This window comes from Plectropomus leopardus, chromosome 11 (genome assembly GCF_008729295.1).
Source record: "Plectropomus leopardus isolate mb chromosome 11, YSFRI_Pleo_2.0, whole genome shotgun sequence".
Classification (NCBI taxonomy): domain Eukaryota; kingdom Metazoa; phylum Chordata; class Actinopteri; order Perciformes; family Serranidae; genus Plectropomus; species Plectropomus leopardus.
The window spans coordinates 9,270,018-9,341,770 of NC_056473.1; the positions used below are offsets into that span (position 1 = coordinate 9,270,018).

At 41.2% G+C, this 71,753-nt stretch overlaps 6 protein-coding genes across 8 annotated transcripts in view; 3 read left to right on the plus strand and 3 right to left on the minus strand.

Moving 5' to 3' along the window:
- The first annotated feature begins 320 nt into the window (after nt 1-320).
- LOC121950110 (galanin receptor 2a) lies at nt 321-1,244 on the plus strand. Its single transcript, XM_042496027.1, has one exon. The coding sequence runs from the start codon at nt 321-323 to the stop codon at nt 1,242-1,244; it is 924 nt and encodes a 307-aa protein (XP_042351961.1).
- A 17,835-nt stretch (nt 1,245-19,079) lies between these two features.
- Nucleotides 19,080-20,510, plus strand: LOC121950046 (shaker-related potassium channel tsha2-like). Its single transcript, XM_042495963.1, has one exon. It carries the CDS (start codon nt 19,080-19,082, stop codon nt 20,508-20,510), a length of 1,431 nt encoding a protein of 476 aa, XP_042351897.1.
- Nucleotides 20,511-23,478: 2,968 nt separating this feature from the next.
- LOC121950045 (potassium voltage-gated channel subfamily A member 1-like) lies at nt 23,479-29,099 on the plus strand. Its single transcript, XM_042495962.1, has 2 exons — nt 23,479-24,037; nt 24,660-29,099. The coding sequence occupies exon 2, from the start codon at nt 24,926-24,928 to the stop codon at nt 26,399-26,401; it is 1,476 nt and encodes a 491-aa protein (XP_042351896.1). The 5' UTR covers nt 23,479-24,037; nt 24,660-24,925; the 3' UTR covers nt 26,402-29,099.
- An 18,221-nt stretch (nt 29,100-47,320) lies between these two features.
- cnot4a (CCR4-NOT transcription complex, subunit 4a) lies at nt 47,321-57,821 on the minus strand. The gene is made up of 13 exons (XM_042496428.1): nt 57,604-57,821; nt 55,052-55,274; nt 54,560-54,757; nt 54,154-54,240; nt 53,695-53,796; nt 53,318-53,443; nt 53,089-53,213; nt 52,784-52,990; nt 52,385-52,442; nt 52,013-52,268; nt 49,988-50,497; nt 49,487-49,720; nt 47,321-47,571 (listed from the first exon to the last, which is right to left on the minus strand). Exons 2-13 carry the CDS (start codon nt 55,223-55,225, stop codon nt 47,321-47,323), a joined length of 2,328 nt encoding a protein of 775 aa, XP_042352362.1. The 5' UTR covers nt 55,226-55,274; nt 57,604-57,821.
- Nucleotides 57,822-59,092: 1,271 nt separating this feature from the next.
- On the minus strand, nt 59,093-66,472 carry zgc:136858 (uncharacterized protein LOC678543 homolog). Its single transcript, XM_042495448.1, has 18 exons — nt 66,394-66,472; nt 66,169-66,283; nt 65,664-65,838; nt 65,441-65,552; nt 65,145-65,251; nt 64,089-64,215; nt 63,864-63,984; nt 62,583-62,668; nt 62,289-62,416; nt 62,149-62,208; nt 61,988-62,051; nt 61,798-61,892; nt 61,567-61,695; nt 60,201-60,315; nt 59,976-60,113; nt 59,642-59,808; nt 59,481-59,563; nt 59,093-59,288 (listed from the first exon to the last, which is right to left on the minus strand). The coding sequence occupies exons 1-18, from the start codon at nt 66,470-66,472 to the stop codon at nt 59,093-59,095; spliced, it is 2,097 nt and encodes a 698-aa protein (XP_042351382.1).
- Nucleotides 66,473-68,335: 1,863 nt separating this feature from the next.
- The window catches only part of LOC121950611 (interleukin-17 receptor A), an 11,062-nt gene continuing 7,644 nt past the window's right edge, over nt 68,336-71,753 (minus strand). For 2 of the 3 annotated variants that reach the window (XM_042496664.1, XM_042496665.1), the window contains exons 7-12: nt 71,473-71,520; nt 71,216-71,373; nt 70,986-71,060; nt 70,806-70,875; nt 69,676-69,771; nt 68,336-69,590 (exon numbers count right to left, since the gene is read on the minus strand). In XM_042496664.1, the coding sequence (XP_042352598.1) occupies nt 68,722-69,590; nt 69,676-69,771; nt 70,806-70,875; nt 70,986-71,060; nt 71,216-71,373; nt 71,473-71,520 (1,316 nt within the window). In that variant the 3' untranslated portion in view covers nt 68,336-68,721. The remainder of the gene's footprint in view (nt 69,591-69,675; nt 69,772-70,805; nt 70,876-70,985; nt 71,061-71,215; nt 71,374-71,472; nt 71,521-71,753) is intronic. The other variant, XM_042496667.1, reaches the window with a different exon arrangement.

Sequence of the window (71,753 nt, forward strand, 5' to 3'; positions counted from 1 at the left end):
AACTACTACGTGTTTCTCCAAACGATTTCTTTGTCTACATAATATCAGAAAAAAGTAAAATGCCCAGTGTTTTTTTTAGCAACGTATTTAAATGTCTTGTTTTCATTAAGCAACGGTCAAAACCCACCAAATATTATGTTTAAAGTTGTATATGAAAAAGAAAAGCAACAAGTCCCTAAAAGCTAGAACCAGCAAGAGTTGGTAATTCTTGCTGGTTAGGTGACAATTAAAAGGTTATAAAAAAAACAGTCACTCATAATTTTTGTCTATCAATTATTTCTGAACATAAATGATTAATGAATGATATTTTTTAAGGTGATATGGCTGTCCCCAATACCTATGTACTGATCTTCGCCTGTACCTGTGGAGTGATCCTGGGCATTGGGCTGTGTGCCAACCTGCTCGTCTTTTCTCTGTTTGCGAAGTACAACACGCTACGTAAGAACCGCCTCGACATCCTCCTACTCAGCATGACCCTGGCCGACTTCCTCACCCTCCTGCTCATCCCCTTTACCTTGCACTCCTCTGTCAGCCACTCGTGGCCGCTGGGTGACATCTCCTGCAAGGTCTACCAGTTCCTGCTGGCCTTCAGCTTGGCGGCCAGCACCTACTCGCTGTGCGCCGTGTCCGTGACCCGCGCCATGATCATCACCAATCCATACCAGCCACCCACCATGGACCTGGTCATCCTCATGTTTGTCCTAGTTTGGGCCCTCAGCTTCTTCATCAGTCTGCCACTGCGTATGTTTGCCACAAAAGAGAGCCTCGGCCCAAGCCTGGCTAACTTCACTTTCTGCCTTCCAACCATTCATGAGCACCACTACCAAGTGGTCCTGAGCCAGTTTGTACTTTACTATTTTGTTCCAATGCTAGTCATCGCTTTCAACTATGTCCGGCTGGCTCTTTTTCTCCACAAGAGCCCTGTAATGTCAGTGTCCAGTGCCAGGAACACCCGCCGTGCCTCTGTCATGGTGTTCTTGGCTGCAGGTACCTTCTCAGTGTGCTGGCTTCCTGGTTATGTCCTGGAGCTGTGTCTGTACCTGGGGCTGTATCGCCAAGGACAGGCTTGGGAGATGTTTTACTTCATCTGTACTGTGCTGCAGTACCTTCACCCATGTATCAACCCTGTGCTCTATGTGCTGCTGTCAAAGCGCTACCGCCACAGGAGGGCAGCCTGGCTCTTCAGCTGCAACAGAAACAGAGTGCAGCCGCAGGTCATCAGCGTCACCACAGACAGCTTTTAAATACAGCTGATTAAGCAATCAGTTACAGGGACACTTTTTTATATTAACCGTTAATACAAATCAAATGTTTTTGTGAACGATAAGATGGATGTTTTGGTGACTACACCCAGAATTCCCCTCTACACTTGATGCATACATGTACAAATAAGAAGACAGGAAAAAAATAATAGTGTAGCAATAATCTTTTTTTTTCAGGCCTGTCTGCAATAACATTTTCTCAAGATATTCACTGCAAAAAGCAGCAGTAATTGTCAGATTACATCAGATCTTTTTGTGCCAGAATCTAATCATTTTTAGGGAAAATATAATTATCCCATTACTACTACCAAGTCTTACTGCTTTGATTGTCTTTGTTGCACCAAATGTTTCTGTCCCTAAGCTTTTCTCATTTTGTCCACATCTCTTTTGTTTGACATGCTAGTAAAGATTTTATTTAGTATTTGGAGGCCTCTAATGTACCAGTTTTGTCACAGAATTATTTCTTTCATTTCCACACCACCATTACAAAATTATTTTTTAAGAAATGTTTTTAGTCTTATGAGACAATTTCTTATTAACTTAATCTTTGTTATTTTAAATTTTTAAAACTGTAAAAAGTGTCTCAAATGACAAAAATCACAAATGCATGAGAATGTCCTTGTTCTAGCAAGAAACTAAGACTTTTTAACTTTTTTTTCACAATGGCAGGAATACAACATTTTAAAAGATAGTGATACTGGATTTGTTTTCTAGGCTTTACTTTTCCCTTTGTGCTATGTTTATATTTAGGAAGTATATGAGTTTCAGGTGTCTTCATTTCACATGAGTTTGATTATGTTGCTCTCTTCACAAGTGCCACCAAGGCAACATCCTTGACATTTACTCTACAGGATAGGATAGCAGGTCTATCTGACATTGTGCTACTGTAATAAAGACCTGGCTCTACTGACAAATTCCTACTCTAGAGAAAAGTTGGTCTCCATTTCCTCACTTCTATTTCATGCCAGTAGTACATTTGCAAACATAGTGTTGCAGTGTTCCATCATATTTGGAAATCCAAACAATCTGAGCAAAAAATTAAAAAAAATACAACTACTCATATCACAAATAAACTTTTACTGGGTGGTTATTTTTCCAAGCAGCAACAAATCATTCAGTAGGTTTTGTTACCTTGGCAGAGGACGGTCATTAAATATGAGCTATATGATCCCGTGGTATTACACTACATAACTAGTAATAAAAAACCGTGGGGTACACTGCAGCCTCTCCGTCTCCATACTATTTAATAGAGCTGTCAAAAGTGACATTTCAACTGCTGAGAGGCCAAAATCTGATGCTGGACAGAATGACAAGATACTGATTTCTAAAGGTCCAGAAACACAAAACCGACGTCAAAGAATTAGTGGCGACAAAGGCCGTCTGTTGTGTCACCTCATGCCGCCTGTGTCTTGGCCAAAAAGTTGCACATGAACACGCTGCAAAGATTACAGCCAATGGCCAACTAGCACGGATGCTCTGCACCTGCATGAGAGGAAATAACTCTCTATACCAGCAGGCAGAGGTAGCCTGTATTCATTATTCAAAAAGGGACACCGGAAAAGCAACAGAACGGATTCGAGGCATCAGTTAGCCAATTAGTGAATTAACAACATAATGTTGAAAGAACAAGTGAGATTTACCGTGAACAATTACAAACCGTTTCTGCAAAAGAGCTCCATGGCTAGGAAAATAATCTTATGTGATGTAACACGTATGTTTAGATCTAATGCCCTCTTGACTTTGTCTGTTTACTTTCCTCACATCTGTTTTTAAATCTCGTGCATGAAGCTGAACATCCAATCAGACTGATTTCTCTCAACAGCAGGCTCCACCGCTTCTGATGCCGATTCAACATGCTGAATCAGCTAAAAAAACAGGCAACAAGGGCCGAGTATAAAATAGCACACCGCATAAAATAGGGCATCAGATGCTCACCAATGGCTCGGCATTGACCAGCAGCCAACCTTCTGCTTTGTGTGTCAGGGTCATAATAGTATGATCACAATTGTGTCAGTGTATTATTGCAAATTTTATACATTTAATTTGCATTGCTCAATATCCACTACAAAAGCGAATGCTGAATTGGTCTTTTGTAGTGTGATTATAAATCTGCCTGGACTGGACAGGAGCTACAGTTACACTGTTTCTGGACTGTGCTCTTGAAAAGATGCATGAGGGTTATTGCTTTTTTTTTACTTATATTATTTTTCACTGCAGTTACAAATCTTTAGATTAATTTTTTTTTTTTGCAATCACAGGTTGTTAAGGCTACACCCGGCATGACATAACACCATCAAGTCAGATACAGGGTAAATCATTGCATGCTTATTACACAATCAAACATTAGGGAAAAAAAACACAAATGGAGGGCACATTTTCAACACTAAGTGTTTTAGGGATGACTGCTTCTTTAGAAATTAGCTTAATCTCCCAGGAGCTGTTGCATGTCCCCCAGGTGGATCAACAGTAACACCATCAGCTTCAGCATGCCATTCTTTGCTCACTAGCAGCGCGCACACACACACACACACACACACACACACACACACACAATCAGATCAAAGCACACACCTGACTTCCCACTTCTCTCTCAGGCAGTGATAGGCCTAAAAGTTGGAGTGGGAGATGAGTAAGCAGAGGGCCATGCGGCAGGTGTTGTAATACAGAAAGCAAAAGGATTGAGAAAGGGAATAACAAGTCCGGCTGAGTGCAGTAATTGGAGACAACCTGCCCCTCCCTCTGTCAGTTCGCCCCCTGACTTTTGGCCTTCTCTTTAGCGTACAGCAAGGGCAGCTGGCCTGACTTGTACAGACCGTCATCTGTGGACCATCAGTGTGTCGGATATGGTGAAGCAATAAAAAACACGTGCTCAGATGCTTCAAGTACATCTACTGAACATACTTCAGAGTGATGAGACGCTCTGCAATCTCTTAACATATCAAGATTATCCAAAAACAATAAAAGCAAATATTAATCTCATACTGCTGAAAATAGCTCTGTGCAGTGCATCATTGCAATATGTTTGTTCCACTGTTTTTTTATTTGGGCTGTCCAGTGTTAATTAGCAGTTTATTACTAACAGACTATTCATTGAATTTTACAAATGTTTTTGGTCAGATTTTACTGTTCATGCTCTACTGACATTACCCAGCTACTATTAGTATATGTGCTAAAATCTTTGTAACCATCATCAGAAAAATTGTGAGAAATGTGTTTTTATCCTTACAATTTTATTTTCCTAAAATCAGTGAAATAGCGGAAATTTAAAGTAATGTAGTGATTTTGAAAAATGTAAAGCTCCATTACTAGCGATCTCTTCCAGGTGCACATACAGGGCACTAAAATGGTGCCTTAGCTCGTATGCCATACAGTAGCAGCTGTGAACACCATGCCATTTCAGAGATGCATTTAACTATTTCTAAATCTATCTACTTACATATGAGTGTGTATATTCACAGATGTACATGGATGTTTCAGTGTGAGTGTCTGGATGTATACTGTATGGATATAGATGTTCTTGAGTTATGGACAATGTCTGTCTAACACTAACACAAGGCATGACACTAAATGTTAATGGAGGTGTAACGGGACGAAAAATACAATTTCTGTGCTATTATATTTTAGACCACTTATTTAGCTATGATGTGGCGTGGAAAAAATTAGGCCACCAGAGTTTCTCAACTGTAAGATAATCAAATTTTTGTTTGAATCAAAATGCAATTTCATGAAATACATGATAATCCCATCTCTTATCCAATTTCTTATATACTGCATATAAAGTACTGATCTGCAGTAAATGTATTAGCCTATAATGACACAAACACTAATTGACAGAATACTTTCAAATGCATGTTCAAATGTATCAATGTATGATTGAAATATATGACATGCAACATAGCCTTTACAAGAATTATTCTAACTAAAGTTAATACTTCATCAAACCATTTCCAATCTTGGGACAATAAAGACATTAAAACCAAGCCAAGAATAAAAACATTCAAACAAGTCAAGTTACTTGTAGATCTACTCCCCCTCTGCGCAAATTAAAAACAATAATAAAACACACACTGGGGAATTGGTGACAACTGATAACGTGAAAAAATGAATACTAAATTTCCCCAACACCTTGGCAAGCCCTGCCTATGATGCTGAGTCTGTGTACACAATGACAAACTCTCAAAGGGACACACATTACATTTGACTAATTAAAAGCAATATGACCACATCAGCAAGACAACGTCATGTTAATACGGAACATAAATGATGTCAGTGAGCAAAGCCAGAGAGAGCAAAGACAGTAGAGGGGAGGGGGTTGCCCTACCAAAAGAAGACAGCTGTCCCAATGATGGTGGCCACTTGATAACTTCAGGCTTCCCACTGGGCTGGAGGTCTTCCACCACAGTCGACACACTGACACCAACTCTCACGTCCGCTAACTTCATCCTCTTTTCGCAGGTCCTGTTTGGAAGTAACAACATTAGGCCTATTTTCAACCCCCAGGCAGTCGTTTTTGTAGCAGTATTTCCTAAAGTACTGTCTTAGCGCTCACAGTTAGCAATCTAAGTCGACGTTAGCTAGCTGCTAACTGATGGAAAAGTAGCTATTTCAGTTTACGTGCTAACATTAGTTAGCTTGCAGTAGCTTCTTAAATGTTACGCTGCAGTACCTTTAGCTTGACATGAGTTCACCATAAATGGTGTAGTAATGTTACATTTCTCTCTTGAATATGAAGGTATGCAAACATGTCACCTTCTCCTCCTCCTTCTTCTTCTGTCGTCTAATGACGGTGCTACCTTCACCTGTTGATTTAAATTGATTAGTGTCTACTGTTTAAGTGCAATACCATCGTTCACCACATCGAAACCCACGGGGGCGCTGTTTCACACAATTAAAAACCGGCATAGATACAAACTGATACAAATAATAGTAAATTAGTCACTTTTAGCTCCATGTTTTGGCTCTTCAGTCTGTCAAAAAACTCAAGCTAGTTTAAGTAGCCTAATGTATTTTTCTGGAGGCTGGTGGAGGCAAATCCAGACTAAGAGGTAAGTTAGTATTGGAAAATATTCATCAGGCAGCCAGAAATATGAATTTAATGATATGCTCATTGTGCTGTGATGTATCTGCTGAGGGTCCAAGCTAAAAGAAGGCATAGTCTGATAACAGGTTAGCCCTGACAGCTAAGCCACTGCTATAATATGTGTCAAATTTCCAGAGGTGGGAGTAAGTCACACATGTGCAAGTCACAAGCAAGTCTCAAGTCTTCACCTTCATGTCTCAAACAAGTCCCAAGTTGCTGTGGTGAGAATCAAGTAAATCATGTTGAGTCCCTGCCATAAGTCAAACAGGACAAGTCAAGTGCTCAGGTCAATCAAGTCACAAGGTTACTCTGAAAACACACATTCACTTCTCTGTGGGTTTTTCAGTGATGGATGAAGTCAGATATTGTGGTAGTCATTTAATGGGACTTTTTTGACTGTGACTAAAAACAGTCAAGTCCTTTCAAGTTGTCTGTCTCAAGTCAAGTCTCAAGTCATGAATACCAGGTCAAGTCAAGTTGTGTCTTTGATCAATGATAGTCAAGCAAGTCTCAAATCCTGAAGTTTGTGACTTAATAATAATAATAATAAGAAGAAGAAGAAGAATAACTTTATTTATATAGCACATTTAAAAGTAGTTGTTTACAAAGTGCTTTGACAGGCAAAGACTGTCTGAAGTCTGACTAGAGTCAAGTCATGTGACTCAAGTCCTCCATCTCTGCAAATTTCTGCCTCCTATTGACTGAATATTGCTAGATAAAACCTAAAACTAAAAATGAATTGGTCATTTCAGTATATTCCAGATAGCTCCAAAATCCTAATGAGTTTATCTGCATGAAGGAAGCACCATTTAACTAGAAGAAATGCAAAATGCTTATAGATTTTATTTAGTTAAACTAGACAATTGTTTTCTCTCTTAAAGGTCCAGTGTTTAAGATTTATGGGGATCCAATGGAAAAAAATAAACAGAATATCTGGAAATCCCGTTTGAAAAAAGTATGTATTATTAACTAAAACAAGGAATCACTGTATTTTTGTTACCTTAGAATGAGCTGTTTATATTGGTGCATCCCGTTCGCACAGGGCGGCCGGAAACTTCCACTGGAATTCTCCCTGAAGTCAGATTTGCGAAAGTTGGAGGAATATCATCAACCCAAACCTCAAAATCCAAGATGGCTGCTCTGTGCATCAACAGTAGTGAAAGCTGAGGTAATACACTGTTCATTAGCACTTCTGTCTTGTTAGTGTCTCATTAAAACAGTAATACATACAGTTCTGTCCAGCTTCTACATATAAACATATTGCCACAGTGTTTGTAAAACTGCAAAATGCAGTATTATGCTCTGTTATTAACTGGTATTAATAACAGGTAATAACGGCCAACCTGGCCAGAACTGGTATTGCTAACAGCCCCTTGGTTTTATGACTTGTACTGGAGTGAAGTCAACTTCTTAGCTCCAACCTCCGATTTCCGAGGTAAATGGAACGTAGTATATGACCGTATGGACGTGTCCTCCTTCATGGCATCCATCATGTTGTTTGAAGTGGACAAACCAAACACTGACTATAGATAGGACCATTCACATACACGAGAGACGTTTCAATTGGTTGCAATCTGCAACATGACCACTAGATGCCACTAAATCCTACACATTAGACCTGTAAGACTACAGTAGGAATCTAAATGATTTCATCTGCATGAATGACGCACAAATTAAACTTAATAAAATGCAAAGTAAATACTTTATTTGGTTTGATAATTATTTTCTCTCTCTTTCTTTAAGTCCTTAATTACACCACTGTTACCATCAGTTGAGCTGGACTCTCATGTTATGGTAATGTACAGTAATTTCTGAAACATAATTAACAATACTACTAAATCTATATTGGTCTACGTATATACAGTGTTTTTCTTTTCAAATTATCCTGTTACAACAACATCATACAGCAACATCCATTAACAAATGCATGTAAGACCAATCTACAGCATAGGCTAACTAAATTTTGTGAATTCCTAGGAGACCACATTCTTGACACACTCTTCGAGTTAAGCAACGCACATAGCTGACAGAAAATAGTTGTGGCTACACACTGTAAGATCAGAGAGCTCTTGCCATGAGCTAATCATTCCATGTGCCATATAGGCAAGTGTTGAAGGAGTGTTGCCTGTTTATTTATAGGAGTCTCTAAGGTTCCACGGCAGAGGGTTGCTCTTTGAGCTGGATTCAATTACAGCTCTGGTGAAAGCTGAAAATACAGCATCTATACAGACACAAACATGAGTATAAATTCTTAATATGAATCTATGGGCCCAGTTTATTGTTCTGTATATACAGTGTTTGAAGCAAAGAGATGTACGGGTTGTAAATGCAATATTAAACACTATAGGGCTATGACTGCATTTCCATTATTCAGGTAGCCTTTTTTATTTTCTTTGTATGCTGACTAAAATGCTGACTGAACTTATGGAAGAGAGCTGTTGCATGAAATTAGGTTGTAGATGTTGAAAGGAAATAGCAACCGTGATTGCAACAGCACCCTCCATAATCAGTTCAACTCAGCATGTGCTGTCATCATCCCAAAACCTGTTAACAGTGGCTGCACAGGGAACCCACAAGCCCTCTGCGCTCAAAAACAAAGAGTAGATTTTGAAGTCAAATACACAAGGGGAACGAAACAACAAAAAGAAATAAATAAGTCCTCAGCAATTGAGAATAAATGAACTAAAACGATATAAAGTTATGGAAAAAGCCCTCGTGCGTTGAATTGGCCTTGCGTGGGATCACAAGGGCGTAATGAAAGGTGTATTGATGAGCAGGCGTAAGGTTAGATAATTTCCAGGAAGCTATGGGTTGAGAAATGCTGTCAGACATGTGGCAACAACTTGCAGTCCAGATGGTCAGCACCAGCCTCGCCCTGACCTAATATCACAGTTCAGCGGTCTGTTTACGTTGTAGAGCTCACTGAAACATGTACGGACATGGCAGGTGAGGTACAAAAAAAGAAAATGTTTGAATTAACGCTGAGTAAACCTCTGAGCTTCTGAACAAGTGAGGCCTTGTAAGTGCCAGTGTAAATATGGTTCTTCCTACGAAGAAAATAATCAGAAAAAGGAAAACCTGCACTTACTCAAATGGAATTATTTGTACAGGCAGAATGTTTTTTGGATGATTTGGCTGTAGAGGCTTCAGCAGCTTGCCAAAAAAATAAACCCGTCAGGATGTATAGAAGAGTATGGAAATCCATTTCATCTATATGTAGAAGTGGAGTTACTGTGTGTGACAGCAATGGCATAAACATGTCAGCAGAAATCAACCTTCTTAGTTGGGCTAAAAGTACTAACATCATGAGGGAGCTTTGGTCTTAATAGGTTTTAATCTATCAGGGAAAAACGCATTGTTATTGTGACCAATGGTGGAGTAGGACATGATTTTATGAAAGGTTCATTATCATGTTTTTAAGGATGGCGTAAATTTAAAAATTGACAAATTAAAGCAGAGTGGGTAACTATATTTGTTTATCTTTTTGGTGATAATGCCCTACAAAGGCAAAAGACCTTAAATCACCAGAGTGTAGAACTGAAGAAAAAAAGAGTTTAAAGTTGTTTTGGTGTTCAGCTAAATGAACTGTAGGCATAATATTGGAAATGTGGTAATTTTTTGTTTTTTTTTAATGAAATTATTTGTCCACATAACAATCATGAGATCAAATTTGAACTTTGTCCCTTATTTGGAAGTTGAAGTAGCATACTTTACATTATAGATTTAAGATCATTTTTATCTGTAGTCCCCCCAAAAAAGAGACAACACAACAACAATACAAATAAAAACATACTACAACATTATAAAAAAATTAACACAAACATAACACAACAAAACATCACATCATTGAGTTGTCTGCAAAATAACAAGGGGTCCTGCCGAGGCAAAAGGTATTAACTTCCATTTTAAATTATCTATTCTCCACTTCATATAATCTGAATAATGATAAATCAATCGGTTTGTAGGATTTTGTTTTTAAAAGCCACCGAACTTTGATTGTCTTTTAATGGTAGATAAACAGTTCACAACTTAAGGACCAATTTGGGTAAACTAATATTTGTATTAAATTAAAACAAAATTTTAAAATATTATTTTCTTAACCCTCAAAATTGCAAGTTGCAACACCAGTAACTTAATGTGTGGGTACACAAAGCACTCTAAGTGCAACAAAAAAAGCCAGTGAAGCTGAAGTGAAGTGAAGTTGTGGATTTTGTCTTAGTTTCTCTAGAATTTTTTCTTAAGTCAAACAGAACCTATATTTTTCAAAAAATAGCAACATAGGAGATAGGGGATATTTGTCAGAGGAATGTGACGAAGAGCTAAAGGAGTTGACCTGGTCTCCAAAGTCCCCAGATCTTAATTCAAACAAGCATCCCTGGGATGTGTTGGTACCTCAGAGCCAAGTCCGGTCCACAGTAGGGTCTTGGTCCAGACATTTGCTCTGACCTGTCACACCTCTGCTGGTGTCCTGTGGTGTCAGGGTGTTGGCGGTGAATACTTTTAGTCCTGTGGGTTGCGAGATTGGGTACCAGTACGTCCCATAGATGCACAATGAGATTGGGATCTGAGGAATTTGGAGGCCAGGTTGATGCTTTGAGCTCACATTCCTTGAATGATTCCTGAACATTTTTTGCACTGTGGCATGTTGCATTGTCCTGTCACTGCCATCCTGGAGTGCCATTGCAATGAAGGGGTGTACTTGGTCTGCAATGGTGTTTGGGTGGGTGGTGCATGCCAACATGAATGCCAGGACCCAAGGTTCCCCAGCAGAACATAGCACTGTAACTAGATGACCAGTGTTATTCTCTTCACCTGTCAGTGGTTTTAATGTTGTGGCCGACCGTTGTAACTCTGATTACTGTCATGACCTAGTCATTGAAGTGCTGACCCAAAGCAGCATGCGGGAGAACAGATTTGGGTAGCAACTAATGATTATTTCACTGATAAATTTAGCTGTATTCTTTCATAAATCATTTAGTCTAGAGTGGTATAAAATGTCAGAAAGTAGTAAAAAATGTCCAACATAACTTCCCCAGAGCTCCACGGTGATGTTTTCAAATATCTTGTTTTGTCCAAAACCCAAATCTATTCAATTTGCAATTATTTAAAACAACAAAAAAAGCAGCAAATCCTGACATTTGAGAAGGTGAAAACCAGGAAATGTTTGACATGTTTGCCTGATAAATCACATTAAAGACTAAGAGGCAATCAAAATTGTTTCAAGTTGAATTCTGGTTAGGGCTCAGCACTGTGAGAATGAAGAGGGCTCACACACACAAAGTGATACAGAGAGAAGTCAACAGGAACTCAGTCAGCCTGGTGGATGTGCAACCAAATGCCAAGAGAGTAAAGTCTGAGAGTGGAATTATATAAACATAAAGTTAGCAATAAAGATTAAACTTTGAGACCTTTGAAGTCATCCTTGATTAATAACCCATGTGTGTTTCTCCTGTGAACTGATCCCCCTGCAGTTGCCCCCGGCCTGGATTTTGGACGACACTGTCTACTAAAAAAGGGAAAGGCTCGATCAAGGAGTGAAACGATAATCCGAAGTAGGCGTGGGATGGGATATGCAGAGGTAATTCCAAAGAACCCTGCCCTCCGGATCTGAGGTATCCAGTTTCATATCTCGCTGCATGGCCCGTTACCTATCAGCAAAAACATGAACATCAACTTCAGATGACAGCAGGCTAAAATTGGTGGATATCAAAACCCAGGAACTGGCAAGGAGGTTGGCTGGGGTATCCATTTTCTAGAGTGGAAGCCCTTGGTTCAGACACCTCAGGGTGAGGAGGCTGTGCGCTCCACTCACTTGCAGAGCGAGTAATGGGGATGGCATAAACACAGCTTAGGCTCTATTAGGCAAAAACTTTCACACTATTAATTAGATGCAGCTGCACACGCTCCTCACGTCTCAGCCATATGCACCGGCTGTTGAGTGAAGACAAAAGTGTACACCGTAATCCATATGAAGTTCACTCTGCACACGTTAAAGATTTATAGATGTATTAATTGTCACTGTGTTATTGAGTCAGCAGGGCCGTTTTCACATTCTCATACAGCGACAGCAAAACGTAAATCTTTAAAGGAGCAAATCTAACCCAGCAGCTATGGTGTTGGTAGTTTGCAGGTCCAAAGACCCTCTATAGGACTATACTGATTAACTGGCCAAGGCTGATTTATTGGCCTTTAGTAGCTTATTGCAGTTATATCATAACAGAATATGTCAGCTGATAAACTGCAGCACAGAAATTATATTCACAGTTTGTTTATTAGGGTGCGCTGTAAAATGTTACGTTATGTTACCATATTGAAGATCGCAATTCTTTCTAAAAAAAAAAAAAAAAAAAAAAAAGTGAGGACACTTCTAACTAGAATTACCGCCTCTCATTTGTATGCTTCTGCGAATCAGAGTTGCGGTTACAGTCTACATACATGTCAGCACAGAGGATCTATACAATCAGCACAGTTTCAAGGTGGGCACCCAAGATTACTGTCACCAATTCAGTGTCTGACCAAATGTCTCCCCGCATGTTCCTGATTTATGGTGTTGAGTAATGGCCAGAAAAATGTTTCTGCAAAACATTATGATGTCACAGTGAAGCTGACCTTTGATCTTTTGGATATAAAACACCATCACTTCATCATTTCATTAGATCCTATCGGACATTTGTGTAAAACTGGTCATAATTAGCATATGAATTCTTGAGTTATGGTCAAAAACGTGTTTTGTAGGGCACAGTGACCTTGACCTTTGATCACAAAACTCTAATCAGTTCAGCGTTGAGTCCAAGTGACCGTTTGTGCCAAATTTGAAAAAAAAAAACCCCACCTCAAAACAGGACATTTGAGGACATCGCTTTGGGAAACACTGAACGATATTTTTCATTGATTTATAAACCAAACAACTACCCATAAAGCAGTCAACAGATTGATATCAATCAATAATAACAATAATTAGCCATTTGAATTCCTGACAAATCAAAACACTTTATCACAGTGATGCAAAAATCATGTAAAATTTGATTTAGCTATGAAACACTTGTGCAGTTATTTGCAACATGCGCGTGCACACACACACACACACACACACACACACACACACACACACACTCGCGAGCCCACAGTTATAATACATTGAGAGATATTTAAGTGACAGTTCTAGACAGGTTTATGTCATCTCATGGCATCAGGGTGCAAACTACTGGGAAGGCAGGGGGAGCTTGGCTCCTCTTAATAAGACACGAGCTCCCCTTAAAACATGATTTGTGAAATGCGGTGGGCTCTATATTCTACTCTCGCTATGAATTTCTATTTTTCTTTATTTCATCATCATGGATCATGCGTAAATTTAGACTATTATTGATGTATGATTTGTGTATGAGGATGATACATCACTAAACCATTTATAATCACAATACCACAAACTTCACTCACTTTGACTCAAAACAGACCACCTTATTGCCGAAACACCATTATTAAAATTTCTAGATCTTTCTGACATTTCATACTGATATGTCCAAAAAAAGGTAAAAAAGTGACCTCCCCTGAAAGCCATGGTATAGTTTGCACTCTGTGACATATAACGTCATATTGTGCAACCCTATTTTTAGCCGTATGGAAGTAATTTGACCTAAAGGTAACTAAATCACCACTAACAAATCGCTGACATTTTGCTTCATCTCAGTCTTAAGTTTTGCTTAAGACTGAGATTTTATTTGGTATAATCACTAGTGAACCTTTGTTAAAATTGTAAGTAAGTAAAGCAGCTTGATTTCTGAGGATTCCCAGATTTAGCTCTATCTTTATAGACTCATTCCAGTGTCTGAGACGCTGTCATCACCAGCCCTACAGAGCATACGTCAGACTGGGTCAAATGCCCCCTATTTCATTTCTAGCAGAGTAGTTGGCACTAAAACGATGTGATACGAAGGAGCTGTTGACTAGCAAGGCTGACCTTCTAAAAACCCCTCTTTCAATTTATAACACACTCTCTCTCTCACGCACACACACACACACACACACACACACACACACACACACACACACACACACACACACAAACATTATACACACATGCGTTCATTCAGCAATCGTACTAATGGCGAGGCCGGATACACACTTACAGAAATACACACACACACTTTGTAAATACTTGGCCTGGGGTTTCAGGAGGAGGACAGCCAAGCGGAGTCACTAACACAAGTTGCTACTGTGATTACCTCACGTCTGTAATGAGTTAGGAACCTCATTCTGTCTATATTTAGAGAAAGATAAGCTTTAGAGGAAGAAGAGCAATTAATCAAAATGCTAATAAATGTCCAATTTTAAAGAGATATAGAATACCTGGGCAGTGCTAGAACAATGCATTATTAGAACAATTTTCATATAAGAATGAATCACGATATTCTGAATGTTTGCACTGTGCTACTGTGACATTTAGAGATTGTTTAATGCATTTATAATTATGCTTTCTCAGTCACTAAGTCACAGTTATATCAATATATGTAGGTATAAATATTTGAATTTTAATAGCCACTGAATATTTGTTACTGAAATTTAAACACCACTGAATTTATAGCATTGGAATATTCTACTTATAAAACCATGTATCTGAATTTATTTGTTTTAAATTTACCCCTTTGAAATTAAAATATCAAATTTCTTGATATGCAATATCAAAAGCTGAAGATGCATATATTGATTTTTTTTCAATGTTCACAAATTTATATCTAATAATTCAAGCTTAAAAAAAATCAAATAGCATCATCCAGGCTACCCAGGACAGGCAATTGAGCCTAAATGTTTTGACAGATCAGATATGCCTTTATTTGAAAGGACAGAGTGTACGTGTGAAAGGGGGAGAGAGAGGGGACGACATGCAGCAAAGGGCCAAGGCCAGAGTTGAACCAGTGACTGCTGCAGCGAGAGCTCAGCCTCTGTACATGGGGCGTCCGCTCTATCCACAGAGCTGCTGGCACCTCGTCAAGTTGAATTTTTAGATCTAACTCTGATCAGTCAAACAATTATTTTTAAAAACTAAATCTTAATTTGTGAATTCATGTCATAATTTCAAAAGAAAAATTCAGAAATAACTTCAGATACTAATTTTTAATACTGTAAATTCAGTGGTGTTTAAATTACAGTGAGTTCAAATTCTCTATAAATGTCACTCCAACTTGCTGGATTTCTCAAGAAACTTCTCTAAAAAAATGATGAGAAAGCAGATGTTTTCTTGGCATTAGTGAATCCACAGTATCTTGTTTCCATGGGGGTCTCCTGCGCTCATAGGTCGAGCCATTAATAACGACCGGAGGTTCCTTGCTGTCAGCATTCATGTGCCCTGCAGGCTTTACGGCATGTGTCTCCCAGGCTACGTCTCATTACTGTACATGCAGTCGGAGTAACACGCACATGCATATCTATGTGCAAATCTAAGTGTGTGAATTTTTTAGAAGGCATGGCTTCAAGACCCATGACACGCATGGCAACAAAATGTGCAGTATATGTTGATATAAATAATGAGAACAATGTCAGAGTAATGCACTGTAATAATATTTTTGATCCCACAAAGATGAGATTTACCACCAATGAATTTGAAAGATTATAGGGTTATCATATTTTTTTTTTCTTTTTCAGCCTGACCGAAAGAGTTACGTGTTCATTCCTCAGCTTGTTTGTTATTGTTTGTTTCCTTGGATACGGTCAAGGCCTGACACCTTGGCTTGACCCAGACAGTCATTTGGTGAACGCTATATGCTAACACATTAGCAGCAGGCGGCACTGTGTCCTGACACTGATATCTGACTCTGACATCCAACCCTTTGTTCAGTAATGGAAGGGCCAAAAAAACTGTGGACTCTAGAGACCCATGCTTGTTAACCTGACCGCAAAAAAAGCCTCTCTGATATAAAAGTTTGCGATGGCATGTTATACCCACCCGCATCAACGTAATAATGCAAACCATTCAGGTTGGTTTTAGTAACACTGATTAGCACCCGCAGGCTGTTATTGTGGCGATCCTGCGTCTGTGGCAGTGACTAACTCACCTGATACAGCTTTATGAAGGCAATGAAAGTGGAAAAAAACAGCTATTAATAGATCACAATGCTGCAGCGCACATTTAACTTTACTCTGTAAACCCGGGCCAAATTATCTTAACTTTTTATCATCTTCAAAAGTGATAGAAATATTAAACTGTAAGTTTAAAGAAATTGGACGCTAATCTTGTGTTGGATGATCACAAGTTTCAGCCTGGTGTCAAGGAAATACACGTGAAATGTGCATGATGTCTTTATGTGGTGGTAGGCACAAAATGTGTTGAAGTTATGTGCTGAAAACAAAACAAAACAAACAAAAAAAACGCCCGGGAAAAGTCAAGGTGGACAAAAGTAGCATAATGAGTTAGAAAGTCTGTGTAGGACGGGCAGGATGGGTGGTGGATGGATTACGCAAAACATGGACTTTCAACCTGCAGCCTCTGTTTGTGTCCTAAGTGAAACCAAAGGCCAACGTTTCTGTGTGACTTTACAGATTTTACGTTAACTACAGAAAGTACTTAAAATAAGGAGGAAAGTTTCAGTTAATTTTCTTTCAACAGCCTGACACCCAATAACTGGAAACTAACCAGTTCATGATAACTAAGGAATTTATTTTTCAGAAAATAAAACCAACCCCCAAATACTTTTTTATTTTATGTTCTGTTGGCATTGCTGACAGACACCCGGCTAGCTCCATTAACATGCAGAAACAAAGTGTCCACTGCCCACCCTCCAGTCTCTGCTGGTTAGCTAATGTTGGTCTCGGCCGCTCTGCGCACCACTCGAATTGTGTGGGACCTCACTGGCAGCGTTGCTCCTTCTGAGATTATGTTACTGCTGGTAACACCATCTTGGTGGCAGCATGGTGTTGTGCGATAGTCACCCTCCGGTCTGGTACCAGGTGGCCCCGGTGAGTAAGCTGCTTTCTTTTGAGCCACAAAACCCTGTTAGCAGTGTTAACTATGTTAGCACCACAAGCCATGCTGAAACTGCTGATGGTGCTAACAAGAGCTAACAGGAGTTGCTAATGGGGTTTGCTGCTCAAAATTGAGCCAGTTATTCATCTGAGCGACCTGGGGGGAGACCTGATGGTGGGCACAATGTTTCCTCAGCAACGCTGTTGGGTCAGAATGGCATTACTAGCAGTAAGTACCAAATGAACAGCACTATTGGCTAATTATATCCAACCAGACCTGTATGGTGTGCAGTGCAGTAAACTGAAGAGAAGGAAAATTAACCCATAGAGTGACATACATAACTGGTCAAAAATATTTTTGCCAGTTACCAATTAAAGGATAAATATTGACATCTCCTGTAGGTACTTTACGTAACAAAGTATGTAAATTTACGTCACTTAGGTTCCATACTTTATATTTTGAGTGTAACCAGAGTCTTGTCCTAAATGTAAATATTTTTTTGTCCTTAAAACCAAACAACAAGGCAACCAAACCATGATTGTTGTAGACTTTGCATTGGCATTGTTTTTATACACATTATATTTCATGTTATATTAACACTTTTTCTTGTCCAGCACCACATAACGTGTTGTTAAGAGGTCGTGTCCATTTCATGTATTTCTGTGAGACTATGTTGCAAGTTTTATCCTAATTACACTGAGGATTTGCAGGTTCTGATAAGGAACCAATAAAACTGGAAAGTATTTGCAGCTGTTTTGTTTTTTTACACCTCTGTATCTCAGTGACCCCGAGACCAGGTCACTTGTCTTTTGGGTGTCCCCGTGTTCCAGGTTGTACAATTGAGCCCTTTAAGTGCTATGAACGGTGAATGTTATTTTGGCTGTGGCTTCCTGAAGACCCTATCCTCTCTGGTCTACTCAAGTGTCAGTCAAGCCAGCAGTTTCCACTGGCTGGATCCAGGAGGGCCCCTGGTTATACGAGGCCCCGTGCTTCAAAGCATTCAGGTTATTTCATCGTATTTATTTCAAGACACCTTTAATATGTCGCTGCCGGGAAAAAAAACACCTTACTACACTTAACAAGCTGGATCTATTTGTCACCTTTGTCTGTACTGCCGGTTTCTAACTGTGGGCTGTGACCCAACACGGGTTGGGTCCTGGAGGTTCCCCTTGTGACAAGAATAGCCCCATGATTTCATGAATGAGGGACCTGCTGAGCGAGAGAGACTCCATTTCTGAGTCGACTCTGGATCTGAAACATGCATTGGACCCTGCTCTGAAGAAAACAACACTGAGGACTTTGATGTGGAATATTTTAAAGACACATTAACTAAAATTAAAAAAAGATTAAATTTGTAAGGCTACCCCTTTACTTGGAAGTGACTGCGCTCCTGCTCTGGTGGATTGAGTGAGTGTGAGAGGGACAGCAGCAGCAGCAAGTGTCATCTGGTCTTCCAACTTGGGGAGGGCTTTGGAGTTTAAAATGGTGTGAATATGATAGCCATAGCCATCGGTATAGCTTATGCAAGTGGAGATCTGTCTGCACCATTGAAAGTTGACAGTTCAGAGGCACTAATCTGACAAAAGGACGGTGTAAATCAACAACTGCACAACAATTTTGGATATTAACAAAGAAAACTGTTTGGGAGCAAAGTAGGGGGACTTTGACTGAGTCTCTGGTGGCTGCATGAGAAAGAGATTAGGTAGGACGCACAGGCAAAAGGGCAAGAGGGAGCCACCAAGGAGGTGAGTGACGGATTTACCCTCGGAGGGGTAAAAAAATGACTGTGGTGTCTCAGGAGAACCACGACGACTCTGTGGTCGTAACTCCTTTGTTGCAAGATGCTGCTGACCTGGAAGCAGCGGAGCAGGAGTGTAGCGAGAGGGTGATCATCAACATCTCAGGTCTGCGCTTTGAGACGCAGTTAAAAACACTCTCCCGCTACCCGACCACGCTCCTGGGAGATCCGCGTAAACGGATGCGTTTTTTTGACCCTCTGAGAAATGAATACTTCTTTGACAGGAACAGGCCGAGCTTTGATGCCGTCCTCTATTATTACCAGTCAGGAGGGCGGCTCCGGAGGCCCGTGAGTGTACCTGTGGATATTTTCTTGGATGAAATTAAGTTTTACGAACTGGAAGAGGAGGTCATAGAGCTTTACCGAGAAGATGAAGGCTTAGCGAGGGAAGAGGAGCGCCCGCTGCCTAACAATGTGTATCAACGCCAGTTATGGCTCCTGTTTGAGTATCCAGAGAGCTCAGGACCTGCGCGGATAAACGCCATTGTTTCAGTTATGGTTATTTTAATATCCATAATTATATTCTGCTTGGAGACTTTACCCGAGTTTAGAGAAGTCACCGCTTTGGACAATTCCATCAATGGAAGTGTGCATGGCAAAGAGCCCAGTCCGTTCACAGATCCCTTTTTCATGGTGGAGACGCTGTGCATCGTGTGGTTCTCCTTTGAATTCACCATGAGGTTCCTCTCCTGCCCCAGTAAAGCAGCTTTCTTTAAAAACATCATGAACCTGATCGATGTTGTGGCTATAGCTCCTTATTTTATCACCCTGAGCCTTGATCTCGCGGAGCATCAGGGCAGCAGTCAGCAGGCTGCGTCTCTGGCCATACTGAGGGTCATCCGTCTGGTGCGTGTTTTCAGGATTTTTAAACTTTCCAGGCACTCCAAGGGCCTCCAGATTCTCGGCCAAACGCTTCACGCAAGCCTCAGGGAGCTGGGACTGCTCATATTCTTCCTGATCATTGGAGTTGTTTTATTCTCCAGCTCGGTTTATTTTGCAGAAGCAGAAGACCCCGAGTCTGGATTTTCAAGTATACCTGATGCGTTTTGGTGGGCTGTGGTGACAATGACCACGGTTGGATATGGAGACATGTGCCCCTCCACCATGGGGGGGAAATTCGTTGGATCTTTGTGCGCCATCGCCGGAGTGCTAACCATAGCTTTACCGGTCCCGGTCATAGTGTCAAATTTTAATTATTTCTACCACAGAGAGAACGAGGATGAGGACAATATTCAGTATGTGCACGTGACGTGTGGACAGCCGCCGCCTTCCATGGGTGAATGTGATTCAAACAAAAGTACCCAGTCGCTCTCCAAAACTGAGTCCTATCAGGAGAGCGACGACTTGGAAACGTTGACATATCCAAACGTGACCTCAGTGGAGACGTATACAGGGAAACTGACAGTTGTATGAAACGCAGCGTTGGAAGACGGGTTTATTTCTGGTGAGTCGTTTTCCAGTGGACATACAGTGTCAGCTCCCTCACGTCGGATCCTGCAGTTGTTTTACGCACGCTGTCTACATGATTCCTAAACGTGGAGCCTCAGATATTCATGCTGCAAACCCCACCAATATGAGAATTGCGTTCACTGCACTAAATGGGGAGGTGTAACAAATGGGGTAAAATCAATTAGTGGGGAACTCTGCGCCACAGCTTCAGGGCAGCCCTCACATGAAAACATTTGGGAACCCCTGGGTTACGCATGGAATATTTGAAATGCCACCAGCTGTAATTGAGCCACACGACAACAAACCTCTCAATCTTTGAAGTGGATTAACCAACGAAAATAAATGTGGAGATGTTTTCTTACCTTTAATCTCTCAGCTAAGGCAAATACTTTATCAAAAAGAAGCCCCGAACCAAACTTTCTATTGTTGACAAAATCACGTGGCCTATTCTCAAATTACGCTCGGAATAAGGTAGCTGTGCGTAAAAGCGCACATGACCAGCTCTGCGCAGAGGAGCGCGAGGCGAAAGACAGACACATAAACAAAGACAGTACTTTGTCTGTCACATTAGTCAAAATCGTTGGTTTGTAGACACCTTATGTGTAACTGTGGCAGGCCATACGTGTGTCTTTCAGTCTCCCGTTTCGAGTAGTAGCCCGATAGTAGTTTGTTTGCGTATGTGGACTGGAAGATTGTTGGCTCCATCCCTCAATCCACCATGGATGACGTTCACATGTTCTCCATAATAATGAGATCAGTTTTCATAATAAAAACATAAATATTCTGGTGACACAGGATCGTTTTTCATAGGTATTACTTTACTTTCTAAAACAAAACAAAAATGACAAATCTCATTCTGTGAGACGGAAAACATCTCCGACTAAATTTTTCTTTAGAGCTTTCTTCTTTAATTCTGATCAGAAAAAGTGAGCTCTGAGCGCCACTCTGTGGATGATAAATATCCCTGCAGACGACACCTCTGCTCCGGCTCTACTGTGTGCAAAATGAACACTTTAACTTTATCTTTGCACTGTTGCAGCTGACCTGAAACTAGTTTAAGCATAAGCCCCTGTGTGGCAGCATCCGGATGCTTGTGATGGTTAACTGAGCTCAGCAGAAGCCTGCCTGCTTTTTCTCACCTCCTAATGTTATCACAGTGAGTTTTGTTTTCTGCTTACTTGCAGGAGGCAGACGATCATGAGAAGCTTGTTTCTCCTTCAGAGTCGCAACAAAGTACAAGCTCTTCTTCTCCAAAGTGTTGGATCATTTTCTCACGGATATTCGTGCATTGCCAGTGTTGTAGCTTTGATGGAAGACACGCTTGGAAACGGTTCAGTCTGCCTTAATGGACAGTGTGTGTATCATCACTAGAAGAAAACGACATTCTTTTGTGTAGGCTTTATTAATGACCACGCTTTCTTTCTATAAAAAGCCTTGTGTATACTGCGTTTTTGTAACTTCCATTTTTCTTATGCATCTTTTAATGCAGTTAGAGTCGCAACTTCCCTCTATGTTCTTACAAACATTCAGATTGCATTGCAGCTCGCCGTAAACAACAGCAACAACGACATAGCGCGAGACATTACAATGCAATGTCTGCATGACGCGATTGCATTATGAATTTTAAATGTAATAAAATATTTATTTTTCTAATTGAAACATGTATGTGAACTTAACTTAATCCTTTTTTATAAATAAATTATGAATCAGAAAATATACCACTCGTTATTTTTTTCTATTCTCAGTTTAACACAGATCAGATTTAGGCCAATCATTTAAAACTACAAATCCATGCCTATTAATTAGTTCAATTGACTTTTTTTTTGGTGCTGAATGATTGAAAAAAGGCGCAGAACTAGACATTGCGTTGTCTTGCCATAAAACCAATTAACTTAATAAAATGTCATAGTGATAAATGTGGGAGGGGGTTTATTTGGCTGAAGGCACATTTTAACAAATTAGGCAGAAGTCCGATGACCTGATTTTGTGTTGAATGTGTGTTTTTAGAAAGTCAGAAGACTCTCAATCAATTCAGCTTTGATCCTCACCGTGTTGTTAGGCCCTGAAAAATACATCAACCGTTGCACAGGCCCCTAATATCAGCAGTGGGTAAATATATTTGCTTGGCTATTTGTTTTAATTCTGTGTCATAATGATTTGAGTATATTCCGGTGTTTGTTTGGGGGATTTGTACATGCAGTCCTCTGTGAGGTGAATCAATCATCTGCGCTGTCCGTGGTGCTGAAAATTATCCCCCGTCCTCTGCAGAGCGTTATGCCAAAAAAAAAAATCCTGCATTTCTATCAGATTTGTTTGACTTCTGCAGCCAGATGTAGCGATGAGTGGAGGCTGAGACGATATTATAACTTAGTATCATAAAGTATCAGATACTGGGTGTGAGCCGTGCACATCTTGGATGCAAGCACCCCTGATGTGATGAGGGCTGCGAACACACTGTGGACGTTTTTTTTAATCTCTTGCATTGCTTCCTAGTAAAATATTGCAGATTGCTAAATATATTTTAGTCTCACGTTGACTGAGATATTGACACGTCCAAGTAACGCCAGTGCAAATCCTTCAGTAATGCAACGGAATGGTGATTTAATCTCTCACCAGTTTATGTCGGGCTTGTTTTACTAAATTATTAAACGTATCAAATGTAAGCCAGTAAATGTAGAGGTTTTGTTACAAGCTGTCCTTTGCAGTCTGATTGCGCCAGTGCTGGCACACAAGCGCTCTTGTTTTTGTGGTGTGTGGAGAACTTCTCACGGCGTGCTTTAGTAGGAGCCGGTCTGCATTGCGTCGAAACCCTCCAACTCCTCCTCCTCCCTCTCCTGCTGCTCTCCCCTCCCCTCTCCTCTCTTTACCCTCACCTCCCCTGCGCTTGCATGTAAAATGCACAGCAAAACTTGCTTGACATTGTGGCGAAAACATTTGGACGTCGCTGCTGCTGCACTTGAATGTCAACTATCCGTTTTTTGAAATTTAATTTTTTATTCATCCCTTCCGAGCCGCGCCGCAACACACCCTGCCCGTCATCTTTGTCTACTCGCAGAAAAAAAGCGGCAGATTTCTGCTGATGCAGTGATGTCTGGAAATGTCAAGGGCTCGCTTATTGCCCCTTAATGTATCTCCCCCCTGAATTGCAGCGCAAGATTTTCTCCTGCGGTATACTGTAAGCTGTTCACACCACCGTGCCGCCGCGCGAGCAGCTCCCGACGCTGCAGTTTTGCCTTTTCTCTCTTTTCGCTCCTTTTTCCACCTCAGGCTTTCCTCGTTTAGACTCACCTGATTTTCATCTTGTTTCTAAAGATTTGAGGACACTTTGAGACGGACACAATTAGGATGGCGATGAGAATAGTACGGCTCTAGGATTTTTTTTTTAGGTAGGTGCAATGTAAAGTTGCCACCTGACACCCACTGCTGCCTTGTCGTTGGATGATTTTACTCGAGGATAAGACGCATTCAAGACCTTTCAAGACCAGCCCACGGTAAGCCTCCAAACTGCTGACTTACACAATAATGATATCGGTTGGGTGTTTTTTTTTCTTATGGACGTCTGCTGTTGATGTGAGGAGAACAACTATACCGTGATGCATTCTGCATCTTTTGCCCCCGCAGTAGGCCTATGGGCTGTATGCATGTAGAAACAGTTGGTGTAATATCAGTATCAGATGTTATGCGTCACATCATAATTCAGGCTGGTTAGAGTGGCGTAGGATAGATCATTGCCATGCTCCTTTAAGACAGAGAACCAGAGCATTTATCTGTTAAACTAAGGTAAACAGAAAAATGGGTGTAAGAGAGAAAAAAAGAGAAAAAAAGATACCGGCAGGAATGTTTAAAATACCATGTAGTGCAGGAAGATCATCATACTCACGACTGACAGAGAGGTTATAAATGTCTATTGAACAGAAATGTTGCTTAGGGTAGTGTTTTTGCCGTTACCAGTGGATAACAACACTAATTGCAGGCTGAGAGAAGTAAATAAATAAATAAATAAACTGCAAAAAATGCTGAGCCAGCAAATATCTTGGCTGTTTGATCCCATTATTTCCTCCTCTCTCTCCCTCGCTCTCCCTCTCCCTCTCTCTTTCTCTCTCTGGGTGACAGAGGCAGCAGTAACAACAGCAGCAGATGCACTGGAGAGCAGCAATGGTCAAGTCAGCGAGAACCGCAGTGGAGCCGCACTGAGGCAGAGCAGCCAACCAGCCCCCTCGCATCTGGGGACGTCTCCAACAACTTAAGGGGTGTGGGAAGCTGAGGAGTGGAAAAATTTGCCCCCAAACCTGAATGCCTGCTCGGTCAGACTAATCGGGATCCCAACACAACTCCTCCCCCTCCACCTCCTCCTCCTCCTCCTCCTCCTATTTCCCAAAATGACCGTGGTAGCAGGAGATAACATGGATGAGACCTCGGCTGTCCCGGGCCACCCTCAGGACACCTATCCCCCAGACCACAATGACCACGAATGCTGCGAGAGGGTGGTCATCAACATAGCCGGTCTCAGGTTTGAAACGCAGTTGAAAACTCTGTCCCAATTTCCAGAGACATTGCTTGGCAACCCCAAAAAGCGGATGCGGTACTTTGACCCTCTGAGGAATGAGTACTTCTTCGACAGGAACCGCCCCAGCTTTGATGCCATCCTCTATTACTACCAGTCCGGGGGTCGGCTGAGAAGACCAGTGAACGTCCCGTTGGATATGTTCTCAGAAGAAATCAAATTTTACGAGCTGGGAGTGGATGCAATGGAGAAGTTTCGTGAGGACGAGGGTTTCATCAGGGAGGAAGAGCGTCCTTTACCTGAGAAGGAGTTCCAGCGTCAGATTTGGCTCCTCTTCGAGCACCCGGAAAGTTCAGGAACTGCGAGAGGAATTGCCATAGTGTCTGTGATGGTAATCCTGATTTCAATAGTCATATTTTGTTTAGAGACTTTACCACAGCTTAAAGAGGACCCGAGGGGTCGAATGATTGCAGTTGGGAACACTACTGTTTATTATAAGCCAAATATTCTCACTGACCCCTTCTTCGTCATTGAGACTCTCTGTATAATCTGGTTCTCCTTTGAGCTGATCGTACGCTTTCTGGCGTGCCCGAGTAAACCGGCCTTCTTCAAGAACATGATGAACATGATCGACATAGTGGCTATCATCCCCTACTTCATCACACTCGGCACTGAGCTGGCCGAAGACCCAGAAAACGAGGGAGTCGGGGAGCAGGCAACATCTCTGGCCATCCTCAGGGTGATCCGTCTGGTCAGGGTGTTCAGGATCTTCAAGCTGTCACGGCACTCCAAAGGACTGCAGATTTTGGGGCAGACCCTCAAGGCCAGTATGCGAGAGCTGGGATTGCTGATCTTCTTTCTGTTCATTGGAGTCATCTTGTTCTCCAGTGCTGTCTACTTTGCTGAGGCAGAGGAGGAAGGATCCTTCTTTGGCAGCATCCCGGATGCATTTTGGTGGGCTGTTGTGTCTATGACAACTGTTGGCTATGGGGACATGGTCCCGGTCACTATAGGAGGCAAGATAGTGGGATCTCTGTGCGCCATTGCTGGAGTGTTGACAATTGCACTCCCAGTGCCTGTCATTGTGTCCAACTTCAACTACTTCTACCACAGGGAGACCGAGGGAGAAGAGCAGGCCCAGCTGCTCAACGTCAGCAATCCCAACATCCCCTCTGAAACCAACTCCAGCCGCCGTAGTTCGTCCACCGTCAGCAAGTCAGAGTACATGGAGATTGACGGAGACATAAACAATAGCATCGACAACTTTAGGGAGGCAAATCTCAGAACTGGCAATTGCACTATAGCCAACCAAAACTGTGTAAATAAAAGCAAGCTGCTTACAGATGTTTAGACACTAGTTAGGAACTTTGGGATCTCTATGGGACTGTCATATGTGGAGTAGACCATCAGTTAGGAATGCTTCATTTACCTCCTCAAAGCGCTCTATGGCAATAGGCCTAAAACTACGCTCAGCTATATAGAAAGGAAAATCAAAGCTCTTAGCGTATATGACAGGTAGATAGAATAATTAATTCCTCTGATCCTACAAATATATAGGTTCATCAAAAAGAAAACATTACGCATATCCACGGCTCCCTGGAGGACGCAGAGCACACACCGTCTCATCAGATGATGGCGTGATAATTAAAATCTTATGCATGGAGTACAGATAACATTTCAGCAAGTTGCACAATGCACCAGAAAAGTCTGCAGAGACATGCAAGCACCTGCAGCTGAAGTGGTAAGCGCCATGAAGTTAGGTGACCCCCCTCCCCCCTCTGCTCCCTCCTTCCTCCTCCTCTCTCCTCCCTCCCCTACAAAGGATATCTACTATTCAGCAAAGCACCTTATAGGAGGAAGACTGATCTCTCTTGTTTGGATGTAAACCGATGGTGATCTACTTGCTTCACGGACATCCGCAATGCTGCTGTTTTCCAGCAGATGCTGTAATTGTGATATCACCAAGTGATTCAATGCCATGCCCTTTAGATGCAACACAGCACAACGTTAAAGTGAGCTTCACACGAGCATGATTAGAGACTTTCCATTTTGATATTGGCATGCATGAGACATATCTCACATAATGGAAAGGATGTTCTTTTGGATACCTGCCTCCATCCCCCCTCCTTCTCATCTGTTTTCATACGAGTGCACTGGATGAGTTCCTTAATTTGAAATACTAATCATTTAGAAGTATAGAAATTGAATGTTAAACCTTAAGGGAACAGTACATAAATGAGATCATAGCATGAAAAAAGTAACCTGCATTATGGTCTATCGACTAAGGTACTTTTGTATCCTGGTATATTTAATGCATGACATGAGTATTCAGCTTGTTGCAATTCAGGCACTCTGCAGTGCCCTATTGTCAGGGAAACTAAGGAAATCAAATTCTGGATGTTTCTGAATTGCAATCAAATATATCCAAACCCACCTTGAGGATGCAGAGTTTCTAATTTAAAAGTAGTCAAAGAAATAAATGTATCAAAAATGCATATAATTATAATAAGCACCAATTACAGTATTACGTCAATAGTGCAGTGCATGGACCTTCTTTGAACAAGAAAAGTTAACATATCATTAGTCATGCTTCCATTTCCACGTCAAATTTGAGTACACATTGGTTTAATCCACTTCGAAAAGGATCAATACCAAAATTTCACTTCGTATTAACAGAGAATAATTCTGACATTAGTTGCTAGTGCCTTTATCCCTTTCACCAACAGGACCAGTGAAAGTGCCTCTGTGTACAATTGGATTTGTGAGGTTGAGCAGAGATGGTTTACCCTCCGCTCTTGTGTTGATACACTGTTGGTTGCCAGATGAGCAAGGTATAAACAGCAGGTGATTGTGGTCAAAAACAACAAAAAAATGATCCATGGCTGTTATGCACAACCCAGTTTTCATGCTGTCACACACTTAATTATGTCCTTAAGCAGCAATGTATTGTACTCTGCATGTTTACCAATCCAATTCAAAAGGGAATATTCATAGGTTTTAAACATATTTTATTTATGTCTGTTTCTGTTCGTGCACCGTGCATCCTTTCAGGGTCTCTACCTCAGTGAGGTCATTGCAAACTTGCTGCAAAGCTGCAAGCTTCAATGCAGGGCTTCCTATACCATAATGCAAAATGGAACCTTAAGTGTAAACTGCAGTCATGCAACATTGAATGTGAGAGTCCCGAAGCATAGCCTTTACACAAGCACTTAGGACAAAATAGTGTATCACGATCCCACCGCTCCTTTTGTTCACTTAAAGCTACGCACAATCAGAACATTCATACGTTGAGAGTTTGTCAAGATTGCTTGACTCTCCTAACAGGATGAGATTGACTGTTTTATATGTTCTTTGAAACAACGGTACCTAGAGTTACTGTTGTGTCACAGAAACACACTTGAATGTGTTTGAACACGCATGTGTATAAGACGGTGGAGTTTTTAAAAATCTGTCATCCTGCAATCTTTGGGCATTATGACGCACAGCAAAGTGCAGCCCGTCTTTTTGCACAATCATTCCTGTTCTGTTGCTTGAACCATTTGTTTTGCGAGTGAGATTTTTTTTTTTTTCACTGTGCTTGCTCATAAGTAATGCATCGTTTCTCAGCATGTTGTTCCAGACAGGCTAACTGCAGATAGATTTGGACAAATTGTACTTGAAAATCTCCAGCTACTGTACATCAGTCTACAATCAGCATTGAGATTAATTCAAATGAAAGTAAGGTTTTGCAATGTACTGTACGTTATTTATTTATTTTTTTAACTTAGCACTCTCCTGACAAGCTCCTGTATAAAAAAAATCCACTGCAGTGCTACTTGAATGTCATGTTGTTTCTGTTGGTGCAATGGCTATCCTTTGTGGTGCTAGTGCAGGACTACCATTGTTGTCTTGTTACCATCACACGTTATGTTGGACAAGACTTTTTCTCATTCTCTAATTATTGTTTTGTTTGATTGGTGGCTGGTTGGGTAATTTAGGGCGCTGTTTGTCATTTTATTTGGAACTGATCTTTGTACTGTGCTGCTGAAGAGTGTCTGCCTCAGACGAGGTAAAAAAAAAAAAAAAAATCAAGAGCCTTGCTCGATGTCAGTAACTTATGAGAGCAAAAAAGATACACATTTGTGTCAGGGATCTTAAATTTGTATAGGGTTTCTCATATGAAAAGGACATCAATAATACCCAATACCATATATTATATTAGTATATATATAGAGATACAAGAAAATTATAGTATACTCATTAATGCAGCTATCAGGAAATAGCTTTGTTCACGAATTTCTTGTACGACTGATGCTTGACAGTAGTGATGTGTGTAACATGTCCTGCCGGAAAGTGAGGTGAATAAAAATACAAATGATACCCCTCACATGAGCAGTGCTGTGAGGGTGTGTATGGATGGTGCTATGCATTCAATTACCCAACAGAAACATGCATTCTTAACAGCAATAGAATAACAGATAAACTGTTTCTTAGATGCTTTTTTGTAGAAAAAAAAATCTATTTTGAATGTTAGAGAAACTGCGATCACTTGACAGATAACTCACAACAGGGCTGTTTATGTACCAACCTCTTACCCTCTGTTCTGTGATTTTGTAAGGTCAGCGGGGTCAGACATCAAGGCTGACATTTTATGGAGAGAAACCCATGAAGAATCCAAATATAGGCTTTGTAACAGTGGCAGTCCCCATTAACTACCTGGACTGGTTTGCAGTCAGGAACAAAGGCTGCTAAAGGGTTCAGTCGAACCTTTAACACAGTCCCAAAGGAACGGCCCATAATGCACTTAGAGAGGATCTATCATAAGTTCCCTGGACTGATCAGCCGTGTGAGAGAAAGTCAGAGAAGGTGCCTAAATTGTTTTACATATTCATTTGTTTAGCTTAGATGTTAATGCTTCTGCAAACAAACACGAGAGAGATCTAAAAAAAAAGAAAAAAAAAAGACGACATTAATTAAACTATAAGAAAAAAATGTCACAAGAACAAAAATGCAATTTAGCTACAATAAGATAGAAAAGTAACCACTATATACTGCAATGTATGTATGAAAACCAACTTTATTGTGTTTTTATTTTCCTTTTCTGTTCTGGTGGCACTGATCGATTTAGGAAGAACATGCCATATACTGGAATATCTGTGTGTTCCTCTGGCAAGCCATGATAATGAAACTACTGTATAATGATCAATTGCTATACACTAAATGATATGGACAACAAGTGTACTATTATCAAAAAAAGGTCTTTTTGGATTTAAGAGAAAAAAAAAATCATTCAGACACCATGTTCACATTTTTCCAGTCTCCACTGCTGAACCTACTGCTATAATGTATCTACAGAAACCTACTAATCGCAAAAAACTGCATGGTCGATGGAAGACTGCATGAGTTTTGCCTTTCAAAACTTTGGATCAACTATAATACAGTTGCATCATTTTAAAAAAAGAAACCCTTGCTTTCATCCGCACCAAGGCTTCCTGTAAGGCCCTGTTCAGAAACGCTGTCGTGAAACGTGTCCTCTGCTGGATTTCTTAAAAGCACCTTAGCGCTGACCTCATCACTAAGACGGCGCTGGGTATCCGAGCCGCGCTCAGTGTCCGCGCGTGATTTTCAGGTTGTGCTCGCTAGGCTCTGAATGTGAGCGAGGACATTAAGGGCTAGTTTCTCAAACTTTATCTCTATTCTCAGACTGAAACGCTCTTTCAAGTGACATTTTGCCCATTCTTATCTCAGTCTAGACTGTAGTGATATTGTGTTGTTGGAAACATGCCCGCCATGTCTAAACAGGGCCTGTGCCGCACACCCTCCTCTGTACTACACTGGTTTAAAAGGCATTCTTGTTTGTTAAAGGTGTCGGACTGCTTTCTGCCTGCTGAGGAGGCGCTGAACAGGATCAAATGTCGGGATGTTGTGTACCTCAACGAGAAGATCTTGTGTGTGTTCAAAGTGTGAAGGCTATGAGTTTGTCTTTCCTGTCAAGAATGCACATTTAATCGCTTGTAGGGAAGTTTTGGAGCAAAGCGCAAAAAAAAAAAAAAAAAAAAAGGACTGTTGAAATCTTCTGCTCTTCTTTTCATCCACAGGCAAACCAAACTCTGATTGTGTTATCTAATCCAGCCGTCATTGTCATGTTGTGTTTACTAAGGATTATGCTACAATGTGTTTAGTTTGTCAGATGATGACAAAGGCATGGTCTGTGATCTATGCAAGGGTTATTTGTTTTTTTTTCTTATATCACTTATGATTTCATCTTACATTAACTTCAATAAATTTTTAAGGATCTGCTTGTGTATGCTCATTTTGGCTTGGGATGGGGGCTATATCTGCAGGAAGGAAGGCTGAGTCTGCAGATTGATTACTAGGGCTGAGAGGGGGCCCCTGAAAGACTTTGGTTTTGTTTGCAATTTTTTTTTTAAGCAATAAGTGCCATAACTAAATTCAAATTGGCTCACTAAATTGGCTGAAAGACTGAACACTATTAAAAAAAATAATGTTGAAGCTCTCTGAGGGCCCTCTCACTCCTGAAGGCACACAATGGTCTAATCCAGCCCTGCGCGAATTTGTTGCTAAACGCAGCTAGAGCAGCACGAGTTAGAACATTTACATGATGTTAGAAATAGTTGAATTACTGTGTTAGTCCGACTAAAATTGGACTTTTAAAATACATTTAAATATGTTAGTCTGACTGAAATCGTACCAAGTCGATTTCCAATAAATCAATTTTCCCCCAGTGCTTGTATACTTGAACAAGAACCGTAGCCCAAGTAAGTGGCCTAATGAAGCTGTAGTGACTGACTGCTTATGCAGCACATTCGCATCTCGACTCACCTATGAACCTACACATCACAATACGCACAGGCTAGCTTCCTGTGTCAGTTTAGGACGTTCAGGAAGGCATGTCAGTTTACGCTATTATCATGTGTCGTGTCTTTTCAAAATACACAAATTGAAATGTAGGTTAAACACTATTTTTAGGTTTCCCTTCTTAGTCTAAGTAACAACTAACTCTGTGGAAATCACACTGACACCAAACGTTTGAAATCTGTCGTTAATCCCGTTGATGAAAAGCTGTGTGATGCTAACAGTTAGCTCAGCCCTGAGTGTGTGGTCGAGCAGACTCGCACAACTTTCCAAGCCTCTTCCGTTTCTTCAGTCACCAGACCTCACAACTTTAATTTAAAAAAAAAAAAATCAATGTCTAGCAACGTTGATGGAGAACTGGGCTGTTTGAAAAGGGTTAAGGAGAGGCGCTGTGTTGATATACCAGGTGTGGTATATTTCAAGTCTTCCTCCTCTCTGTTGTGATGGGAGCAAATAAAAGCTCAGGCTATTAATTGAAGTTATAAAGTACACATACCACTCCATTCACATTATTGGTATCAAATTACGTACTCTATTTGTATCACTCCCACTTTAAAGGTGCCCGTGTCATAATATATAATTTACTAATATATATATCTTATACGATACCCAGCTACAGTTTTTAATATCATGTCACATACCACTAACATAGCATGCTTCACATTCTAGCACACTACATTGTTATTAAATAACTCCATTGACTTGATTTGGTTTAACTCTGCAAAGTATTAGCAGACTCAAGAGTAAAAGTCCTGAGTTTGTTTGACCCATCTGCCTCTCTTCCTGTCCGCCCTGTAATGACTTTACACTACAAATATTGCTGTTGCGTCAGAAACAGCTGCTGCCCCATGCACATCGTGCCAAAGCAAAGGGTGCCTCTGTGTGTCGGTGTCTGACACCAAGGTCCACTAATAAAACAAAATTTTTTGATAACTTGGGAGTGAAAATGGGTTAGCTCATGAGGCCGGAGCAGAAACATATACTGTCATGTTGTTCCCCAAGAGAGGGAAATCAGGGTTTCTAAACAAAAACTTTTATAAAAATGAAACTTCGTGAAAAAAAAATCAAAAGGTTCGTCATAGAGACATGGATCAAGAGAGTAAGGACAGGGAGTCCACACAGACTGCTTATGCCCATAATTTGGTGCTACACCCCTGTTCAACGACGTGCACAAAAACCTACATCAAGCACCTGCAGAAATTTGCTGCAGTGTCTATTGTTACAGAACCCGAGGTCTCGATCTAAATGTGCCCTACTTCTGTACTACAGTACCCTCTCACTGAGGCCATTAGCGGTGATTCACAGGGCTAAGGTAATGGTTCCACACTAATCCTCCTGTCCCAGGGGAAACCCACTTACCTCTGTCATTCCCTGCAACTTGTTACACACCTCGGGGGCCTGACGGGCTCCCCTCCACCCTCTGCTTCCTCCTGTAGTCACACAGACACTTAAAACCATCAGAGCATGACTCTTGAGGTGTTATGCATTTGCCAAGTGTGGGATTACAAAGTTATCAGGGCTGCAACTAACAATTATGTCATTTATGATCTATAAAAAGAGTGAAATATGCCCTTCACATTATCCTAAAGCCCAGGGTGACGAACTAAAACGACTAAAACCTAAACATATTCAGTGTACTATGACGAGACAAACAGAAGCTGCAAATCCTCTTCTCAATTTAGAAGCTGCTGCAAGGGAATATTGCTTTAAAAAATTCATCAAAATTCAAATATAGTATCAAAACAGTTGCTTCAGAGCAAATCTGAGGCACTGAGTTAAGTTTTTGCCAGCCACTTACTTAAAATATAATCTCTTAAAGCATACTCAGAAACATCTTGTTTCTGAGAGTGTGATTTTGCCAACATGTCAGAAAAAAACCTCATCACGAGGAGGTCTTTTCTTTATTAAATACGCCCAGCTGTCAAGGGCACTAACCCTAAAACAGTGAGCAAACAAACATCCAATCATAGAGGAGTTGAGCGATGAGACTGAAAGAAGTGGGCACAATTTTTCGGGGTGTGAAAATGATTCATTGCCACTTCTGTGCTGTGATGGCGTGAAGCTGAACATTTGTGGAGAACATTGGACAGCAGAGGCATCACGCCGAATGCTGCAGCTAATCTGTCTCTCTATCTGTCCATCTGTCTCTCTCTGTCTCTCTCTCGGTGTCCCTCTCAGTTTCTCTGTCCGCCGCAGGCTCTCTGCTGTCTGCAGCCGGGCTCTGTGTTTGCTGTTTGGTGACCTTAACAGAAGTGAGCCTCTTCTTCTTCCTTGTCCTCTGCATTGCCCTCAGGAAATGCAGCACTCCTCACTCTGCAGGCAGCAGCAGCAAGGGTGGGGTGAGCTGGCACCGGTCCCACTTTATACACACACACACACACACACACACACACACACACACACATTCTCTCTCTCTCTCTGTCTCAGTGTCTGTCTTTGTCTCTCACTCTCTCCCTGTCTCTCCTGAGTGCTGTGAAGCTCCACTGGACTGTAATAGCACAGAGCATCATACAAAAGGAGGAGCTCAGTCACAGTAGAGGATATCACACCTGCATCTTTGTTGATGTAACTTATGTTAACTCACCTACATGCACACACATTTAACTGTTGGATAACAGTCTACACCACCGACACCACCGAGACCACCAAGACCACCGACACCCCCGAGACCACCGACACCCCCGACACCACCGAGACCACCAAGACCACCGACACCACCGAGACCACCGAGACCACGACACCCCCGACACCACCGAGACCACCGACACCACCGACACCACCGACACCACGACACCCCCAACACCACCGACACCACCGAGACCACCGAGACCACCGACACCCCCGAGACCACCGACACCCCCGACACCACCGAGACCACCAAGACCACCAAGACCACCGACACCACCGAGACCACGACACCCCCGACACCACCGAGACCACCGACACCACCGACACCATGACACCCACCGAGACCACCAAGACCACACGAGACCACCGAGACCACCGAGACCACGACACCCCCGACACCACCGACACCACCGAGACCACCGACACCACCGACACCACCGACACCCCCGACACCACCGAGACCACCGACACCCCCGACACCACCGACACCACGACACCCCCGACACCACTGACACCCCCGACACCACCGACACCACGACACCCCCAAGACCACCGACACCCCCGACACCATCGAGACCACCGACACCACCGACACCACCGACACCCCCGACAACTCCGACACCACCGACACCACCACACCCCCGACACCCGAGACCCCCGAGACCACTGACACCACCGACGACACCCCTGAGACCACCGACACCCCCAACAACTCCGACACCACCGAGACCACCGACACCACCGAGACCACTAACACCACCGACACCCCCAACAACTCCGTCACCACCGACACCCCCGACACCACCGACACCAACGACGACAACGACACCTCCGACACCACCGACACCAACAACACCAACGACACCTCCGACACCTCCGACACCAACGACACTTGGGGGTCACTTTTGTAAAATGACAGGAGGCCAGGAGCCAGTCCCAAAAGCTCCATGTTTCTAGGATTTTAGGACATTTATAGGATTTTAGGACGTTTCTAGGATTTTAGGATGTTTCTAGAATTTTAGGATATTTCTAGAATTCTAAGAGGTTTCTGGGATTTTTGGACATTTGTAGGCTTTAGGACATTTCTAGGATTTTGGGACAATTCCAGGATTTTAGGACATTTGTAGGATTTTTTTGACATTTCCAGGATTTTAGGACATTTCTAGGATTTTAGGACAATTCCAGGATTTTAGGACATTTTTAGGATTTTAGGATATTTCGAGAATTTTAGGAGGTTTCTGAGATTTTTGGACATTTGTAGGCTTTTAGGATTTTAGGACATTTCTAGGATTTTAGGATGTTTCCAGGGTTTCAGGATGTTTCCAGGATTTCAGGACATTTCTAGGATTTAGAGACATTTCTAGGATTAAGGGACATGTCAATGATTTTAAAACATTTCTAGGATTTTAGGGCATTTCAAGGATTTTTGGACATTAGGGGCTTTGTTAGGACCTCTGCCAGGGGGTGCATGGGATCCTCCACTGGCACTTTTTTGATAAAAAAGCTCTATTTTGATGCTGCTTCATGCACTCTGGCATCTTAAAAGTACAATTCATAGTGTGAATCACTTTATTTTTATTGTGAATTAGAAAATGGTTGGGGGGGCCAACCGGCAACCTGTCGGGGCCAGATTTGGAGCATAGGCCGTAAATTGAGTATCACTGGTCTACATGCTCATATTAACATTTTTTTTTTTAAATTTGTAATATAATCTTAAGTTGCACTAATCAGTGTTTCAATAACCTGTGAAGGGACATCGAGGGCATTAAAAGTGGAAGGCTGCAAAAATAAAGATCTCTCCTAACTGTTTCATTTAGGTCAATAATTTCCAGGTCAGTTCGGCATCATGGAGACAACCACAACAATAGCACACATACCACCATTGGTAAGGAGCCTGGCTCCATCAACACCAATCGCACATCCTTTTTTCCTTACACAGTGCACACGCACAGAGGTATTTTTAAAAATGGGGTTTTCTCCCTTTAATTTAAAAAATCATTCCCATCCACACACAGGCCCACTGTTCTCACAAAATATCAGTTCAAATGAAAACGCAACACCACAACTAAATTGCTGTCAAGAGCATGCCAATCCCACAGGCGGTGCTATAGCAACAACCCTAAAGACATGCAATGCTATCGTGCTCTGTAACTGCTGGTTATGTAAGCAAGTGTCGTCAGGTTGTTTGCCATAAAAACATATTGTGTCAATGTTGTGTTCACCGCTCACTTTGCTGTTCAGGATTTCTTTTTCTTTTCATAGACTTGCTGACAACAAGAAAAATACAGAAAATGTATATGTATATCACCAGTCTCAGAAAGTTGACTTCCTGATGAATGTTTATTTAATGTTTCAGGTCAACAAGTGCACCCAGGTGTCAGCCTCCACATGCAAATGGGAAACATGTAATTGAAACTGTGGTTTAAGCCACTGTCTTGGTAATCCCTGATCAGCATGTTGGACTAATTGAGGTGCTGTCGGTCAGCGATGCAGTAGCCCTCCATTGAGTTTAACCCCCTCCTCCTCACCTCCTCCCTCTATCTTACAGCTGCCTGGACACAAGTCTGTCAGCAGTGTTCTTACCAAGGAATGAGTGTTTACAGCCATGCCTGCATACAGATGTACTGTGGCTGCATGTGCTTATTGCCTCTGCCTTTCATTCTGTTTCTCACACACACACGCACACACACACACACACACACACACACACACACACACACGCGCACACACGCACACACACACACACAAACACACGCATACACACACGCATGCATGCACACACACGCACGCACACACACACACACACACGCACATGCACGCACGCACACACAAAGGATGGCCGATATGCCTGAGTCAGGCCTCTGGCTCACTTGATATTCCCCGATCGATTTCTTTGAAGACAGACACTCATCCCATATCCCTTGTACAAAAAAATGCCATTTCTGTTGACGTCATCCAAAAAGTTTCTCAAGGACCTTTTCATTGTGGCCCAATCAGCTGTGCATGCATGGTATCATATGATTATATCAAATCACAAGTCTCCTCCGGTGTTGGCTTTATCGCTGTGTAAAACCAAATGCACAGTCGTCCACCTCTAACAGCCTCATGCAGGCCACAAAGGCTTCTGAATGTTAACAATGTGCAAAATAGCTTTGACAGCATTATTGGATCTCCCATGCTCGAGCCAAAGCCCTTGGGCCTAACACCACCCCGCCCCCAGGTCCAAGCCCACCAGCCTCTCTCTTATCCCCCTCGATCCCCGAGGCCCTCTCTCAGGCCCACTTCCTCTTTGCATTACCTCCATCAGGCCGAGCTGCTGACACACTTGTTTAATAATTAAGGGCACGTCCATAATTTCCTCGTCCTTGTGGAAGTCCACAAATGGTCTCTGTGAAACTCAGGCCGGTTAAATGTACCTCTTTACCTCGGGCCACTGACAGCCCCACGTCACTGTAGCGATATGGACGAGATGAAGTGAAGGTGGTGTTGGGACGATCCGAAGGAATGAGTTCATCATGAATTACCCACTCATCTTTTTATCCGTTTATCTAATTTCCATTGACGTAGACACACTCACACATCCTGCGGTGGAGTGTCTGCCATCACACCGTGTTCTAGGAATAATGCATGACGGAGTGCATTAACTATAAACAAGCATCGATATGTCTGATTGTCCACCGTCCCTCCACGTGCCCATAAAACAATCAGTCTATAAACTGATGAGTCCATCTATTCATCCACTCATCCATGAAAAGAAACAGAGCTGAGAGTCTACAGTCGAGCTCTGTGCAATCTCACAACCCGTCAGCCATCAGTCTGTTTAAAGACATTAACATCGGCACAGCAGTGCTCAGGCCGGCCCATGGAAAGCCCAGTGCATTTATTTCTTTTTTCTTTAAGATTATTATTTGGCTTTTGTCTATATTACATAAAGGATAGCTTAAGCGTAAAAGGGGGAGAGAGAGGCCGCAGGCTTGAGTTGAACCTGCAGCCACTGCGGCGAGGACACAGCCTCTGTATATGTGGCGCCCGCTCTACCAGGTGAGCTTTTGGGCCACTCAGTTTATTTATTTTTTCTAATGGTTGCATCAAACCATTTTCAGGAAACCTGGGTTTTCATTATGAAACAGGCTACATTAGATCATTATCATTATTACTATTATTATCTTTAATTTTAGATATCATGCCAATTGGCCCATCTGACATTATATAGGATTATAAGATGCCAACTTTTTTTCAGAAAAAAAAATGTGTAAAAGGAAAACATCTAAAGCGACAATAAATAAAATATTTATTTTGTTGTGTTAATATGTAATGATGAATGTTCTGGTTCAAAATAATATGTGGTTATCATTGCTTATTAGGATGAACATTACCATTGCTGGCCTCCATGTTGATACTTTTCATCTAACATTGTTACACGTTTAAAAACACATTTGACCTCACATGTAAATCACCTTTTGTACACAGGAACAGGTTTGATTTTCTGTGTTGTTTCTTTTACCCATAAACTGCATAAATAATGGATGCAGCTATACCATAGCATTTGGGTTGTGGACTCCCGTTTTTGAAACCTCAAGTTTGACATTTTGGTTGTCGCCACGTTGGTTTTGTCGAGCCAGAAATCAAAATACTTGGACAAGAGGGTGACACTATGGAGCAGTAAGGGGTGGATCAAACTGAGAAGCTGTGTGTGTGTGTGTGTGTGTGTGTGTCTGTGTGTGTGTGTGTGTGTGTGTGTGTGTTTCCCTACCTGATATTGCTGTTCAGGATCATTTGGATCTCGGAAGTTGGTGGTCTTCATGTGAATGTGTGATGGCTGACTGAAGGAACAGACAGGGAGGACCAAAATGCAGTCAGCACGCAGGTGGATACAGAAAAGACACTTTAACTGATGAACGCAGACTTACAGGCCCATGAGATGAATGCCAGGTGGGAGAGTAAACAGGCTGCAACAATCAGCAAGAAAAACATGAGCGCAGGGAAACCACAGAGGAACATGAGCAGATGATCTGACAGAGAACAGAGGAACTGGGCAGGCATGAGTCAGGAGACAGGTGAGTTGACTGCAGGACTAGAGAGGGACAGGTGAAAGCAATCAGGGAGGGGCAGAGCAATTACTAAGGCAGAAAAACACACAAAGACAGGAAGTAAAACCAGACATGACACATGAGGAGTGAACCTACAAAATAAAACAGGACTAAACAAGAATGAATACATGAAACAAAGGAAAAAACCCTGAAACTCCCACAAAATAGTCCTCAAGATAACGGAGCACAAAACATGAAATAGTCACCTAGTTATGATCAGGATGAATGAGCAGGTAAAACTCTGATGCTCTGGATGCCTTTGCAGAATTTTCATTCTCTACTTTCAAGAGGTGAGAGGACCATAAGATTGTCCTCACCGCTTCACAACTCTATTTTATCTCATATTGAGATTTTTTTGCAATGAGTAGAACAATAAAACATCAGACACATTGGCAAGGTTTCTGTGCAAAACACTTGCAAAACCAAGATATAAACAGCTCATTCTAAGGTAATGAAAACTTGATTCTTATTTTCAGGAGATTTTGAAATGAAAACAAAGTTATGAATATTTTATTAAATTTATGCCAATAGACGCCCCTAAATCCTACACACTGAACCTTAAAGTACCGACACTGAACCACTTGGTAACATGGACGTTTTCTTTTCAGCCACTTCTGCAGCCGAGGTAGAATCTGTTGTCAATGCTCCCAGTTTGGACGTGTCCTTGTGGTATCAGGCGATGTGGATCTCAGTTTACATGCTCCTCCTGCTCAGTGTGCAGTGTCAGCGTGCTTGTCTGGGGGAGAAAAATTCAAAACTTTACATCAACAGAAAAACCAGCTCTGTGACCTTCCCGCTTCAATTACATCACGGCAGAGCGCTCAAGGAGGCTGGCAAATACAAAACCACAAAAGGATATCAGCATGAGGCACGAGGGCCGTGCTGAGGTACACATGCTGACTGGAGTCTGAGCCACCAACAAAGGTCACAGCAATGCTGGAGACAGTGTTTATTAGCTTAGACCTTCAGGGTCACTGGTGGGGAGAGAAGTTATTTTTGAAGGAATATTTCCTGCAAATGGGTTTGAAAGGCATGTTTTCTTTAAAAAGCTCCAACATTTCTTACAGCCAGTACCTGAAATATGGCTATTTAAATGCCAAATTCTTTTATGTCATGGGGCCAAGAGGCCTCCACTAGCACCTCTACCCTACGTAATTAACTGGGTGTCTCACCTACAGCCTGAAAGTCATTTATCTCCTGCAGCACATTACTGTAGTCTATTGATTTCTTATCACTTCTTAAACTACTTTTCTACTCCACAGCACTCTAAAAACAAAGCTTAATCTTATATGTCACACTGAGGCATTTTGATGTTAAGGTTAAATATTGATGGCCTATAAATAGCTGTCATGTCCTCTAGAGAATAAAAAAGCCAAAAGAGGAAAATACAACATTGGAACATGGAAGGGTATTTTACAGGACAGGACAAAGAGACATTGTTGGACATAACCTGATGTCCATGTTGCCCTTCATACAGATTCCATACAGCAGAGCCATTACATATTGTACGATGATGGAGGAGCATGTCAGTTTTCCTGGCCAGGACACATTAACTGGACTGCTGGTGGAGTTTACTGTAAAGGCTTGTGTGCACACTGTAAAAAATATCCACGATATTGAGTCATTCAATCTTGAAATAAGTCTCTCTAAAAATATATACTTTATTTATTTGGAAAGCAAAAAAAAAAAAAAAAGACTGTATAATTAAATGCATTTTGGGTATTAATTAATTAAAATTACATGTATTAATTTCTCTTTATTTCTTATTTTCTCTATTGTCAAAAAAGTGGAAATGTTAAACCTACAGAGGTCAATAATTTAGTCCTACCAGCATTGTTTAGTTATGGTTTCAATTATTTTTTAATGATTTAATATATATATATATATATATATATATATATATATATATATATATATATATATATATATATATATATATATATATATATATATATATATATATATATATATTTAAAAATTGATTATTTTCTAAATAAATCAATTCATAGCTGGGTTTGTAGAACAATAGAAAAAAGTTCTTAATAGGATGGAGGGTGGCACACTCTCACACTGTAGAAGCTGAAGTTACAAAATAATTACAATTAAGTGAATAATTGTTTCAGCTCTAGTTTGAATATCTTAATATGAGATGACAAAACTTGTCAAAATGGTCATTTCTTGCAGTGCAGGCAGCTCCCCTGGTGAGAGAGCCTGTCAGAGGCTGACAAATGGAGGAGTGCTTTCTGCTGAGAGCCGTCCCTACAGGTTTCCCCTGCAGGCGGCCAGATCAGGGCAGGATATATGTACTCGTTTAAATATTGTCATATGAAAACCACATAACCTCAAAATGTAGGTTCAGTCTGTGATATTTGATGGTTTGGAGATGGATTGCTGATGTGCCTAAAAAAACTAAAACTAAAAAAAAACTTGGACAGCCACCAAGCTGGTAGGATGGTTAACAACAATGAAGAAAAATCCCATGATCCTATGCTACTTCACGGCGTCATTGAAGTCGAACAACTATTGGTATAGTTGTTCAGGCATTCGTGGTCACCAGATGATGAATCCTTTAGACTTTTGTGATTTCCCAGATTTCCTGACTCTCCCTCTAGCGCCACTATGAGGTCAAAATTTTTCGTTTTAAGTCTCAACAAGGTTTGCCATGACCGGTGGTAAAAAAAACATTCTTGTTCCTTCCCCCTTATATTATTTTTTATCTTCTCACCTGTACAAGTTTGCATTTACCAATTAGCATGCAAACTCAAAGCTGGACAGCATTTAATCTGCTTCCCATCAGCATGTTAGCATGCAGCACTGGGTCAAAGCACCAGTGTGTGTGTGCAGTCTTAGAGAGTTGCTAACATTGCTGTTGATATTCATAAAAAAAAGACGTAAAGTCCTTTAACAATCCAATGTCTTAAAAACAACACAGGGTTTAGAGACACACAAAGTCAGCTGTCTAATTAGATTTAATTGATGGAGATATCAGTGCTGCTGTATTGCAGTTGAAAGCAAAGGTAAAGAAAATATTAATGAGGCTTGCTCGTTTTTCGTCTCCGTCTCCAAAGCAGTCATTCTCATGCGCTCCCTTAAGAAGACATAGTAGCTTATGCTGCAGTATTTAGTGTAATATCTGTGCTCAGGAGTGTCAGCATGGATCTGTAGTGGCAGGAAGCCTCTTTCCATTTCCAGTGTGAATGAAGTATAGCTACACACCTGAGAATTCTGGTCAACCTGCAAAATGTCACTGAAAAAGAAAAAAAATGACCACAAATAAATGACACTTTATGTATATTATATTATCTCAAAATGCATCCGTGCCTCTCAGCACAATCGGCTCACTCTTAGCAGCAGCCACTGCAGCTGCTGTGCCCTCTCCACATGCCCTCATAGCTGCAGTCCTCAAGGAAAGCGAGATTTCAGCAGTTTAACAGTCTGAACCCCCGCAGAGGACAGAGTGAAAAATCAGGGCTTTTTCTGCTGGTCCCAATGAAACACCTGGACGTACTTAAACACTGTTTGTAGACATTTATCTGCAAATACTCAGCATACTTTGTTTACATATTTACAGGCAGGAATTTAAAGCCTTAATTCCATTAAAAATTGCTTTAAAGCTGTTTGACCCAGCTCTTTGCAATGTTCAAATAAAATGTGATTTGTCTCAGTCAGTTACCACTAACCTGTTTTGCTTCATCATTCATCCTCACTCCCCTGTCCTCCCCTTCCCCTTATGATAATGAGCATGAATATGCAGTTTCAGCAAAGCAAGCAAATCAATAAACTAATCATTCGTTTTAGGGAACGCTGTCTGTCACAGAGCACTTAATAATTAAGTCCGGCATGCTTTTAGGCAAATTCTGCACCCAGTCTTTTTTTCCCACTAGAGCAGAAAAAAACAGCTGCGAACACTGGAGTTATTTTCTATAGCTGTAGAAAATAAAACAGATGCTATTCTTGTCAGGTATGCATCATCACAAAGATACCTCCATTATGTCTCAGTGCAGTGTCTGCATGAGTGTGTGTTGGTCCGGGAACACTCTCAGCAGAGCTTTACCCCCCCATCTGTGCTGCTGCTGACTCATTGTCACAGCTCCTGAATCTGCTGCCTGCCTGCATTATTCACACACACTCACCTTCCTCTGCTAGAGCCTCCTCAGCACCCGGAGCTCGAGACTCCCCCAGAGGATCTGAAACCAGAGGGGGGAGGCTCGAGCCATCCCAGAGAGTCTGTGTTTACCCCCGTGACTTTTATTCTTCCTAAACCCTCTATGGTATGCATTATGATGCCAGTCAATAAAAAATGTATGCAATTTTTTTTTTGGTCATAAAATACATAAAGTAAACATAATTTAAGGACTTTTTCAAAAAATATTTTAAGTGTACACTTTTGGTTGCGTTACCTTAAAGCAACACTGTACCATGATGATAAAAAAAGAACAGAAAAAGAAAAAAATGTCAGAATCTTAATAAAATTATATACTGTGCTGTATGGGCAAATATCCAAAATTATTAAACTTATCTAGATTTATTTGCAGAGATAAAAAGAAAATTATTATGATTGTTATGCTATAAACCTGAATACACAATACCAAAAACTGTCATGCTTTTATTCCATAATGGTACAATGTTTTAATGCAACATTTGCATTTTAGTAATTTGCTGCTAATTCATTTTTCAAATCAAACACATTAAATACTTCAAAAAATAAACTTTTCTTATCTATTTCTGTGAATCTGTTTCTTTTTTCTCCAGATTTTAGGATGCGTCGTGTGAGTGTATACAGCAAAAAATAGGTATGTTATTTAGAGGCAACACAGTACTGCAGAGGGTTAACTTTAATTTAATAATATTTTGAATGCAGACAGACTGATGATGAATTTTAATATTAAGTATTCTGGTATAAAGCTACATTTTGATGTAAAGAATCTTAATGTTTTTATCGACTGAGATATGTTTAATGCTTTGTAATATGGCCTTGACATCACTGTATTTTCTGCCCCTCTGTACTGCCTCTATGTGTTTCCTCTGTAATTCATTCAGTTGTTGATTGTCAGTTGTTTTACTACCCTGAGTGGTTCAGATGGTTAACCACACCTGCCGCCACAGAGCTCATCAATATATCTTTCGTCTTTTTTTCCCAAACATTTTGACCTGACGAAAATCCAAGTAGGATCAAAATGTTGTCTTCGTTTAACTTTTGTGGCACAGAGTAAGTGTCCAACTGTATCAGATTTAGCCAAATAATTCATCAGAAAAATGTCCTGCAGATTAATCAGTGATTAAATGTCTTGCTCTGCCCAGGAATAATTTTGGATTGGCTTTTCTGGGCACTCAAACAACCAAAGCAGTTACATTTCAAATAATGTGCACGTTAAATCACCTGATTCAGATATCCAGCAGCAGAACTCATGAAGCCGCTGTGTGAGTATCGACTGTGCTCCTCCCTGTGTCTGCAAGAGGACCTACAGGACCAAAAAAAAGCAGTCTCTGCTGCAGGTATCTACTGCTGCATTGCCGGGGAGAGCGCAACGCTGCAAGCTGAAGGGCTGTGATGTGCACGCACGCTCTGCTCCCACTGAAAGACGGATATATGGCACTCATGATTACACATTTATCTGCAGCATAGTTGCATTTCATCATTTAATGTAACTAATAAATATTTGGAACTGTTGAAATTGTTATTCAGCAGGAATAAGCATGGTGTAATTGAAAAACTGAACTGTAGCATCGGAGAGTCATTCTGAGTAACCTTGTGTGTGTGTTAGTGTGTGTGTGCTCGACTGAAGTTTGACTGCAGAGCTTCATCACTGACAGAAAGCGATCTGCCCCCCAGTGGACGACATTGGAACGACAAGCGAGTGTGATTTATAGTGACCTTCCTGAGGAGTTGTGCACAGTTTGGTGGTGAGTACTTTAAAGATTAAATATTCATAAGCGCACGTTTGAATCTGGGTGCTGAGAACATAACAGCAGACAAACACCGGCTCTGAGTTTTCAGTTTTATTTAAGGTTCATTTTTCCAGACCTGTAGAGGACAGTTCACTTCCTTTTAAGCGCCTCAATTTAGTTTTTCTTTTTTTTTTTGTTTCTCGCGCAACATCATGTTAAAACCCACTGTATGACTCTGTGTTGGATCCTCCTGGATGAGTTTGTTCATTTTTGTGAATACTGTTAAATAGGTAACAGCAGGAGGGGGGGGGGGGTGGGGAGGTGGGAGGGGTGGGTGGGTAAGAGAGAGAGAAAGAGACAGAGCGAACATGGATCAGAATTAAGACTTCAAAAAGAAAAAAGGCGGTGGTCATAGAGGCCCATCTCAAATCCTAAAAGGCTGAGAGCTCCTTAAATCACTACTACAGTACTTGGTATTGTCTTGCAGCACCTTCCTTTGGGACACACACTCACCTACAGTTGCTGAAGTCACAGATACTGATGCTGGACTTCCCCCTCCGATCACTCGAGCTCCTTTCTCTCATCTGTCCATGTTAAGGCCTCGTTTAAGCCCTCGTGGGTCGAACAAAGGGACTTGTTTAACCCTGTTGCTACCCTCTTTAGTATTTCTGACATATCCTCATCCATCCAGTCATTGTCCTACCAGCTTGGTGGCTGTCCATGTTAGGGCTAGCTACTGTAGGTACCACACAGTGGCACTGTGAGTAAGAGTCTAACCCTAGTGCTCAGGATGTGTGCCACGAACTCCCAAAGCCCTGGCGCCCCGCGGTTAGGCAGTGCTCTATCCTCTGATACAGAGGTTCAGCAAATTTTTTCCCTCCAGCAGGACGCGGCCAGTGGGAGCTCTCCACTAAAGGGAGCGTGGGCCTAGTGGCCTCTCAAGCAGGCCATCTGTGTCCCTACCTTACAGGGAGCCCATGCATAGCCTGTGCCCTCAACTCCCCTGTGTCATCTGCATTCACTCTCCAATCACCAAATCTCAGCTTCTTTTTTAACATTTCTTTAAAAAACCACTCTCAAAAGAAAAAAAAAAGCTAACCCCTTTTCTCTCTCTCTCTCGCCTCGCCGTATTCACAACTTAGCTGTAAGGTTAACCGCTTCACAGTCTCCTGTTAAAGTGGGGAGGATGAGGGTCTTTGGGGCAAAGCTTCATGAGCAGATTCACAGCTTGCTTCATTCCTCGAAAAAACTAATTGTGACTTCAACTTTCAAAAAACACAAATGTTGTTCATGCTTAATCATTAGTTACTTTTAAAAAAGATCTCCCTTCAGCTATTTTGTTTCTTCGCCAGTCTGTGGAGTTAACTCTTGTGTCACCACTTGGCGCTCGATGCTATACTGTTTTCTCGTGCTCTCCGTTTACGGCGAGCTACACAACGAACCGTGTCGCGCCCAAAACTAGGTCTAAGGAGTGGTGATGGTAGCAGATAAAAGGTACTGATAACTCGTGTGCCACAAACAAAAAACAAATAGGCCTTCGGAGTCGACAAAAAGGAAGGAGGAAGAGAAAAAGAAGAAAGCATGTTTGTTACTTTGTTAATAATTTTTCATACTCTGCAGATTGGTGTGTATTGCGTTGGGGTGGGGGGTGGGGGGGGCAGGGGTACAGGATGAGTGGGTATAAAGTGGTGGTGGGGGAATGGATGGGTGTCTGCTGTAGTCTGTGTTCAGTGGCGGTCCACAGCGGCACTCTGTAGCAGCTCTGTGGCGGGCTGTCCCGGGGGTCTGAGGGCTTGTGGGTTCAGGGCTCATGGGCCAGTCAGAATTGCCGCGGGGTTAGTTGTGGGAGGGGGCAGGTAGGGAGCCCAGCCGCCGGCGGCTCTGTGGTGGAGGGGGAGGTGGGCGTCGAGGAGGCCGCTGTGGAGGGGCTGGGGGGGAGCGGGCACCGCTGAGCTGGCCGGGCCGTCCATCTCTGTGAGCGCCTGCAGGGACTTGAGCCAGTGTGGTGGGTTGTCGTCCTGGAGACAGTCTAAACTGTTGCCTGCTGAGGCCGGGATGCCTGAGGGGGGAGGGGAGCAGACAGAGAGGTCGCACAACATATGAGTGATGACAAACACAGGGGGGAGACAAACAGACACGTTTTGACACAACACTGCAGTAAATACAAATACAAAGTAAAAACACTTTGGGCTATGAGTTACTTTGTGTCGACTCATTCAAAAAAAATGACTCTCGTAAGTCCCGCCCCTTTTTGCTCTGTGCTCCAATAACAGTTGAGCAAGCTTGGTACGCCGCTTCTCCTTTTATGTTAACCCTCCTACAGCAGGCATGTCAAACCGGTCCACAGGGGGGCCGGTGTGGCTGCAGGTTTTGTTTCCAACCAAGTAGCAGCACACCAGACTTGACTCATTTAATCAACTGATCTCCGTCTTCAGACAGTTGATTGGTCAAACTGTGTGCTCTTGGTTGGTTGGCACAAAAACCTGCAGCCACACCGGCCCCCCTGTGGACCAGTTTGACATGCCTGTCCTACAGACTGTGAGATTTTCTTAAGTCTTAAAAGTTTAGTGTAAGCTACACTGTGCGACATGGATCTAATAAACTTAAACATCGAGTTCAATGTATGCCGACTGTACGATTGCAACTCCTGCCGATTCACAGGCTACAACATACGTCCATCGATGTCCTTACACAAGAATAAAACGTCATCAGCGTGCTTCATCCGTCTACGCCGCTGTAGTGGTATGAGAATAATAAAAAACCAACATGACTCGAGTCCTTGCTATATTGGGATTTGTGTTGAAAAGAGGGAGGAGGAGAATGTGGACGTGATCATGGCTGGGGAGAAGGAGGGGCTGTCAGTCTTTAGAGACATTATATTGTATTCAGTCACATGTTAAGTTAGCTAATGTTAGGAAAATGCTGACTACATAGCAATTCGATGTATAGCTACATCAAGATGAGTTAACTGACAGATCGGCAACATCAGCCAGGTTTGTGCTAAACAGATTTGGAAAAAGACAAACAGGTCGGCTGCTGACATATTTTTAGGATGACATGAATTAGCATGAGCAAGAAAAGATCAAGGAAAATGTTCTTTTGATTAATTGATCTCTGTAGGCCTGACTTTGGATTGCTTAATCAGGATTGTCAGAACTCTGTTTGTCTCAGAAAAATATCGTCAATCCATATTTAACATGGTGAGATTCACGTCACCGACTTCAGCGTGGAATAATTAATCAACCACTATTTGACCAAAAAAAAAATAAATAGAAAAACAAACATTCGCTGGTTAAAGCTTTTCAAATGGGTGAATTTGTTTCTTTTTTGTCAATCATAGCAAATTGAATATTTTTAGTCCATAATATTTTCAAATCAATAAAAAAATAAGTGACCTTTTAATCAACATTTAAAATTAATAGTTCTACCTCAAGCTGACTTTTTAAATTGTGATTAACATGAGCTGTTTAATTGAGTGTGTATTATTTGCAGAAACTGCTGCAGGAAGAGGTGTATAACACCTTTTTATTTAAATTTCTTTAAATATAACTAAATAAGGATCAGAAAATAGTGAAAATATCCATCACACACCCCAAGGTCAAAGTGACATTTTTAAAAATAATTTATTTTCTCAAATCCAAAACATTACATTCTATTTAAAGCTGAAAAGATTCATCATTGTTTATGTCATTCCTACAGATGTCAAACATCTGATGGTTCCAACTTCTCCAGTGAATTTTTCTTTGTCCACTCTGAGGGGCTTTAAAGAAGCTGCAAAGGGCATTTTTAACTATTTTCTTACATTTCTATAAATAGGCAGCATATTAATTTGAAAAGAAAAGAGTTAGGTACAACTCCAATTCACAAATTTACAATTATATAGAAAGAAGCTGGAACCAATAAACGTTTGTCATCTTTGCTTTATAAATGACTTCAACAATGAATCATTTGAAAATTGGGTAATAGTTTCTAACCTGTGATGATAGCAGGGTCCATCCAACTGGCTGTGCCGTCCCAGCTCAGGCTGTGTGAGATGCCTGCTGGCCCCGCCGGCCCACCGACGTGGTTAACACTGTTGGAGGATGAGGAGGATGAAGAGGAGGAGGAGTTTGGGAGGCCCCCGAAGTTGATATTGATGTTGGGCAGGAGAGCTCTGAGGCCGTCCTGCCACTCTTTCACATTTAAGCCGTCTATAGAGCCACTGTTTTCTGCAGGAGAGGAGAGGAGAACAGGTACGTCAGCTCATCAGGTGTTTTGATCAGAGACTAGTGGTCAGCTGCGGAACTGCATCTACCAGCATTCCCTCTGTCAGGTCATTAAACGCTAATCAAAACAAGCACCATAATGCTACGTGGCAGTGTACATATGTTGTGATATTAAATATCTTGATTATGCGACACATCTGCTCTCTGTTTTAACATGCACAGCTCCCGCAGGACACGGAAAGGTGCCACAGTGACCCAGGTGTCTGGTACCTGAGATGGGGATCCCTCCCAGCCCTGTGTTGTGCTGAGGGGGCAGATTCAGGTCCAGGAAATTACTGTGTGAGGCAGCACTGGCTGAGTGGTTCAAGTGTGTGAGGTTATTTCGTGTCGGGACGCCCATCCAGGGGTGTCTGGCTGCGGCTGGCTGCTGCTGCTGACTGGACTGGCTGTTCTGACTGCCGGGGAAACTGAAGGAGCTGTAGATGGCTCTGTGGTGGAGCTGGGGGAGGCGAGGCAGGCCGCTGGGGAAGTGGTGAGAGGCACCAGGGTTGGGGTTGAGAGGAGGCAGGCTGGGACCATGGTTGCTCCCACTGTGGGGGAAGACCCCTGGGGACAAGGGGCTCTGATCCTGCACCGACAGCTCCTTCTCGATCAGATCAGCCAAGGCCTTGCGAGTGACGTCGAAGGGATCGAAGCCGAGATCGTCGTCCTGCTGTTTGCTTGACGAGCCGAAGCCGAAGGCCGCCTGCCAGTCTGTGGAGGAAGACACTGGTATTGTGTCTGTGAGGAAAGAACAGGGACAAGTTACTGGACCGTCCTCTGTTTGTGCAACTCTAAGGCCTTGTCCACACATAGACGAGTAGATTTGAAAATGTAGCGTTTTCTATGTGTTTTGGCCTTTTGTTCACATGCAGACTGCAACTGTCACTGAAAAAAAGACCTAATGTCAAACTCAATCAAAGGTGAGGTTTTTCAGGACTTAAAAATGGACAGGGGAAGTGGTTTTGTCTCATAATGTCATAGTGTGTGTACTTATCTCTTTTGTGAAGTGTCACAAACAAGACACAATTTGGTGCAATGACCCTTGTCAAAAATAGAGCTGGTTCAAACCTTGTTAACAAGATTTTTTACATGTTCATACAGAAATGTAGAGTCACCCTTCAACTACACTGAGGAGCAGAGGCGTCAGAAAGTGCTACGGAGGTCACGACTCCAGGTAGCCTTCCTGTAATAGTCTTCTTTCAGACTTCTTATGTGCCACTCTCTTCTTCTTTGTGTGGCATCAGGGTTTTGCTTATGTCGCCACCTGCTGGTTTGGCATGCTCTCAACAGAGCTTCAGTTGTGACAGATTTTTCTTGTTTTTTTCATATCAGTGCTTGGTGGGGATGGGAACTATATTGAGAACAAAGGAAGGAAAAGCGTCATTTAAAAAAACACCAGCATCTGTGTGGACGAGGCCTTGGTTGACTAGCTTTAGGATTTTTTTTGACTAATTAATTCAATGTTGACAAAGCACCTTTGAAATAACTTGAGACAAGATAGACTACATCTGTGACCTCTCTTCAGTCATTTTTCCATATGAAAGCACTTGTAAATACTTTGTTACTTATGGTTTCACCTTTCTATACTAATCTGAAATAGTTTAGTTTTCATTCTTACTCCTGTAAATAACTAACTTACAACGACAAGTGCTATACTATCAAAATGTATATTATTGATTTTATGAGCACTGTCTCTCCAAAATGATTGTGCTTCCTAAGATGAATGCTGTTGTGAAGAAGGATCTTTAAATCTGAAGCCCACTGAGGCTGTGTTCACACTACGAGTCACAACAATGCAGTGTGACCTGCTACATTATCGCAGTCTCTGTTGAGGTGTTGTTCACGCGCTCGTTCATGAAGTTATGTCATGGGCTCGTGTGAGTCTGGTGCTTGCTGCAAAGCACCTCGACTGGACATCATGTAAAGTTTTAATTTGGCGTCCATTGTAGCTTCATGTCACGGGCTTCCATTGTAAATGACTTGTAGCCTGTGGCTGTGCCGCTCGAGTGTGAACACAGTGTTGCACATATTTGTCAATGCTACATGGATGCCAGAAATGCAGCAGTTAGTCAAGCCTTATGACTTGCAACAGCACAAAATACCTAAATTAATGAGACACCGTTGTAAGAGTCACTATTAAGATGTATAATGCTGATGGCCACAGCTGAATGAAAAACATTGCAGGCTGCAGGTCAAAAGCACAACCAATCAAGCTCCAAAGACTCACAAAGTTTGATTAAATCTCCACTGTACCTGACGTGAAGAGGCTCTGTGGTTCAGGGGTCATGGGCCAGTCAGAATTGCCGCGGGGGGAGCTGGGGAAGGGAGGCAGGCCAGCGGGGAGAGGGTTAGGGTGTCTGAAGTTACTGTTGTCTGAAAAGAGTGACTGGGACTCAGCTGCCGCTCCCTCGAACGGTGAGCGGGCTGTGAGGTCTGACACGCTGATGGGCACCACCAGGCTGGGCTTGGTTAAACCCGGGGGAGGAGAGGGGGAGTCACTGGTGGGTATCTGGAAAAGAGAGAGAGGGGAAAGAGAGGGACAAACACTTGTGTGAAATTGTACTTGTCAAACCTGATTAACCTTCGTTTATATGCAACTGAAATAAAACAGATGAGGCTTTTTACCTGTTGTAAAGTTTCTCCATTCACCATACCGATCGACTCTGGAGGTTTATCACTGGGACTGCAGACATAATTACAAAAGATGCTTTTTTTTTTATAGGTGCAAAGGGTAGTAAACCATATCAGGGTCATCACATACATATGTAAGATATGAGAAGACAAAAGCAAAATGGGACAAAAAAACCCAAAACCCTAAACTGAACAAAATAAATGAATTAGATGTGACAATGTTGTTGCTATAAATATGCAAACATAAGAGGGAAAATATATAAAATAATAAATATATACTAAATGATAATAAATATAGTAATAATATTTTTTCATGAAAAAAAAGCTTACTGAAAGATAAATACAATCATTAAGGATACATTGATGCTACTGCTGAGGTGAAGTCTATATTACCTGTTACTGTCACAGTTAGAGGAGAAGGGGGACAGAGCTGTACGCTGACCAGGACCCAGATCTGTTTCTAGCCCATCTGAAGTAATGACTTCTTGGTCTAGATAGTCTAGCAGCGGAGGAGACTTGCGGTCCTCTGAAAGCCCGTTGGCCAGTTTGTTATGTCCCGACAGCGTTGGCCACCCATCTTTACCGTTGCTACTGTTGGTTCTGTTAAAAAAGCATCAGAAAATAAAAACAATCAAGCTAAGCACAAATGGGAGTAATAAAAGGAAGAAAATCGAAGAAAATAAAATTTAAAAGCCAACCTCTGTGTGGAGTTGGATTTACTCTTTGACTTCTCTGTTCCACATGATGGAGGTTGTAGAAAGCTGGGGTTAATTTTATAGAGGTCTTGGAGGAGTTTCTGCTCATACTCTTGATGTTTCCCTGCCTAAAATCAAATGACAGATGAGTCAGCATTAACAATTTTGCTAAGACACAAAGCAAAGAGCAAGCGCTGAATTCCCATTTCAAAAACAGAAGCAACTATTTTACCTGCATCTCCTCTTTAGTAAAGCTAGCTGCTTCATCCCCCAGCTCATGTAGATACATACAATCAGGTTTGGGACACTGCATACTTTTAAGAAAGTAACTGCAGTACTTTGTTGTGCCTAAAGAAGCCTGCAACAGATGGACAGAAAGAGGAGAAAAGTATACAAAACATGTTTACAAATCAAAGTAAATCAAAGGTAAGGACTTTTCTTTCAGGCACTTTTAGTTTAACCCCAATATTTGATATTGCAGGTTGTTAAAAAAAACAATGTTTGTGTCTTAGGGAATGGAAAGAAATATAAATTCAGTTATGTTACTTTAATGCAAAGAAAACTTTTCAGCATTGCCATATACAAAATCAGCAGTTGTTTGCTTCTCACCTTGAGTGTTCTGCCATCAACAACCACATTGTTCACACACTGTATTGCTCTTAAAGCGTCTTCAGAGCGGATGTAAGTGACATAAGCGCTGGCACTGGGCCCCTGAAAAACCAGAACATTAGAGTAGACACACAAGTTAAACATCTACTGTGGCTGTTTAATTCTGTTGACAGTGTTGTTCCAGGGCAGCAATGAACTATTTGTTTTCACTGGTTGCTTACATTACAATAGTGATATCTAAGAAAATAAAGTGTGACTGGGGGACAAAAAAACAAGAACAATGAAATATGTAACTAAAATAAGAGAGACAAAGCAATTTTGGTTTTTGTAAAATTGTAAACCGCACAAGGTTTTAGTAAAAAAGAAATAATTTCTCTCTCTGAAAGAGTCATACAGATGACGTTGTTTATAAACATATACATTGAGAGTACATCCTGTCTATTTGATCCAGTCTCTCACCTGTGAACCTGCGTAGGATGTGCTATTGTTGATGACCACTTTATGGATTTTCCCAAACCTCCCAAAATACTCTGGTCGTTTTAGGACCTGCGGGCAAAAAGCAAATAATATATATGACTTATCACATAGTTTCTGGGTACACTGAACTCTTTCATACAAAACACTGAACACAAACATTACACTTTAGGCTTCAGTGGGAGGTTTTACAGAGATAACTTTAAAATTTGCACTAAGATAATTCTGTGCTGGTAGTGCTTATGATTTCCATCTGTAAGAAAAGTTCAAAATAAATCCTGCAGCGAGTGACTACAGTTTGTCACAGCCTTATTCACGCAGGACGGTTCCAATGCTCCACTGTCACAGGGAGCAAAGTCACTGAGCTTTCTGGTGGCGGCACTAGACTCACCTCCGGGTCGGCGAGTCGCTGTGAGAGCCCCACCACAAACACCAGGTTTCTCTGGACCACTCTGACGCTGGCCAGATGCTTTCGGTTTTCTGTCACCTTCTGCTTCTTCTCGTTCTGTTTCTGCTTCTTTTCGTTCTTTATCCTTTGGATCTCCTCTTGTGACAGAGGCTTGTACACGGCGGGGTCCTCTGGGTACGGCTACACAAAAACAAAATAATTAATGACAGTAATTAAATCATATGGCTGTGCAAAGGATATTGAATGATTGAGGCCTTTAGTTATTAATATGATAATTCAACAGACATCACCAGCCAAACTGATGAAGATGTAAATTGTAAATGATGAACAAAATGCTTTAAAAGGGTCTTCAAATTAATATTAATTAATATATCAATATTTGGACACTCAACATCATAATATCCTTCGTTTGTCACTTCAGACAAATCATACCCTCAGTTGTGATGAGTTTCTCTGCTATAGTGTCCATCTCACCTTTCTGCAGGCGGGGCAGAGGCCGTTCTCGTCTGTGCGGATGCGATGCCAACAGAAGCGGCAGATCTGATAGCCGCAGGTGCAGGGGAAGAAGTTGACGTCATCAATCTCCAGCGGCTCCATGCACAGAGGGCACTCCATGGGGTCGTCCTTCATTTCAGGGCTGTGGGACATCCTATGGCGCAGCGAGGGTGAGTGTTGAAGCTGGTCACAGAGCACAGGGCTGAGAAAACACACAGAGCAAAGTTTGAGAGCTCCATCATGACATGATTGAAAATAATATCAAACGGAAAAGAAAATCGTTCTGCTAACTGATCTTGTAACAGAATGGTGACTCTGAAACTGACTTTAAGACAACCAAGGTCACAATATTTGACTTCACACTTCAAAAGATATTTATACGTTCCTTTTTAGCTGCAAAAGAAGCACTGCAATCAGATGCCAGATTATTGAAAAAAACCTAGCTAAACTACTGCAGTCTAATACAATGTATCTTGATTTAATGATGGATATATTTTTAATTTTTTGATTTAGAATAGAAAGTATTATTGTCATTGTACAGGATATAATTAGATTTGGAGTGCTACTCCTGATCAGTGCAGTTAAAACTTAACTCTTTAGGTAGGTGTTAAGTCAACTGTATGGTCCTTTTGGAGGCTGTTGTTGATGACACTGGTGAACCACACTGTGCTGTAGGTAGGGTCCAATATTATGATATCTGTACCTTTTAAGTGAAACCAATTCCAACAGAGTACTTTATTTGATACCTTTTTTTCCCTTATTCATTCAATCTATCATGTGAATGGAAGCAGTCAGTTGTGTATAATGCCACCAGACTCCACAGGCGTTCATTGTCACTATGCTTTTGAATGTTTTGATAGCAACTCAGCACAAGGAACTACATAAATTCACCTCCCTCAACTTCACCACACCACAAACTGTATGAGTCGTAGCTGCCGCAGTAGTGGACTAGTCACACGTCACATTAAACTGAAAAACGCTTGCAGTGATTGGCTGTGAGCAAAACCATATAAAGTCGTTATTTGCTAGATTTGGATACAGAAAGGACTGACTGCAGGTGTTGCTTAACTGGAGAAGTTCAAAATTATTTAGTATTGGATTGTTTCAGTCAATATGTTAAAGATATTGAGTACCAATACCCAGCCCTAGTTGTAGGCATGATGCTTCTAATGTTTCATCTACTACATTTAGACCATTAAGGGGAAACAGAATATTGGAAATTGCTCTCAGAGCTGAAACAATTAGGCGATTGACAGAGTATTTCAAATATAAATTTCTAAGTCATTTTAAAACAAAAAAGTCAAGAAATTCACTGGTTCTGACATTCTTAAATGTGAATGTTTGGTCCCCTCTGTCAATTAACTGAAGAAGTCACCTTGGGCTATGGGAGACTGTGATGGCTCGCAAACTACAACCTCCAAAAATGATCATAAAATTGAATCAACCCCTTTTTAAAACTGTGAAGACCAAAACTGAACATTATAACCTCCATGAAGGTTTGGGTTATCACAGGACTCAAGACTGCTCTAGTTTAAGCTGTATGTGAATAAGAAAAGACAACCACCTTAACATCTTGACATCAAAACCAGCTGTCATCATATTAAAGTGATAATGCGGATGTTGTGGTATCTTTTAAGGGTTGCCAGTACGTCATGATGACCCATACAGGATCACGCAACAAACTGCGATTATTTTCAAGTAAAACGTTTTGAACTGTAAAACACCTGCGCGTTTTTCTACGTGACAACACGGCTGCCAGCAGGTCAACTGATGACAAACACACATTAATAAAACCTGGCAATGTGAAGTTGAATTACACGATAAACGCCAACGTTTCAAATATTTGGCAGCATTTTGCTGACAATTTTACATTTACGGGAGTGTCACGGTTTAGCCGCTTCACTCGCAGATATCAGCTGATTGGTTAAGTCGAGTATGAAGCCAGAATACAGAGTTATTTAGCCAGGCTGGTAACTTTAGCTGCTCTGTCTTCTGGATCGTACATTATGACAGATGTTATTCGACTAACGTTAGGCTATGCTAACATTAGCCGCGAATTGGTAAAAGAAGCCGGTCTAACTAATATCACGAATCCAGCAGCAATTCTAAGTCTAATCACACAACCAAAACACACAGAGGTGAATATTAACTTGATATTGGTGTTTAATGCTTTAAAATACGCATGACAAAACCGTACGCCTTCTCCTACATATTAAGTGACAGCTTGCTTTATGCTAACCGCTAGCATCGCTGTAGCTAGCATGCTACATTATCATGAAAACGTACGGGCTTTGGAGCGAAGCTAACGACGCGGCCTACACAGGCTAAAGCTGAACTGGGAGCAAGTTGTTGGCACTATAAACAACTGTCATTGCTCTCACGACATGAAGATTACTTGGACAGTGATCCAATAAACTCGAGGATACTCTAATGGCAGTCTGTAAAATCGTGACAGACTTGACTGTCCTTTATTTATAAAGGGAGAAAGGAAGCTGGCTAGTCCAACTAGCAACTTGGCTAACGTTACTTACCCTGTCCGTATTTAGCTTAGGATTCCACTCCAAGGGAGTCACACCAAATTGGGCGGGGACTGCGAGCCAATGTGTCTGAAATGTCAAAATTTCTATAGCCGGTCACTTAAGATAACCGTAGTTGTGTTGTTCTGTTGTGATTAAAAGGCTACAAAGATGTTTTGCCCCTTTCTTTTCTTGGTATTGTGGAGACAATTTACGCTCAAACCACCATCTTAGCTAGCATTAAAGTAGGGAGGGGGGAGTGGGGCAAGTGTTCAAAGCGACTGAGTCTGCGCAAAGGGATAGATGCTTTGTGGGAAATGAAGTTTTCAGCGACTTCGTACCAGGGAGGGACACATCATGGACTGCATGTTTGCAGTGCTGAGAGGTTACTTTTGTTGTCAAAGATAAGCCATCAAGTTACCCTGTTAAAATGTAATAAGCAATGTAACTATTTATATAACGTCATAAAAGCAATATAATGTATTACATTCGAATACATTTTAATAAATGCTTTCAACTCAGTATAAAACTGAAAAATGTCAGGAAATAGTCCAGGCAACAATAGGACATCCTGCATAGTGAAAGGATGCAAAGCAGCAGAATGAATGTTATATTCCACATACTTTTTACAAACTTTTTACAGAAATTATATTCAGATGTAACCCCTTTGTAATCACTGCCATTTTGATTAAAAATTGAAAGCGACTGAGTCTGCGCAAGGGGATAGATGCTTTGTGGAGAATGAGTTATATTCCACATACTTTTTACAAACTTTTTACAGAAATTATATTCAGAAAAATAACACACACACACACACACACACACACACACACACACACACACATTGTGAGTCTGCTCTATGACATCATATGGAAGCAGTGCAGATCATTCGAATAATTTCATACACAGCAGTTGAACTTATTTGGCGTCATACACCACAAAGCAACTCTTCTTTATACAGTCATGGCTGGTCCTCTTCCAAGGACTCTCATATTGTTTCTACAGTGGCCTGGGATGGACAAACCATTTTTGGCGCCTTACTTTCTGAATGGGGCCATTTGTGATTTTAGATTGGCCACCATGGTTCTCCTTCATTCTCCTTCATGCTTGGCACACGGGAGAAGTTTCATTTAGCTGCAATTTTGCAACCTCATAGCTAGATGTCATTAAATTCTACATACTACATGTAAATATGTACCTTTTCTATTATGAGAAATCAGAACATCAGAGTGCCTTGTTATAATGGTTCATAATTTATTTAGAAGGATATAAATCACAAACTGTAAATTACAGAAGAACAACATGAAACATCAAACACCATTTGGATTTAGTAGTTTCGGTTAAAATTTGTCATCTTCTTACATTCATTTACTCAAGTCCCTACAGTTTCTCAGGAATCCAATCACAATTTCACGATTTAAAAAACAAACAAATCAAGGTATGACAGACACAATCTTCACACATTAGTAATGCTTCAATTACAAAAAAAAATAAAATAAATTAATTAATCTATCCACATGAAGCTTGGTTTGGCCCAGTGCTGAGTCTGGACATTGCATGGATCCACAGAGTCTAAGGTGAGGGTGGGGGCTATGGGGTGCGGTGAGGCCAGGGACAGTCGTGCGGCTAAAAGTCCCATCCGAACACAGGTGTCTGTGTCTCGCTGCTGGAGAATACCAGTCATTAAAGCACCTGCCAGACTGCAGAGAGAGCAGGGATGAGTTTCTTTTCGTTTGAATGTTGTTGAGTTACAAATGACTTTGTGAGTGAGAGATGGTGTGACAGCAAGAGAAAGAGCTCATGGGAAGTGAAAAGTGGCTAAAACTGAAGCAGATTGGTATTGGTAAAATAAGAACAGGGAAGAGAAAGTGGGTCAAGTAAATTTTTAGCACCTATCTCCTGCTCCTGACACGTTCATGGTCTCCTCTGCTGTCACAGCCAGTGCTGGGTAGTGGACAGCACACAGCTGCCTCCTCTGCAAACACACAGTTTAGTAAACATCTTTGCTTTCCTTGTCATCATCATCATCAGCTTAAATATATGTTGGCCTTACCCTCCTCTGTTTTCTTGGCTGCAGGTTGACGGAGCCTTCATCATGCTCTCCGCACACCAGCACTCCACAAGCTCCCAGAGTCACCACCAGGCAGTGGAGGTGCTCCAGTAGGGGGCGTGAGAGAGCCACAGCAACACTCAGCACCTCCTCTAGAGAAATCGGCATCACTGCCAACCCACAACACAAAACCACATCCTCAGACACTGTCACACAATTTGCATTCTTCACAAGAAGCCCATATGCAACAGCTGTATGTGGACATATGTGTTAAAGAGACTGAAGGAATTACAAAAAACCCATGAACTATTAAATAATCATTAAAAATACAGTTTACCTTCAGGTGTTGGGATACCCAGTGTTTTGTTCATAGTGCACAACTCTGTCAGGTTTGGAGATGAATATGAGAGAGACTTCCAGGCGTCTGACAGAAAAGGCTTACAAGCCTTTTCTGAGTCTGTTGGCTCGTACCAAACTGTGACACACATTGATTACACACTATGAAAATCAATGAAAGTTTCTGTTCACGACCATTCATTATCATTTAGTGACCCATGTTTACCATTGATGTTGTGTTTGTTGGCAATGGAGCAAACATAGTTGATGGTGGAGATAGGAATGTTTCCATCGAGGCACGCAAGAGTGGCTGAGGAAAGCTGCTTCTCAAACTGTGACACCTACAAAAAGATATTCAAAGACAGAATAAAGAAATTCTGATTAAGTAAGTAAACTTTATTTCTGGTCAGAGAGAGGGAGGAGAGCCGGCATCAGGGCGAGGCTGACCCAACTTGGACCGAGAGCTGCTCCTCTACCGAGCCTTCTTCTGGCTAATATCTGCTCGCAGGAGAATAAAGTAGATGAGATGTGATTGAGGCTCACTCAGCAACAGGAGATCAGAGACTGCTCTGCGCACATCTTCACAGAGACATGGTTAACTCCCAACATCCCGGATCAAGCTTTTGCACTGGATAGATGGACCTTGTTGGGAACCATAAGGACACTAGACTCTGTTGCAAATTTAAAAAATGCACGGTAGGAATTGAATGATGCCACCAGCAACAACATAATCAAGAAACCCAATCGAATCTTTATAGTAGCTGCTGATTTTAATCAACTCATCCTAAAACTCCAAAGATGTAGCAGGATCAAGGACGGATTAAATTTTGTTTTTTAAACCTTGTATAAAAGAACGACTAATAAATCAACCTTCTACTTTCTACCCTCTTGGGGTGAGATCACTTCAGCCACAATACAGCTCAGTCCCTGACTTAAAGCGAAGCCAGGGGACGCCTAAGTGGGGTGGGGGCGGGCAACAGTCCCCTCCACACTTTCTACCCCACTCCCGCTTTCACAAAGCCCAATTGTTTTGTCGGGTCAACAGTACAGAGCCGAATTACATTCAGTTCACTATCTTTAGTTAGTAAGAAAAACAGCTTTAGAAGTCTCAACTGGAAAATCTTTGGCATTTTTACTTAAAAAATACTTTTTGTTGAGCAGTGTTGGAGCTGAAACACCAAAAGCATGATGCCCTTTTGCCTTGACCCTGGAACATGATCACTGGGGGTGTTGGTCATGTCATTGTGTCATTATGTGACATGTGAGCATGCACACAAATTATTTTTGATGTCTGTGTGCAGCAGCTCTTGTCTTTAAATTTCCTTCTGTACTTGCATGTATTGTTTCCTCTCTATCACAGTGTGGGAATGGCGTTATTGCAGGTGACTATATACAGAGATAATTGATGAGTGTAAAAATATTTAATCGCTGCAGCAGAACAAATGCAAATCAAAAAATAGCAGTAAGATTTGGGTTTGATGTAACAAAAATTTCCATGATTATAACTTTAAACACTGAATTTGGTTCTTGACATGAACACAAATCCTGGGCAGTCCCTGCTAAAATTTGATGACTTTGTCAGTACTACTCACATACTGCTCTGTGATTTGCTGATGAACGTCCATGTCTCCCAATCCAAGACTCAGCTCTCCGCTCTCAGTGATAACAGCACAGTACGTTGCTGTGCTCTGCTCTTCTAATCTGGCCACACCACTCGTGTTCTTACAGAAATAAGAAAAAAAAGTTAAAAACTTAACATTTAGATAGTTGAATAAAATGACTTATGATCATGCTTATGTAATAAACTGTTGACGCTCACATACCATGTGTTTACAATACTGTAACACTGCTTCACTGTGTGAATCAGCTCCAGTAGCTGAGATGAACAGAGGTCTACGGCCTAATCGACTGAGAGAGTCTGGAAGAAAAGCACCAAAGAAGCGAGTGTGAAACAATCTGATCTTAAACACCGATGAAAAACATGTGCACACGCATAATCAGATAAAAACACACCAGCGATGTTCCGTCCTACACCACCAAATGACTGACAAACACTTCCTGGGTTTGTCTGTCCAAACTGAAAGAGACGACAACTTTACTTAGAAGTAACCTACATAACATGGACTTGCACGTTCTGCAGTAGTGTGGCTGAAGATAAAATTAATTAAACTTACATGAAGTGTTTTACTTTTTCCTTTTGCAATAAAATCAACATTTATTCCTCCGATGACAACCTGGAAAAGAACAGCACTGTGGATACTGTATAGTGCCAGTATTTGATTTAAACAAGACCATCCTATGCGTTTATACTCACAACATCTGATTCTGAGTCTGAGGCGTGTTTTCCATGATGATGGGTTGTCTTTCTCTCAGCTGTTTGTTTTGACAGTGCGCAGGCTATCTGACTGCCAACTTTAGCATTGTTATGAATGAGAGCAATGTCTAAGAACACAAGTGGTTAAGGACATTTTAGTTGTAATAAACTGCACTGTAAAATTATCTGGCCTATGAGATCAATGGTCTATGTGCCCTTTTCATTTCCAAAGAATTTGATATGATCATGGTTTCTGCTTCAGTTCTCAATAATTCAGATTTTTTAGAAGGATACTGGCTTGAAGGGACTTTCCCGCAGTAAGCTCATTGACCTTTTGAAGAATGAACGGCGTCACATCTCTTCCTGTTATACCTTTAGCACTGAGTACATAAAAAAGAGAACAGAAAATTTTCATTTTACTGGCTGAGATAAACATTCAGTTTGATTCCCTTATTATGATCACAAATAGGCATTTCACACCGTTTTGAGTCTAGGGCTACCAAAGTGTTCACACACAATCCTGACACATTCCAAGCAGGCTAGCCCTGACTTTTGCTCTAGGCCTCCTAGCCCTGTACTGAAACAGGTTTAGCCCCGAGTTTGCAGGGTTTAGCCCCTGAAAATGGACTTGAGACCATTGTAAGCAAAAATATGTCATCAACAGAGGACGTTGCACAATGCATAATGGAGGTAAAATGTAGCAAACTTGCAGATTACATTATTTACCTGCAATTTTTTGTTCTGTTATTACAGATGCTTTTTTACTACAGATGTTTTTACCCCAAAACAAGCATGGATCACGTCGTGGAAAAATGATTCAGTATGAAAGTATTTGAGTGTCATCATGTATAATAGTAACTGCTTGAATGATTCACCCATGATCATGATTTACCAAAAGTATCTAAACCATGACCATGCTTAAATCATACATTCATGCAGTTACTACAATACAGGATGACATTCAAATACTTCCATATTGAATATGTTTTCCACAACAGACGAACTATTAATAAGACCACTGCATGCTCTATTTTCCCAATGATCTCTCCCTTGACTTCTCCAGTGTACGTCTCTCTCTTTCCAAACTGTAGATTATGAATCGCCCACTGATGTCATCACAGTTCACACTTCAGGTTAAGAAAAACCTGCTACTTTTTGGTTTGACTCGAGAGCCACCTTTTCTGGTTCTGAACCAGTTTCTTTTGGTCAAAATGCTCCACACAGTTCGAAATTAGGTGCAGGAACCAGAGCACAACCAGTTCCATGTTGATGTAAAAGGGGTAAGTGTGAAACGGAGCTAAGTAAACAAAAGACTTTTAGAATGTGAACATGAGTTATGTATTTCATCTGACATATAACCGCGGGCTAGTAGGAGTGCAGTGTGTGAATCCTGTAGCCCTGGGCTTAGGTTAAACCTGGGTTATCAATGTGTGTGTGAGGGGGCTGAGTTAGCCCAAGGCTAAGGATAGTGAGCGTGAAAATGGCATAAAGTTACTCTGATGTTATTAAATCAGTATCTGAAGTGTCGAGGAAGAAACAGGGCAACAGATTACAATCCACAAAGTATTTCTGTACCTCGCTTCTGTTACTGCAGCCTGGATGGCCTCCTCTATCAGCTGGCCAGCTGCTGCATGCTCCTCTGGGATAGGCACCGCCAACAGGACACCGTTTTGGAGACCCAGTGACAGAGTGCTTGCTGAATGATGGCAAAAGATAGATCCGCATCCACAACAGGTGAAAGTGTTGGTAAATATCTAACATCTGTGTGTTGAAGGTCAAGGACATAAAATGTTGATATACCAATGAGTTTTGCCGCCTCCTCAGGGTTGCAGACTTGGTATGGAGAAGTGAATCCACTTTCTGGAGAAAGGAAGGCTGGGAAATTCTTCGACGCTCCATAAGTGGCCACACAGACACCCTGCGTCTCCTAATGAAAGACACAACAACGGAAATACATCACAGCTCTGCCCAATATCCATCTGCATCTTTTAATATAATCATTCATTCATTCATTCATTTCTAAATGACAAAACACTTTCTTGTCTTTGCCTCTATATATTATTATTATTATTATTATATTGTTAATACTTTTTCATTTATTTGAAAGGAAATTTACATCGATTTCATACACACATTCACAAACACATTAGCACAAAATGAACAAAGCCTTCTCACTCCCAACTCATCAAAATGAGATGCTCGGTCAGTGGCCCAAAAACGACAAACTACGACATTTTAACATTGGTTTTGAATGTTCAGGGATAGTGTGTCGATTTACAATTGTTACATGCACTATGTCAACTTTAGTTTTCATAGGAAATGTACAGTTTCTGCTTGTGAAATGCATACAGTCTCATTTCAAAATACAATTGAACGATGGTAAAACAATTTGTTTTAGGTTTAGGCAGCAGAATAACATGGTTTAAGAAAAAAACATCATGGTGCGATTTAAAATAACTCCGTTTGTAACGTCACCTGACTATGTTGGTAGCGTAGCATGGTTCACATACTAGCATAGCAACATTGTTGCAACAGTGTCACCTGGGAAACAAATGGCAGTCTCCAGGGTGAAAGAACAGAGATTACCCCATATTGTGGCGTGTCTCGCTCTTCATTCTATGAAAGTTGCTCAAAACGTCAAAAAATACCACTGCACAGTACCTCTCACACCGTTGCTAAAGGGTGCTTCTTTGAGTTGGTATTTGACACCAAAGGCCACTGACCAAGCGTCTGTATTTGACAAGTTGAGAGTAAGACAGGGTTGAAATGAAAAGACTTTCTGCACCATGTCCATTTCACCTTTGACCCTATCTCCTAAGTATTTGTTATGTAAAGTGTGTCTTATTGTATCCTCACAAGGAACTCCAGGGTGCGACCGATGTCCAGGATGGACTTGACACCAGCAGAGACGACTGTGATGGGAGTCCTGCCAAGCTCTGTCAGATCTGCACTGATGTCCAAACCTGGAGGAATAACCACATTCTCACTGGTGACTAAAGCCTTCACATTACCAGGTGACATGATACTTATTCAACAGTTTTGGCCTTCTTACATATGGAGGCCCTACTCAGAGTGAACTATCCCTTCACCAGGCATTTATATCATGTCTGGACCATATTTGCATCCTAATCTGAGCTCATAAGTCTGCTTACTGTTCTCTCCATCTCTGTGAACTCCTCCGATGCCTCCTGTGACAAACACATTGATGCCGGCTCGATGTGCTGCTATCATAGTGGCTGACACTGTCGTTCCTCCAGAGAGCCCCTGAGAAATGACACAAAGGACAGCAAACAGAGCACCACCATAAGTGACGCACTCGCATAATCGCAATGGATGGCATTGAGATTATTTGAGACGAGTGTGTTGAAGTCTCACTTTACTGATGACGTAGGGCAAATCACGGCGGGACACCTTCAGGCAGTTCTTGCATTGGGCGAGGTAGTCGAGCGCCTCTGAGGATAAACCAACATGAACTTTCCCTTCAATCACTCCGACCGTGGCTGGAATGGCTCCTTCAGCTCGCACAATGGCCTCCACCTCCTTCGCGGTGCTGCATTTAAACATTCATAATTGTATGTGACTTGGTTCACCTATGTACTGAACATACATAACCCATACGTGGCTATCTCTATTTGTCTGGTTTATCTATTTATTATTATTTTTTTCCCTTTTTTCTTGTATTTTGGTAAATTGTGTAAACCTGTATGGGAAGGTCTAAGTGGGTATCTGTGGAAATGACAATCAAGTATACATGTATTCATATGTCAAATGTTATGTTGTTATATTTTGAAAATATAAATAAAGTTGCAAAAAAACATTTATAATTAAAGCAACCTCTAACTGCTGGTATCACAGTTTATTGACAGTTTATTTGGTGTACCTCAGGTTGTGTGGATAGGGCATGCCATGTGTGATTATAGTGCTCTCCAGTGCAACTACTGGTTTGTTCTCTGCCAGCGCCTGAGATACAGATGGATGAACCCTGAAGAGACTGTCTAAGAGAAGAGGTGCAATTTACATTTAGAAATCATCATTATTACTATCAATCTGTGATGAACTGTGTGCATGATAAATGCTAAGAGTTATAATAAGAGGATGCACTTACCATTTTTGCACAATCTGCTCTGATAGGTTGTGATTCCTCTTTTCAGGATGAGTGCAGAGGCTCTCTTCAGCATCCTCATTCTACCCAGATTTTGAGGGAAACCCTGAAAACATTCAGTTTTTAATACATTGTCAGCAGATGCTTTTCTTCCAAACACCATCTGCCATTCAATGTTTTTTTTATTTTTTTAATTTTTTTTTCTGATCTACAAAAGGCTACAGTTTCCCCTCCAGTGTTCCCCCTCCTCCTTTAGCATTCATTAGCAGTCGTCTGGGATGAGATGTTTTTTAAGTTTCAACAGCAGTTTTGTACGTGACTCTTTTGGTCTGATTGAACATCACAGTTTCTCAATCAAAGCCTGAATCACAAACAAAAATGCACTACACTATAGGATTGGTTTTATCCCCATATTCACCTCCTGTAGAGTCACTTTTTGATGAAAAATATTTCATATATACAATTTATCTAACTTAAATTTTATGCAGACCAATCTTTAAGACCTAACAGTAAATGTAACACACAATGTCAAACCAATGAACATTACCTCAGCTTCTTGAAGGAAAAATCAGATGGGCTCGACACTTGCAACACACCCTGCAGTGTGTTCTCCGTCACTACATGGCTCAAGTCCAACTCAGCCATTGTGAGGATTTTCTTTGCTCCAGTTAGTTGGGACAAATTCCCATCACCCTTCCCCCTTTTGGGGCCACTCCCAGAAACTGACACCCAAATTCCAGAGCTGGGGTCTGTTTGTTTGTTGTCTTTTTTGCCCTAATTCACTGCATTTATGCACATAAAACATGCATGACTGGTCTCAAACCAGGGAGGATAAAACAAGCACTTAAAAACCAAATGCCTCATTCAGGTGCAATCACTTCTACTACACAAAAACTTACATGTGCTGCCTGTCTCCCCGTGTTCTCGCTTTTGGACCTTAGCCATGATGTGTGTTCTTTGAGTCAATTCATTTCTATAATGATTTGATTTACCTTATTATCACAGTATTTGTTAAGATGTTTTTGGTTTATTGTTAAAGAATTCGTTCTCTCTTTGCAGAGCTAAAACTGTACACACAAACGGAAACCAAAGAACTACTAAGAAATCTACCTTAAAAAAATAATAAAACTGCTCTGCATAGATGAAAGCTGCTGACTGCTTCTCCTTCTTTGCTCACATCACTTAAGTCAAGTCCAGTACTTTCCTTAATTTCTCATCAATGACTCTGGGAAAATCAGAGAAACATCAACCACTTAAAATACAATAAAAAAGTTAAGGGGGGAAAAGTCCAAAATGCTGTACCAATCATTTCTAGAAAAACATGCTCTGTGCAGTAGGAGGGAGTGCATTTCCCTGTGGTAGAAATATTGACTAATCAAATGCCCACACATTGAGATATCAAAACGTCCACAGTACACAACATTCAATCAGCTCATTACGAAGAACAAAACATTATCCCACAGACAAGGTTTTGTGCTTACCTTCTCCACTGCAACAAAAATGCTAGAAACTTTGCCCAGAAGGTTGAACTTTGACCCAAACTGTGTTTACACAGCCTAAAGACATCAACCACAGATCTCATAGTCTAAAGCAGCGGTTCACAAGCTTTTCCCCCAAAGGACCCCTTTTCTATCATTGAGTAAACCAATGAACCCTGACTTAGTGACATGTGCTACAGATATTTCAAATTATGTTCAATCCATAACAATAACAGAACAGATCAGCTGATAAACTTTACGATGAACCCAAAAAGTGACTGCAATAACTGCAGTAAAATGAGTGTTTTGGATGAATTTTGAGCAAATTACTTCTTGTGAATATTGCATCAGAGTGAGTGAGTCAGTGAGTTTTCCTGATATTTTTAGAAACTTTTTTATTGGATTCTTGGTATGTATTATCTATTTTTTAAACATGTTAAACAATCATACATACTTAATAGGCTTTTTTGGGACAAATTTAGTGTTTTCCTTTTTTATTGTTTTTTTTCTTACACCCCTTAAAATTAAAAGGCCTCACAACAGCCTAAAATATACACAAAACAAATATACATAAAACATAAAAATGTTAAAGAAAAAATGAACATGTTCAAAACTGCACACATATTTCTTTTTTTGTGAAATGCACATTAAAATGTGGTAACTAACTAAACATCAGCTGATACTTGCTCCAATGAGTTTAACATCTGTATGTGTTCACTGGTGATTTCTCTCTGCAGATTTTTTTGTTGTTCCTTGGGTGTATCACATACAATTTAATATCTAATTGATTGATTTTGATCATTTCATCAAACAGCAGTGAAGATCTTCACTGATGTCTCTAAATGCAATTTTATCAAGCTGGCTGATTGCTCTCAGCAATATGATGATTGAACACAACAGGATTGCTTTCTTGTGTTGTTTGTGTTGAGTTAGCTACACACTGTGCAATGACTTTCATGGTTGCTGTTGCATCGTCACAGATTTCAGGTGAGGTCTCCTGAACCTTCAGCTCTGAGGTTTCCAGTAGTTCATCTTCAAACCACTGTGGATGCTCCAGCTGGTATGCACGAAAAGCCTCTATGGCGTCCCGCAGAGCTCTTCCTGAGGGACAGTGACAGTACTCGTCCTCTGAGAGCCCTTTAATGTGATTCATTCTGCCTGGTTCGTGCTTCTCAGTGTCCAGGATTCTGAAAAAGAGCTCCTCAAACTGTTTCATCAGCTTGTATCGAACAGTAATGTTGAAGGGTGAAGGAACATCTTCTTCAGAGCAAACATCATCAAAGTAAGCCACTATGTATTTCTCAAACGATGCAGATCGGATAAGATGGGGGATCATGAGGCTGAGGGCTGGACTGAGCATGTCGCCTGCAGTTGAGCGGGAGTCCTCTCTCAGTAAAAGCTGTTTGCCACCACACATGGCTCTCCATTTGGCTTGTACTCCCTGTGAGCACAGGATTAGTATCTTATCTGAAGAGCTCTCTATTTGCTCCCTGTGCCAGTCCAACCACTGGATCCCTCCCAACACTCCCAGTCTTGTAGAGTCCAGCAGATCCAGGACCACATCAGTGCCACATTTGGTTGAAAGGAAGGCACAAAGCTTGAGTACGATGTGTTTGTATAAAGGATGGTCGAGGGAGTAGATAATGAGGACTCTTCTTCTCTCGTGCACTTGAGGAGGGTCTGATTGTTGTTTGGCAGCAGATGATGATGCGTTCACAGTATCTGAGAGACGGGGAGGACTGTTATTTGATTAATAATTCAAGCTGTGTTTTCTATTCAATACTATGCATTTTATAAGAAGGCAAACCTTTCTGAGACACTCTCCACAGTGAATAAGCAAGAAAACCACAGATGACAAGCAGCCCCACAGTTGCCTTTATGATTAAAGTCCGTGGTAGATAATCTAAAATACAGAGAGACATATGACCAGTTTAATACTTCTACAAAAACAAAAGGTGATTTCAAATAGTGGGTCACTGATTCCCAGCCTGAGGGTCAGGACCGCTCTAGTGGGTCACAAATTAAATCTAAAGAGGAACAATACATTCTGTCACACAAATTTACATTCACTTTTGGTATTTTCTCTAATCTTCAAGTCTTTGTGAAATATGACATTTTTTTTTACCTCTTTCATCTCATCTCAAAGGTTTATTAAAATGAGATGTTTAAAGGTCAAAACTGATAGACTTCTAACACCTGCAACAAGAGGTTCACGAGTGAACACTGCTTTGTTGAAAGGTGTGTAGGATTTAGGGGGATATATTTTCAGACATAGAATATAATATGATGGGTATGTTTTTATTAAAATGTAAAATTTTTAAATTTAAAATCTTTTAAAAACGTTGTTGTGTTTTTGTTACCTTAGAATGAGCTGTCTATATCAACACAGGGAGTGTATCCATGGAGATTGCCACATTGCACCATTATACTTCTACATTAGCCCAGACAAACCAAACACTGGCTCCAGATAGGGGCGTTTTTGCATTTTCGCATTGACCGCAGCAGTTAACGCTCCCCTCCATGAAGAGCCAAACAGCATCAAATAACACTTTTTTTTTTTTTTTTAATATTAAATTTATTTTTTCAGTGTTTTTGTCATTTTTAATGACAAATGTCCATTTGTTGTGGAGAGGAAGATACCTCTGCGGAAAATCTGGCTCCAGGTAAAAAAACAGTGAACAATAATTACTGAAGAAATCCTGACCTGGAGTTCATGCTTAGCATGTTCAGCTGGTTGCAATCTGCAATCCTCACCACCTGATGCCACCAAATCCCCTAAAACCCCCTCAGTCCTACACACTGCTCCATATAGGGTCACAAGTCAAAAAGGTTGGGAACCATTGATTTATGCTCTACACCATATTGTTTTTGAAAACCTAACACACTGCATATATGTAAAAAAAAAAAAAAAAAAAAAAAAAAAAGAATCATACGTACACTGGCAGAAATTGATTTTTTCCTCATGGCGCCGACAATCATTCTTGCATCCAATGAAAAATGGCTGAATCTTTACACAAAAAAAGGAGCAGAGTAAGAGACTTTTGATGTTGTACCTCTATATGTAAGATTCATTAATCAACTGTCAGGAAAGGGACATTAAATAAGAACGGAACTCACTACTGACACCACTTCACATTGTGAGAGCTGCCACACATCGAACTCAAATGTCACATTCAGGCGTGTTCTGTTTTCCTGTGAAGGAAAGAAATGACAATGAGATTATATGTGCACTCCGCATTATTTCACACTAAACTGGAAGTAAATCATATGATGTCATTCTTATTACATATATAATCATGTTTCAGTCATCGTTATTGATAATGTAAGTGACAAATTCAATGCAATACCTTTGAGATGTTCTTTGAGCAATGGAAACCATGACTGAGGATGGAGACGAGGTATCTCTCTGCATACTCTGCAGCCTCAAAACCCACAACAAGGAAAAACTTTTTAAGTCCCTCATCAAGAGTCACAGTGGTAGTCAAGGGAGGATCCCACAGACTCCCTGAAATGACAGAGCATCCAGAGCTCTATGCTGACATTGTTCTGGACCTCTTAAAATCATCCACTTAAACTTGTGAGATGTAAAGAATGTAAAATGTACCATTTTCCAGACACACCCGGGCCCTTTGGATTTTTGTATCACTGCATCCTGGCCATGACAGACAATAATTCAAAAAGATTATTAGAGCATTTTAAATCCTGACCAGAAACTTGACAGAGCTCTTCAGATGAAAAAAACAAACAAACTTGCCATGGAAATGCGTGCCTAATGTGTAAATATACTCCTCCAAGTAAACACACTGACGTCACTTCATCATGAACAGTGAGGTTATATGACCCTGATGATATTCTCTGTGCTCACCACACAAAAAATAAATGAGC

Bases quoted from the DNA above. Each gene is read 5' to 3' on its own strand.
- cnot4a (XM_042496428.1), bottom strand. From the start codon at position 55,225: ATGTCCCACAGCCCTGAAATGAAGGACGACCCCATGGAGTGCCCTCTG. The intron at 54,241-54,559 runs GTGAGTCTAGTG...TTTTGCCCGCAG, and splicing joins AGCGACTCGCCGACCCGGAG to GTCCTAAAACGACCAGAGTA. The intron at 53,797-54,153 runs GTGAGAGACTGG...CTGGTTTTTCAG, and splicing joins CATCCTACGCAGGTTCACAG to GGGCCCAGTGCCAGCGCTTA.
- LOC121950046 (XM_042495963.1), top strand. From the start codon at position 19,080: ATGACTGTGGTGTCTCAGGAGAACCACGACGACTCTGTGGTCGTAACT.
- LOC121950110 (XM_042496027.1), top strand. From the start codon at position 321: ATGGCTGTCCCCAATACCTATGTACTGATCTTCGCCTGTACCTGTGGA.
- zgc:136858 (XM_042495448.1), bottom strand. From the start codon at position 66,472: ATGAGGATGCTGAAGAGAGCCTCTGCACTCATCCTGAAAAGAGGAATC. The intron at 62,417-62,582 runs GTATCCTTCTAA...TTGTGTTCTTAG, and splicing joins GGGAAAGTCCCTTCAAGCCA to ACATTGCTCTCATTCATAAC. The intron at 59,289-59,480 runs GTGCTAAAAATT...CTCTCTCTGCAG, and splicing joins GTGTCAGGAGCAGGAGATAG to TCTGGCAGGTGCTTTAATGA.
- LOC121950045 (XM_042495962.1), top strand. From the start codon at position 24,926: ATGACCGTGGTAGCAGGAGATAACATGGATGAGACCTCGGCTGTCCCG.